At 46.0% G+C, this 72,089-nt stretch overlaps 1 pseudogene; it reads left to right on the forward strand.

Moving 5' to 3' along the window:
• LOC123067506 (bZIP transcription factor 29-like) overlaps positions 1 to 1,881 on the forward strand; it is a 102,404-nt pseudogene extending 100,523 nt beyond the window's left edge.
• The last annotated feature ends 70,208 nt before the right edge of the window (positions 1,882 to 72,089 follow it).

The following is a 72,089-nucleotide window of genomic DNA, read 5'->3' on the forward strand; positions in this document are numbered from 1 at the left end:
GGGGGAATGGTGCGTTGGGGGTTAGGGTTTGGTCGCCCAGGGGTTATGGGGGAGTGGGGGGCGGCCTGGGCCTGTGGCCGAATGGGCCGGCCTGCTGGGCCGAAACCCAGTGGGGGCCTTTCTCTCTTTCCCTTTTTTTGTTTGTTTCTGTTTTTTTTGTAGTTTCTTTTGTTTTATTTACTTTTAGTTTTATAAAATATACCATTAGCCCCTAAATTAGTATTTATAAACACTCTATTGCCACATTAATTTCTCATACCTAATAAAATAGTTTAATGTTTTAATATTTATAAAATGCATCTAATTATTTGTATAAGCCACTGTTTTATTTAGTTTAGTGCTTTTAATTATTTTATAAAAATGTGATCCTCCACCATAATTACCTAAGCATTATTTGCCACCTCTAGAACATTTTAATTTTAATGTTTGAAAACTTTACCGTTTGACTTGATTTTGAATTTTTGAATTCGAACGGGATTGAACCATCGTGAGATTTACAACAGTAAGAGTGGTGACGTGACATCATTAGCAGAGGTTACTGTAGCTTGATTATCCGGGCGTCACACCTGGGCACCGAGTTGGATTTCCGCATTACAATGACCTTTTAAGTGGTCCCAAGATTACCAGCCATGTCTTAATTTATTCAGGCGAAGGAGAAACACTGCTTCTAAATAATTCAAAGCTTCCCTTTTTACTTGTATTCTCAATTTTTTATGAGCTATTTGCAGTTCCATCTGCTTCTCTTAGTTTCTGCAATTCTCAAATTCAACTTGTGTTAGAGGCTTTAGTTCTTATAACATATGGTACTCGATTGATCATCTTGTATATTTTATAAACATAAAATGATGCACTAAATGCTATTGTGTAGACCATTTATGTATTACGTCTTAAATAAGAATTTTAGAAAAAAATGTTATGCTCACAACAATCCAGAATTCTAGGTTTGGAATTATCTTAGGTTGCCAATGACTATACTGTGTTTAATGTGCAGTTAGAGATGGTATAAGAACTGTGTCAGCACTTCTGTTTTACAAATTAGGATAATAAGATTGACACTGAAGAAGTGAAGATGCAAGTCTCTATTTCCATGAAGTCACTCTTTTGTGTACTTGTATTGTTTCCTTTTACTCAATTGCCTTGATACAAGATACTAAGTATTTCTCAGTTTTACCTCATTCCATATTACTAAACGACAAGAGTACTTCCGATTAATGTGGTCTAGATTATCGTTCAGGTGCTTGTTGGAGCTTCTCAGCTACAGGTGCCATGAAAGGGATAAGCAATATCACGTCGGGCTCTCGGCCTTCCTGAACATGAACTAATCAATTGTGACAGATCCTACAATGCTGGTTGTGGCTGGTAGGCTCATGATATAAATTTGTGATTAAAAAGGGTGGGATTGACACAAAGGATGATTACCCGTTTCGTGAATCAGATGGAACATGCAACAAAAATAAACTAAGATGGAGGTGTAGTCGTGTAGAACAAAAATATAAACTACCTTGAACATGTTTAGGCACATGATCTGTCACATTCATGCAATTTGTCTGCTTGTTTTGCAGCTGAAAAAACATCTGGTAACAATCTGAAGCGACGTCCTGCAGGTGTACATGGGGACATCTGCACCTATGAGGACGCCTTCAAGGTGCTGCAGAAGCAAGGCCAGGGCGTGGGGATCCTGGTGACGAAGTGCGCCAAGGAGACCAGCGCGTCTTACTCGCTCGAGGAAACAAGCAGTTGTTTTCCATTGCCTCTAGATGTATCGTCGAAACCTTGCTATCTGTTGTTTTTGAACCACTATCATCTGTATCATCACTAATCTAACCTCTAAGAATCTGTACTCCGACTGTGTTGCTTTTGCACTTATTGTTCTAGTTATGAACTTGTACGTACCAGTTTGAAGAAATAACATCACGTCGTACAGATACGAAAGTGGAACGTGCGCTTACCTACCTGGCCCAGATGCCCCTCAGGCGGCGCACCCGGGGTGCGCCCCAACCACTAGTGTCTTTATTAAAGTACATGCTTTTCCGAGCAAACATCATAGGGTTGCAGTCAAGTCAAACACATATTTATCCTTTCTGAACCAGCAAAAAAACTAAATTAGGAAGAGTGCTGATAGTATGTTAAATATGATATATATGCATCTCTTGTGAGCCTTAACATCACAAATTGAAATGTTTGGCATTATGTTTGCTCAGTAGAAAAACATCTCATAATTTAGGAAGGGTTTGTTTATTAAAACCTACTTGGTAGAACCAAAGTCACATCCTGGTGCTTGTTGAGAATGGGGAGGTGCGTGGAGGTCGGTCACACATATGACTAATTGAAGAAAGCACATAAAGGCATATTTGATACTACCTCAACAAAAAATGTCTTATATTATGAGACAGATGGAGTACTATATATGAAGCAATTCTAATCTCTAGCACTGATTTTCTGTACAAAAAATTTACTCATTAACACAAAATGTAGCAAAAGATCAGTGTTAGCTTTTTCAAGCAGAACAAATAAGAAAATTGCAGAAAAAGGTTCAGTACAGGAGACCATATAATTAACATGCAATGAAACTTGCTTGGCTATTTCAATTCGTTTTTATCTAGTTTATTTATCTTCAAAAGAGCCTCTATTCCTCCTGTACCATACTTGAGATAGCATATTGCCATACATCAAAAAGAGTATCTCAAATATTTTCAATCAGTTAAACCAGTCTACCCAAATATGAATCTTTCAGACTTGAATCGAACAAGGAGCAAACATGAACATCTTCATGAACAAAATATAGCAGACTAGTCAGAATAACATCTGCTAAAAAAGATTAGAAAACTCAGGTGGCTGAGAACAAACCATGCTAGAAAAGATTGTATTAGTATTCATTGTTCTTCTTGTGGAAAGAACACATATCTATACCGTCCCACTCCAATCTGAAGCCAATACCCCAAAAATGCAATTGATTCTGCTAGACTACTTGGTCCACCTTTCCTCACCCAGCAAAGCTTAAAAGATAGTACACAGATAACTCGAAGAAAAGAAATGAAGGACCAATTTTTTTTCAAAAAAGCAATTTGTATTATTATACCAACAGGAGGGCTAGTTGCCAAAGGACAAATCAACTGCACCTTCTGAATACTCATCCAATGTGTGAACTACTCAAATGTGGCTAATTCCTCAAAAAAATTGATAGATTGCAGGGAGTGTTTTTGTTTGTACATGGATTGATTTTATTTGCTCCTGATATTTGCCTTCTCCCGGACAGCATTCGTGTAAACCTGCCACAAAACCAATTATCAATCCCTCAATTCGATGGATGTAAGATGCAATGTGGAGATGCCTTGCTTATCTGAATACTATAAGAGAGTATCTGCGTACTATATCAAGAGGAGCTTGGCGCAGCAGCATGGTTGGCTTGTCCTAGATCCAGCCATCCTTGCCACTGAAGCTCATGGAGTTTAACCTGCAGGTACAGTCCTATCCTTGGCGGGGGGGATCCTCAACTCATCCCGAACGAGAGGCTGATTCTAAAGCCATGAATGCCATGAAATCGCCCAGATCCAGGTGTGTCTCAATATGGCAGAGGAGCAGAGGAGTAGAGGAGCTGCGGGACGACCCTCTTGTCGTGGAATTGTCACGTCAGATGTCCTAGTGAAAGGACTTAGTCGTGGAGCCATGGCAACTAGGAAGCTTAAAGGGGTTAATCGGGACAAAGGACATGGGGTTTATACTGGTTCGGCCCCTTACGGTGAAGGTAAAAGCCTACGATCCAGTTTTGAGTGGGATTGCTTATGTCTCGATTACCAGGGAGCGAAATCGCTTGACCTAGCTCTCGATCTGATGTTACTTGCCATGAACCGCCGCCGGGTCGTCCCTTTATATACAGAGGCGAAAGCCACTGGGGGCTACATGATCGTATTCGAATCCTAGCTTAACCCCTTTGGAACGGTTTACTGATCGTATTCGAATCAAAAGCCTCAAATTTTTCTTTCTATTTGGCTTAAGTTTTTGAACAATCTTTGGTCTTGCTTTGAGACTTGGTTTTGGACGATAAGTCGCCAGCATATGATAATCATCATACATTTTAAACTGTTAATTTCTAAGGATTGGGTTATCACCCTTACTGTTCAGGTTACATAAACCGGTAGTGCAAATTCAACACCACAAGTATGATATTATAGTTGTGTTTCAAAGCTATAATTCACAACAGGCTTATCTGTGACTCTTTTTTCCATATTAATGGTTATATATATAAATACTATGACCCGCCCTGCGGTAAGCCGCCAAGGGTTCTTGTGATCTATTTCTGCGCGTCGACCTCTGTATATAAAGAGACGACTCGGCGGCGGTTCAGGGCAAGTAACATCAGATCGAGAGCTAGGTCAAGCGATTTCGCTCCTTGGTAATCGAGACATAAGCAATCCCACTCAAAACTCGATCGTAGGCTTTTACCTTCACCGTAAGGGGCCGAACTAGTATAAACCCCGTGTCCTTTGTCCCGATTAACCCCTTTAAGCTTCCTAGTTGCGATGGCTCCATGACTAAGTCCTTTCACTAGGACATCTGACCTGACAATTCCACGACACCTCTTGTAGGGTGGTCGGCGGCTTGGAAGGGTGACGCGACGTCCGTGGTGGAGGAGAAAATGAGCTGCAGGTCCATGGCGTCATTCACATCTCCATAAAGTGGATGGGGAACTCCCATGGAGTGCTGCAGAAGCTGAAGAGAAGGTGAGGTGTAGGGGTGGTGGATCCCGACCAGGAAGGAAGAGGCACAGACTTGGGGCCGCCGGAGACGCGTCGGCGAAGCCCTTCCCAAAACCCTAGCCATAGGGGTGGGTTTGCGACCAGACGGTAGAGGCCGGGAGCGGAGAATCTGTCCGAAGGGGACGGAGGCGCGGGCCATGGGGACCTCGAGGGTGTGTTGTGCGGCGCCAGAGCTCGCCAGAAGTTGGCAGCATGGGTGGTGGTGGCGGCGGTGAGGACTTGGGCGAGAGGGAGAGCAGGAGAGCCCGTGCTCCTCCTGTGGTGGTTTTTTTCTTCACACAAATCTGCTCGGACCGTGGGTTGAATAACCTAAATGATAGGGTGTTTTCCGCAAAAATGAAGCATTTTCTCGGATCCACTTAACAAGGGACTGTGGGTTGAATTCTAAGAAATAGAGGGGCTTTTCTGCAAGATTGGTAACGACGTATGACCTGAAACCATAGTCGCTTTATTATTAGGGAAAGATATAGAATTAGGAAACATGCCTGTTGATACGTCTTCGTCGTATCTACTTTCCCAAATACTTTTGCCCCTGTTTTGGACTCTAGCTTGTATGATTTGAGTGCAACTAACCCGGACTGACGTTGTTTTCAGCAGAATCGCCATGGTGTTGTTTTATGTGCAGAAATAAAAGTTCTCGGAATGACCTGAAACTCCACGGAACCTCTTAGAAAAAACAATAAAAAATCCTCGCCAAAGATGAAGGCCAGGGGGCCCACACCCTGTTCACGAGGGTGGGGGGCGCCCCCCGCCCCTAGGGCGCGCCCCCTACCTTGTGGGACCCTGGTGGCCCTCCGATGCCAACTCCAACTCCATATATTGGCTTTCGGGGAGAAAAAAACCAAAGAGAAGAAATCATCACGTTTTACGATACGGAGCCGCCGCCAATCCCTAATCTCTCTCGGGAGGGCTGATCTGGACTCTGTTCGGGGCTCCGAAGAGGGGGATTCGTCGCCGTCGTCATCATCAACCATCCTCCATCACCAATTTCATGATGCTCACCGCCGTGCGTGAGTAATTCCATCGTAGGCTTGCTGGACGGTGATGGGTTGGATGAGATTTATCATGTAATCGAGTTAGTTTTGTTAGGGTTTGATCCCTAGTATCCACTATGTTCTGAGATTGATGTTGCTATGACTTTGCTATGCTTAATGCTTGTCACTAGGGCCCGAGTGCCATGATTTCAGATCTGAACCTATTATGTTTTCATGAATATATGTGAGTTCTTGATCCTATCTTGCAAGTCTATAGTCACCTACTATGTGTTATGATCCGGCAACCCCGAAGTGACAATAATCGGGACCACTCCCGGTGATGACCATAGTTTGAGGAGTTCATGTATTCACTATGTGCTAATGCTTTGTTCCGGTTCTCTATTAAAAGGAGGCCTTAATATCCCTTAGTCCAATAGGACCCCGCTGCCACGGGAGGGTAGGACAAAAGATGTCATGCAAGTTCTTTTCCATAAGCACGTATGACTATATACGGAATACATGCCTACATTACATTGATGAATTGAAGCTAGTTCCGTGTCACCCTATGTTATGACTGTTAAAGGATGAACCGCATCCGGCATAATTATCCATCACTAATCCGGTGCCTACGAGTTTTCCATATATTGGTTCTAGCTTATTTACTATTCCGTTGCTACTGTTACAATCACTACAAAATACCAAAAACATTACTTTTGTTGTCTTTACTTTTGTTACCATTACCACCACTATCATATTACTTTGCTACTAAACACTTTGCTGCAGATACTAAGTTTCCAGGTGTGGTTGAATTGACAACTCAGCTGCTAATACTTGAGAATATTCTTTGGCTCCCCTTGTGTCAAATCAATAAATTTGGGTTGAATACTCTACCCTCGAAAACTGTTGCGATCCCCTATACTTGTGGGTTATCAAGACCTTTTTCTGGCGCCGTTGCCGGGGAGCATAGCTCTATTCTTTGAGTCACTTGGGATTTATATCCGCTGGACACTATGAAGAACTTGAAACACGATCGAACTACTATTTTGCCCTCAACTACGAGGGGAGGTAAGGAACTGCCATCTAGCTCTGCACTAGATTCTCCTTCTGTTATAAGTAAGCTTGCGACACCTAAACCTGCTACTGCTATGAATCTGATATGTCGCATGTTATTGATGATGCCACTTCTGCTATGCATGATACTTATGATGAAACTACTTCTATGCTCGATACTACTGTGCCCCTTGGTGAATTTCTTGATGAACAAATTGCTAGGTCTAGAGAAAGAGAAATTATTGAACCTGAATATGATGATGATAGTGATGATGAGAATATGCCTGCTATTCCTGAGGGTTATCTTTTAGATGCTGAATTTTCTGCAGCTTTTTTTGCTTGCCATGATAGATATGAACTTAAGAGGCTGCTAGTTAAATGGAGTAAAGAATTTCTTAGAGATAGGATGAGACCTGACCCTGCTTTTGCTACTTCACCTATCTGTGTTCCCGATAAGGATTATTATGAATTTTCTGTTGATCCAGATATAATTACTTTGGTTGAATCTAATCCTTTCTATGGCTATGAATCTGAAACTGTTGTGGCACATCTTACTAAGTTAAATTATATAGCCGCCCTGTTTACTAATGATGAGAGATCGCGCTACCTTTATTTACTCAAAATATTTCCGTTCTCATTAAAGGGTGATGCTAAGATATGGTTTAATTCTCTTGATCCTGGTTGTGTGCATAGTCCCCAGGATATGATTTATTACTTCTCTACTAAATATTTCCCTGCTCATAAGAAACAAGCTGCTTTGAGGGAAATATACAACTTCGTGCAAATTGAAGAAGAGAGTCTCCCACAAGCTTGGGGAGGCTTCTCAAGTTACTTAATGCTTTGCCTGATCATCCTCTTAAGAAACCTGAAATACTTGATATCTTTTATAATGGACTAACTGATGCTTCCAGAGATTACCTGGATAGTTGTGCTGGTTCTCTTTTCAGGGAAAGAACACCGGATGAAGCTGAAATTCTATTGAATAATATGTTGACAAATGAAAATAATTGGGCACCTCCCGAGCCACCTCCTGAGCCAGCTCCAGAGCCAATTACTGAGCCTATTTCTAAACCAACTCCGAAAAAGAGAGGTGTTCTATTTCTCAATCCCGAAGATATGCAAGAGGCAAAGAAATCTATGAAAGAAAAAGGTATTAGAGCCGAAGATGTTAAGAATTTACCTCCTATTGAAGAAATACACGGTCTTAATTTACCGCCTGCTGAAGAAGTATATGATCTCAATTCCTTATTCACTGAAGAACCTCCTGATCTTGATATCCCGACACAGGTAGTAAAGGTAAATTCTCTCTATAGATATGATAAAGCTGAAGTCCCTCCTACTAAAATTGCTAGTCAGTGCTTGGATGAGTTTGATGACTTTATGTTTAAGCAAGATGACTTTAATGCTTATTTTGGTAGACAATTAAAACAGAATACCTTTATGATTAAACGCTTGGGTGATTATATGGCTGATATTAGAGGTGAACTTAAACTTGTTAGCAAACATGCTTCTATGGTTACCACTCAAGTAGAACAAGTACTTAAAGCTCAGAAAGAAGTGCTTGATGAAATGAATAGTAAGAAAAATTATTATGTTGTTAGAGTGGCTACTAGAATTGGTAGAATGACTCAGGAACCTTTGTATCCTGAAGGCCACCCTAAGAGAATCGAGCAAGATTCTCAGAGAAATAATATTGATGTACCTAGTTCTTCTAAAAGGAAGAAAAAGAAAAATGATAGGACTTTGCAAACTTCTAGCGAACCTATTGCTGAACCACCTGAGAATCCAAATGATATTTCTATTTCTGATGCTGAAACACAATCAGGTGATGAACATGAACCTAGTGATAATGTTAATGATATTGTTCATGATGATGCTCAACCTAGTAATGATAATGATGTAGAAGTTGAACCTGCTGTTGATCTTGATAACCCACAATCAAGGAATCAACATTGTGATAAAAGAGACTTCGTTGCTAGGAAACATGGTAAAGAAAGGGAACCATGGGTTCAGAAGCCCTTGCCTTTTCCTCCGAAACCATCCAAGAAAAAGGATGATGAGGATTTTGAGTGTTTTGCTGAAATGATTAGACCCATGTTTTTGCGTATGCGATTAACTAATGTGCTCAAAACAAATCCTTATGCTAAGTATATGAAGGATATCATTACTAATAAAAGAAAGATAACGGAAGCTGAAATTTCCACCATGCTTGCTAATTATACTTTTAAGGGTGGAATACCAAAGAAACTTGGAGATCCAGGAGTACCTACTATACCATGCTCCATTAAGAGAAATTATGTTAAAACTGCTTTATGTGATATTAGAGCCGGTGTTAGTGTTATGCCTCTCTATTTATATCGTAGACTTGACTTGAATAAGTTAACACCTACTGAAATATCTTTGCAAATGCCTGATAAATCAACCGCTATACCTGTCGGTATTTGTGAGGATGTGCCTGTTGTAGTTGCGAACGTTACTATTTTAACGGACTTTGTTATTCTTGATATTCCCGAGGATGGTAGTATGTCTATTATTCTTGGAAGACCTTTCCTTAATACTGCAGGGGCTGTTATTGATTGCAACAAAGGCAATGTCACTTTTCATGTTAATGGCAATGAGCACACGATACACTTTCCGAGGAAACAACCTCAAGTTTATAGTATCAACTCTATTGGAAAAATTCCATCGATTATATTTGGAGGTTTTGAATTTCCTCTCCCTACTGTCAAGAAAAAGTACGATATTCTTATTGTTGGGGATTTTCATATCCCCGTTGAGGTAACTTAGTGTTATTCGAAATTTCTCCAGTTTCGTGATTATTCGGAATGAGTTTGTTAACAAGACTTGATCAACCTTGTTAGTGGGTTCATTTTGATGACCACGAGATGGATGAAACTAGAAGCACAACCTTCTGTACCCTTTTTATATTTTCTATTATTTAGTAGAAATAAAGTAAAATAGTATTTTTCTGTCTGTTTCCTAACTTATCCGTGCAATATAAAAATATCCCGAAAATAAAAGTCCTCAGAATGCCATGCCAATTTAGTATGATTTTTTCGGTAATATTTGAGGATTTACTGTGCAAAAATTACTGCGGGGGAGCTGCCACCTGGCCACGAGGGTGGAGGGCGCGCCCTACCCCCCTGGGCGCGCCCCCTGCCTCGTGGGCCCATGGTGGCCCTCCTCCACTTATTCCTACACCCATCTTCTTCCTCTGCCTCACATAAACACGAAAAACCAACTCAAGCACGAGTTCCATCCCCCGTGCTGTGATTTTTGATCTCCTTGCTCAAAGCACCTCTCGCAAAACTGCTTGGGGAGATTGTTCCTTGGTATGTGACTCCTCCATTCGTCCAATTAGTTTTTGTTCTAGTTCTTTATTCATTGCAAATTTGTGTTGCATAGGTGACCATGTTCTTGAGCTTGCATGTCAAATTTATTTGGTTCCAAGTAGTTCTAATGCTTGATATAGGCTCTAGGCACTCGTGGGAGTTGTTGCTATCAATTTTATTGAAGTTGGTTCACTTTTATTTGAAGTTACTAAAAATTTCAGATTATTTCAGAAAATAATGAAGAGACTTTTGAGGGGCTCGTCGAGCCGAAGCTCGAAGGAAAAACAAAAGGAAGAAGAACAGAAGCCCAAATTTAATTTGCCTCGCACCGCGGAGGTCCGGCCGTGTGAATGGCCTCCCGATCACTTCTTGAGGAGAGCTGGGATTTATGAGGATTTCTATTTATTGATTGAGAATGCTGGCCTCACCGACTTCCTCCGCGACCAACATCATCAGTATCTCTTACTCACAAATACTTTTGTGCAAAACTTCTACTTTTTCCCTAAGAAATCACCTCCAACAGTAGAGTTTCATTTATATGACGTTGTTAAAGAGATGACATTAGCTGAATTTTGCGAGGTTTGCAAAATACCCTTTGAGGGCACCTTAGATGAACCACACTGTAACGAAGTAGAAGCTTTTATTAACACTATCAATGTGGGAGAAACCAAGAAGGTTTCTGATGCAAGGATTACTAGCATACATTTTCCTGTTTTACGCTACTTTGCCTTATTTGCTAGTCGTTGCTTGATTGGACGCGGGAACTGTGGAAACCTTAGTATTCCTAATATTATTATTTTGTTCCATGGTTTATACCGCAATAACTCTGTTAGTATGGGTGGAATTGTTGCTAGACGGTTAAGTCTGAACCGTACTAAGGGCCCTATCTTTGGAGGCATTTATGCTTCGCGCTTAGCTGAATATTTTGAAATACCTATTAGGCATGAGGAGAAAGAAGAAACATCGTTGCCCCATGCTTATTTAGATTATAAGAGCATGATAGCACATGACTTTCTTGTTAAGAGTCGTGAAGGGGAGCTCAAATATAAATTATACTTTGATAAACATCACCCTGAGACTATTACTTTGCCTGCTCCTTCTTTGTTTAACTTATCTGCAGGTCCTCACATCATTCCGTGGTCGGCCGCTCAAGTCTATCGGAATCCTACACCAGCCCCGGAACCGGAGCCACAAGATGAGCCTCCACGACTATCTGTTTATTCTTGGGATCCAGAGGAGGTTGCCAGCCTGTGGCAGTCGGAGCCTTCTTTGTCACAGTACGACCCCAGCTAGACCTACGGGTATCCGCCAGGCTATCCCTGGCAATAGACCAACTTAGGCCAAAAGCCTAAGCTTGGGGGAGTACATATTTCCCACCGACATTACATTCATATTCACACACACTCATTGCTAGACGTCGGTGCTCATACTCTTTCACTGTAATATCGATGCTAGTTTATTTTCTTTTTCCTGCTTTCTTCTTGTGTGTTTAATGAAGGGCCATTTGCATTTCTGCCCCTAACTCGAACCACCTACTCAGATTTGCCCCTAATTTCAAAGCATGCTCAAATTTGCCCCTCTGCCGTTAAGTCACTACTCAGAAATGCCCTTCCGTCCAGTCAAAGGCCTTTGACTGTCAAAGGCCCATGTGTACTATAGCAGACGGAAAGTGCTACAGTATTGGACGGAAAGTGCTACAGTACTGTACGGAAGGGCATTTCTGAGTAGTGACTTAACGGCGGAGGGGCAAATTTGAGCATGCTTTAAAATTAGGGGCAAATCTGAGTAGTGGGTTCGAGTTAGGGGCACAGATGTAAATGTCCCTTTAATAAACCTTAAGAAAAAAACCAAAAAATTAGTAGTGGTTTATTTCTTTCTTGTAGTAATTAAAAAGAAAACCCAAAAATATTTCTCGTTCTTCTTTTTCTTGTTGGGAGCTTTCCCGTGTAAATAGTTTTTATTTCTTTTCTTTTCTTTGGGGGTCGGTAGGAGAAGACCATGATTAAATTGCTTAGTGGCTCTTATATGCATGATTGTTTATTTAACTCAGAGCCCATATTACTTGTCTTCTCTCTTGAGTTGAATGCTTGCAGATTCCATCTTAGTCCAATGCATGTGCACTCTTATTATTATACACATCGTTCGGTCGTGCACGTGAAACACAATAATGATCATATATGATGGACTTATTGGGATGAGAAAAGCTGGTATGAACTCGACCTCTCTTGTTTTTGTAAATATGATGACTCATCGTTCCTGAGTCAGCTATTATGAAGTAAACATATTTGCAATGACATTTAGAGATTGTAGTTTCTTGTGCCATGCTTGATTAGATATGAGTTATAATGGTTTACCTTGCGTGCCAACATGCTATTAGAATGATTATGATGTGGTATGATGGGATGGTATCCTCCTTTAAATGAATTGAGTGACTAGACTTGGCACATGTTCACGCATGTAGTACCCTTCATGATATTGATGTTCATGGTAGATTATATCCTACTCATGCTTGTATTCGGTGTAAATTAATTTTAATGCATGTTTACGACGGTTGTCGCTCTCTCAATTGGTCGCTTCCCAGTCTTTTGCTAGCCTTCACCTGTACTAAGCGGGAATACTGCTTGTGCATCCAACTCCTTAAACCCCAAAGTTGTTCCATATGAGTCCACTATACCTACCTATATGCGGTATTTACCTGCCGTTCCAAGTAAATTTGTATGTGCACAACTCTGAACCTTCAAATAAACATTCTGTTTGCATGCTCGAATAGCTCATATGTCAACTAGGGCTGCCCTTATCTTCTGTGTTAGGCGGGTTATTCTCAAGAGGAGTGGACTCCGCTCCTCATTCACGAGAAAATGGCTGGTCTCCGGGATGCCCAGTCCCATGCTTTATGCAAACTAAATCAAAGTAATTGCAAACAAAACTCCCCCTGGGACCCGTTGAATGTTGGAGGCACTCGTTGTTTCGAGCAAGCCATGGATTGATGCTTGTGGAGGAGGGGGAGTATAAACTTTACCATTCTGTTTGGGAACCGCCTATAATTTGTTTAGCATGGAAGATATCGTCGTCTCTTAGTTGTTATGTTGACAATGAAAGTATGCCGCTCAAAATATAATTTATCTCTATTTCAAAACCGAGCTCTAGCACCTCTACAAATCCCCGCTTCCCTCTGTGAAGGGCCTATCCATTTACTTTTATGTTGAGTCATCATCCTTCTTATTCAAAGCACCCGCTGGAGAGCACACTGTCGTTTGCATTCATTATTATTGGTTTATATTGGGTATGACTTGACTGGATCTCTTTTACCATGAATTACAATGTTTAGTCAGTTCTTGATCTTTAAAGGTGCTCTGCATTTATGTTTTGCGGTCTCGGAAAGGACTAGCGAGATACCATTTTGTTATATCATGTTATGATTATTTTGAGAAAGTGTTGTCATCCGAGTTTTATTATTATAGCTCGCAAGCTGATTATGCTATTGATATGAGTAATTGTGAGACCTATGTGTTATTGTTAGTATAGTTAGTTCATAATATTTGTTGAAACTTGAATGCTGGCTTTTCATGTTTACAACAACAAGAGCAAACAAAATTTGTAAAAGTTTTTCTTTTTCTCTTTTAGTTTGTCAACTGAATTGCTTGAGGACAAACAAGGGTTTAAGCTTGGGGGAGTTGATACGTCTCCGTCGTATCTACTTTTCCAAACACTTTTGCCCTTGTTTTGGACTCTAACTTGTATGATTTGAATGGAACTAACCCGGACTGACGCTGTTTTCAGCAGAATTGCCACGGTGTTGTTTTATGTGCAGAAAATAAAAGTTCTCGGAATGACCTGAAACTCCACGAAACGTCTTAGAAAAAATAATAAAAAATCCTTGCCAAAGATGAAGGCCAGGGGGGCCACACCCTGTTCACGAGGGTGGGGGGCGCCCCCCTAGGGCGCGCCCCCCTACCTCGTGGCCCCCCTGGTGGCCCTCTGACGCCAACTCCAACTCCATATATTGGCTTTCGGGGAGAAAAAGAATCAGAGAGAAGAAATCATCGCGTTTTACGATACGGAGCCGCCGCCAAGCCGTAATCTCTCTTGGGAGGGCTGATCTGGAGTCCGTTCAGGGCTCCGGAGAGGGGGATTCGTCGTCGTCGTCATCATCAACCATCCTCCATCACCAATTTCATGATGCTCACTGCTGTGCGTGAGTAATTCCATCATAGGCTTGCTGGACGGTGATGGGTTGGATGAGATTTATCATGTAATCGAGTTAGTTTTGTTAGGGTTTGATCCCTAGTATCCACTATGTTCTGAGATTGATGTTGCTATGACTTTGCTATGCTTAATGCTTGTCACTAGGGCCCGAGTGCCATGATTTCAGATCTAAACCTATTATGTTTTCATGAATATATGTGAGTCCTTGATCCTATCTTGCAAGTCTATAGTCACCTACTATGTGTTATGATCCGGCAACCCCGAAGTGACAATAATCGGGACCACTCCCGGTGATGACCATAGTTTGAGGAGTTCATGTATTCACTATGTGCTAATGCTTTGTTCCGATTCTCTATTAAAAGGAGGCCTTAATATCCCTTAGTTTCCAATAGGACCCCTCTACCACGGGAGGGTAGGACAAAAGATGTCATGCAAGTTCTTTTCCATAAGCACGTATGACTATATACGGAATACATGCCTACATTACATTGATGAATTGGAGCAAGTTCTGTGTCACCCCATGTTATGACTGTTACATGACGAACCGCATCCAGCATAATTATCCATCACTAATCCGGTGCCTACGAGTTTTCCATATACTGGTTCTAGCTTATTTACTTTTCCGTTGCTACTGTTACAATCACTACAAAATACCAAAAACATTACTTTTGCTGTCTTTACTTTTGTTACCGTTACCACCACTATCATATTACTTTGCTACTAAACACTTTGCTGTAGATACTAAGTTTCCAGTTGTGGTTGAATTGACAACTCAACTGCTAATACTTGAGAATATTCTTTGGCTCCCCTTGTGTCGAAGCAATAAATTTGGGTTGAATACTCTACCCTCGAAAACTGTTGTGATCCCCTATACTTGTGGGTTATCACCTATGTGTTGCTACAAGGTGGAGGGGCAGTGGTTGAAGAGAGGGGTGCATGGAGGACTTTCGTCGAGTGCATTTTCTCGACTTTGAAGCACATTCTCTAAGAGTTTAGTTACTAATCCAAAGGATTTTTGAAGTAAGAGTGCACATGATGCTTTTGTCTGACTTCAATATGATGTTGTACATTAGACCGTCAATATATAGTGACAATGCATATCTCACCTGTAAATTAATCATTGTGTTGATAATGAAAAATCACACACACAACGCTTATGTTGAGTTACTGATATCACACAATGATAATGTCGTATACTTCGCCTAGCGTCTAAGGATTTGTGTGTGTGTGCTAACCATGCAGTCCTTGTCGTATAGATGTATCAACTTCCTGTTCTGTCATGATACATGCATGATTCTCCATCGCAATTGAATCTTTGCTAAGTGTGTTGCGCCTCAATTCAGTGTTAGCTATAATTTACTCTATTCTAGGTTTTTTTGTTCTGGTTGCATATTTGTGTATTTCTGCCTTTCCCATGCGCACTTTTTTTATCATCTATGTTGGTTGATGTTTGCATATTTCTTCTTCCCCTGTGTGCATTTTTCAGTGTTGGGGATATCGCTTATCGTGAACTTATTGGTCAACCCATGATAAGTGGTAAATCGGCCAGTTTATAGGCATATTGACCGATTTATTTAACATCCCAATTTTCAATTTGGATGTTATTCATAGATCATTCATATGCATCCATGATTTATGCATTTTGTTGCTTTATTTTAGTTGCATTTTGATCCAAGAGGCCTTAAGCAACTCAAGGACCAATTTGAGAGAGTTGGAGGATTCACAAAAATCTAAAGTTGATTTATCAAAATTTGGTAAATTGGATCAAATTGTTTTTTCAAAATTCTTTTCCAATTATTTTAAAATAAAGAGAGAAGATAAAATGACTTCTTCAAAATCAGCAAAGAAATATTGGAAATTGAATTTTGAATTTTTGGAGACTTTATTTGATTTTATTTGCTAGTTTATTTATTAGTTAGCAAAGTAATTACTACTGTAATATTTGTTTTTAGTTTAGGCATTTAGGCCCAGAAAAATGTTCAGTAGGTCAATAATAAGGCCATATTACTACGTGATTTTTTCTGGAATTTTTAGGATATTATTTATATTTTTTAGTGTGTTTTTGTCTCTGGAAAAATTGTTTAAAAAAACATGTTCGGGCTGACCGAACTGGGCCGCGCCCAGCCCAGCCAGCCCAGGCCGCCGACGCATCGTCTCCGAGCCAGACTCCCGCCGGAGTCCGCCGCCGCCACGGGATCCGCCGCCGCCTCGCCCTTGTTGGGGAACGTTGCAGAAAATTAAAATTTTTCCTATGGTTTCACCAAGATCCATCTATGAGTTCTTCTAAGCAACGAGTCAAGGGAGAGAGTTTGCATCTACATACCACTTGTAGATCGCGTGCGGAAGCTTGCAAGGTGATGATGTAGTCGTACTCGACGTGATTCGAATCACCGATGACCAAGTGCTGAACGGACAGCACCTCCGCGTTCAACACACGTACGGGACGGGAGACGTCTCCTCCTTCTTGATCCAGCAAGGGGGAAGGAGAGGTTGAGGAAGACAGCTCCACCGGCAGCATGACGGCGTGGTGATGGTGGAGAGGCAGTACTCCGACAGGGCTTCGCCAAGCACACAACGGAGGAGGAGAGGTGTTGGGGAGGGGAGGGCTGCGCCTTGGAGGGTGGTACGGCTGCCCTCCCCTCACCCCTCTATTTATAGGGGGAAGGGAGAAGGGGGCCGGCCCCTAGAACCCATCTAGGGGGGGTGCGGCGGCCTAGGGGAGAGGGGAGAGGGTGGCTTGCCCCCCAAGCCAAGGGGGACGCCCCCTCTAGGGTTCCCCCTCAACCCTAGGCGCATGGGCCCAAGGGAGGGGGGTGCGGCCAGCCCACCAGGGGCTGGCTCCCTGCCCCACGCAGCCCATGTGGCCCCCCGGGAGGGGTGGCCCCTCCCGGTGGACCCCCGGAACCCTTCCGGTGGCCCCGGTACAATACCGGTATGACCCCGAAACTTCCCGGTGTCCGTTTGACAACTTCCCATATATAAATCTTTACCTCCGGACCCTTCCGGATCTCCTCGTGACGTCCAGGATCCCATCCGGGACTCCGAACAACATTCGGTAGTCACATACTAGTCTTCCTAATAACCCTAGCGTCACCGAACCTTAAGTGTGTAGACCCTACGGGTTCGGGAGACATGCCGACATGACCGAGACGCTCTCAGTCAATAACCAACAGCGGGATCTGGATACCCATGATGGCTCCCACATGCTCCTCGATGTTGTCATCGGATGAACCACTATGTCGAGGATTCGATCAAACCCTGTATGCAATTCCCTTTGTCAATTGGTACGTTACTTGCCCGAGACTCGATCGTCGGTATCCCAATACCTTGTTCAGTCTCGTTACCGGCAAGTCACTTTACTCGTACCGTAATGCATGATCCCGTGTCCAACACGTTGGTCACATTGAGCTCATTATGATGATGCATTACCGAGTGGGCCCAGAGATACCTCTCCGTCATACGGAGTGACAAATCCCAGTCTCGATCCGTGTCAACCCAACAGATACTTTCGGAGATACCTGTAATGCACCTTTATAGTCACCCAGTTACGTTGTGACGTTTGATACACCCAAGGCACTCTTACGGTATCCGGGAGTTACACGATCTCATGGTCGAAGGAAGAGATACTTGACACTGGCAAAGCTCTAGCAAAACGAACTACACGATCTTTTATGCTATGCTTAGGATTGGGTCTTGTCCATCACATCATTCTCCTAATGATGTGATCCCGTTATCAACGACATCCAATGTCCATAGTCAGGAAACCATGACTATCTGTTGATCACAACGAGCTGGTCAACTAGAGGCTCACCAGGGACATATTGTGGTCTAAGTATTCACACGTGTATTACGATTTCCGGATAATACAGTTATAGCATGAATAAAAGACATTTATCATGAACATTGAAATATAATAATACTTTTATTATTGCCTCCAGGGCATATTTCCAACAGTCTCCCACTTGCACTAGAGTCACCAATATAGTTACATTGTGATGAATCGAACACCCATAGAGTTCTGGTGTTGATCATGTTTTGCACGCGAGAGAGGTTTAGTCAGCGGATCTGCGACATTGAGATCCGTGTGCACTTTGCAAATCTCTATGTCTCCATCTTGAACATTTTCACGGATGGAGTTGAAACGACGCTTGATGTGCCTGGTCTTCTTGTGAAACCTGGGCTCCTTGGCGAGGGCAATAGCTCCAGTGTTGTCACAGAAGAGTTTGATCGGCCCCAACGCATTGGGTATGACTCCTAGGTCGGTGATGAACTCCTTCACCCAAATCGCTTCATGCGCTGCCTCCGAGGCTGCCATGTACTCCGCTTCACACGTAGATCCCGCCACGACGCTCTGCTTGCAGCTGCACCAGCTTACTGCTCCACCATTCAACATATACACGTATCCGGTTTGTGACTTAGAGTCATCCAGATCTGAGTCGAAGCTAGCGTCGACGCAACCCTTTACGACGAGCTCTTCGTCTCTTCCATAAACGAGAAACATGTCCTTCGTCCTTTTCAGGTACTTCAGGATATTCTTGACCGCTGTCCAGTGTTCCTTGCCGGGATTACTTTGGTATCTTGCTACCAAACTTACGGCAAGGTTTACATCGGGTCTGGTACACAGCATGGCATACATAATAGATCCTATGGCTGAAGCATAGGGGATGACACTCATCTCTTCTTTATCTTTTGTCGTGGTCGGTGACTGAGCCGAGCTCAATCTCACACCTTGTAACATAGGCAAGAACCCCTTCTTGGACTGATCCATTTTGAACCTCTTCAAAATCTTATCAAGGTATGTGCTTTGTGAAAGACCTATGAGGCGTCTTGATCTATCTCTATAGATCTTGATGCCTAATATATAAGCAGCTTCTCCAAGGTCCTTCATTGAAAAACACTTATTCAAGTAGGCCTTAATGCTGTCCAGAAATTCTATATTATTTCCCATCAAGAGTATGTCATCTACATATAATATGAGAAATGCTACAGAGCTCCCACTCACTTTCTTGTAAACGCAGGCTTCTCCATAAGTCTGCATAAACCCAAACGCTTTGATCATCTCATCAAAGCGAATGTTCCAACTCCGAGATGCTTGCACCAGTCCATAAATGGATCGCTGGAGCTTGCATACTTTGTTAGCGTTCCGAGGATCGACAAAACCTTCTGGCTGCATCATATACAGTTCTTCCTTAAGATGCCCGTTAAGGAATGCTGTTTTGACGTCCATCTGCCATATCTCATAATCATAGTATGCGGCAATTGCTAACATGATTCGGACAGACTTCAGCTTCGCTACGGGAGAGAAAGTCTCGTCGTAGTCAATCCCTTGAACTTGTCGATAACCCTTAGCGACAAGTCGAGCCTTATAGATGGTAACATTTCCATCCGCGTCCGTCTTCTTCTTAAAAATCCATTTGTTTTCTATCGCTCGCCGATCATCGGGCAAGTCTGTCAAAGTCCGTACTTTGTTTTCATACATGGATTCTATCTCGGATTTCATGGCTTCAAGCCATTTGTTGGAATCCGGGCCCGCCATCGCTTCTTCATAGTTCGAAGGTTCATTGTTGTCTAACAACATGATTTCCAGGACAGGGTTGCCGTACCACTCTGGTGCGGAACGTGTCCTTGTGGACCTACGAAGTTCAGCAGTAACTTGATCCGAAGTACCTTGATCATCATCATTGTTTTCCTCTTCAGTTGGTGTGGGCATCACAGGAACGGTTTCCTGCGCTGCGCCACTTTCCCGCTCAAGAGGTAGTACTTCATCGAGTTCTACTTTCCTCCCACTTACTTCTTTCGAGAGAAACTCTTTTTCCAGAAAGCATCCGTTCTTGGCAACAAAGATCTTGCCTTCGGATCTTAAGTAGAAGGTATACCCTACAGTTTCCTTAGGGTATCCTATGAATACGCATTTTTCCGACTTGGGTTCGAGCTTTTCAGGTTGAAGTTTCTTGACATAAGCATCGCATCCCCAAACTTTTAGAAACGACAGCTTAGGTTTCTTTCCAAACCATAATTCATACGGTGTCGTCTCAACGGATTTAGACGGTGCCCTATTTAAAGTGAATGTAGCTGTCTCTAGAGCGTATCCCCAAAATGATAGCGGTAAATCGGTAAGAGACATCATAGACCGCACCATATCCAATAGGGTGCGATTACGACGTTCGGACACACCGTTTCGCTGAGGTGTTCCGGGCGGCGTGAGCTGTGAAACGATTCCACATTTCCTTAAGTGTGTACCAAATTCGTGACTTAAGTACTCTCCTCCACGATCTGATCGTAAGAATTTTATCTTTCGGTCACGTTGATTCTCTACCTCATTCTGAAATTCCTTGAACTTTTCAAAGGTCTCAGACTTGTGTTTCATTAAGTGGACATACCCATATCTACTCAAGTCATCAGTGAGAGTGAGAACATAACGATATCCTCTGCGAGCCTCAACGCTCATTGGACCGCACACATCGGTATGTATGATTTCCAACAAGTTGGTTGCTCGCTCCATTGTTCTGGAGAACGGAGTCTTGGTCATTTTGCCCAAAAGGCATGGTTCGCACGTGTCAAACGATTCATAATCTAGAGACTCTAAAAGTCCATCGGCATGGATCTTCTTCATGCGCTTGACACCAATGTGACCAAGGCGGCAGTGCCACAAGTATGTGGGACTATCGTTATCAACTTTAAATCTTTTGGCATCTACACTATGAACATGTGTAATATTACGCTCGAGATTCATTAAGAATAAACCATTGACCATCGGAGCATGACCATAAAACATATCTCTCATATAAATCAAACAACCATTATTCTCAGACTTAAATGAGTAGCCATCTCGTATTAAACGAGATCCAGATACAATATTCATGCTCAAACTTGGCACTAAATAACAATTATTAAGGTTCAAAACCAATCCCGTAGGTAAATGTAGAGGCAGCGTGCCGACGGCGATCACATCGACTCTGGAACCATTCCCGACGCGCATCGTCACCTCGTCCTTCGCCAGTCTCCGTTTATTCCGCAGCTCCTGCTGTGAGTTACAAATATGAGCAACGACACCGGTATCAAATACCCAGGAGTTACTACGAGTACTGGTAAGGTACACATCAATCACATGTATATCAAATATACCTTTGGTGTTGCCGGCCTTCTTATCCGCTAAGTATTTGGGGCAGTTCCGCTTCCAGTGACCCTTCCCCTTGCAATAAAAGCACTCAGTCTCAGGCTTAGGTCCATTCTTTGACTTCTTCCCGGTAACTGGCTTACCAGGCGCGGCAACCTCCTTGCCGTCCTTCTTGAAGTTCTTCTTACCCTTGCCCTTCTTGAACTTAGTGGTCTTATTGACCATCAACACTTGATGTTCTTTCTTGATTTCATCCTCTGCTGACTTCAGCATCGAGAACACTTCAGGAATGGTCTTTTCCATCCCCTGCATGTTGTAGTTCATCACAAAGCTCTTGTAGCTTGGTGGGAGCGACTAGAGGATTCTGTCAATGACCGCCTCATCTGGGAGGTTAATGTTCAGCTGGGTCATACGGTTGTGCAACCCAGACATCTTCAGGATGTGCTCACTGACAGAACTGTTTTCCTCCATCTTACAACTGTAGAACTTGTCGGAGACATCATATCTCTCGACCCGGGCATGAGCTTGAAAAACTAGTTTCAACTCTTCGAACATCTCATATGCTCCGTGGTGCTCAAAACACTTTTGGAGCCCCGGTTCTAAGCTGTAAAGCATGCCGCACTGAACGAGGGAGTAATCATCAGCACGAGACTGCCAAGCATTCATAATGTCTTGGTTCTCTGGGACGGGAGCGTCACCTAGCGGTCCTTCTAGGACATATTGTTTCCTGGCAGCTATGAGGATGATCCTCAGGTTCCGGACCCAGTCCGTATAGTTGCTGCCATCATCTTTCAGCTTGGTTTTCTCTAGGAACGCGTTGAAGTTCATGTTGACATTAGCGTTGGGCATTGATCTACAAGACATATTTGCAAAGGTTTTAGACTAAGTTCATGATAATAAAGTTCTAATCAAATTATGAACTCCCACTTAGATTAGACATCCCTCTAGTCATCTAAGTGTTACACGATCCGAGTCGACTAACCCGTGTCCGATCATCACGTGAGACGGACTAGTCATCGTCGGTGAACATTCTCATGTTGATCGTATCTTCCATACCATTCGTGTTCGACCTTTCGGTCTCCGTGTTCCGAGTCCATGTCTGCACATGCTAGGCTCGTCAAGTTAACCCTAAGTGTTTTCGCTGTGTAAAACTGTCTTACACCCGTTGTATGTGAACGTAAGAATCCATCACACCCGATCATCACGTGGTGCTTAGAAGCGACGAACTGTAGCAACGGTGCACAGTTAGGGGAGAACACTTCTTGAAAAATTTTGTAAGGGATCATCTTATTTACTACCGTCGTCCTAAGTAAACAAGATGCAAAACATAATAAACATCACATGCAATTATATAGTTGTGACATGATATGGCCAATATCATATAGCTCCATTGATCTTCATCTTCGGGGCTCCATGATCATCTTGTCACCGGCTTGACACCATGATCTCCATCATCATGATCTCCATCATCGTGTCTTCATGAAGTTGTCACGCCAACGACTACTTCTACTTCTATGACTAACGTTTAGCAATAAAGTAAAGTAGTTTACATGACGTTATTCAATGACACGCAGGTCATACAAAAAATAAAGACAACTCCTATGGCTCCTGCCGGTTGTCATACTCATCGACATGCAAGTCGTGAATCCTATTACAAAGAACATGATCTCATACATCACAATTCATCATTCATCACAACTTCTGGCCATATCACATCACATGATCAATCGCTGCAAAAACAAGTTAGACGTCTTCTAATTGTTGTTGCATCTTTTACGTGGCTGCAATTGGGTTCTAGCAAGAACGTTTTCTTACCTACGAATCACCACAACGTGATTTTGTCAACTTCTATTTACCCTTCATAAGGGCCCTGTTCATCGATTCCGCTCCAACTAAAGTGGGAGAGACAGACACCCGCCAGCCACCTTATGCAACTAGTGCATGTCAGTCGGTGGAACCGGTCTCACGTAAGCGTACGTGTAAGGTTGGTCCGGGCCGCTTCATCCCACAATACCGTTGAGCAAGAAAAGACTAGTAGAGGCAAGTAAGATGACAAAATCCACGCCCACAACAAAATTGTGTTCTACTCGTGCAAAGAGAACTACGCATAGACCTAGCTCATGATGCCACTGTTGGGGAACGTTGCAAAAAATTAAAATTTTTCCTACGGTTTCACCAAGATCCATCTATGAGTTCTTCTAAGCAACGAGTCAAGGGAGAGAGTTTGCATCTACATACCACTTGTAGATCGTGTGCGGAAGCTTGCAAGGTGATGATGTAGTCGTACTCGACGTGATTCGAATCACCGATGACCAAGTGCTGAACGGACAGCACCTCCGCGTTCAACACACGTACGGGACGGGAGACGTCTCCTCCTTCTTGATCCAGCAAGGGGAAGGAGAGGTTGAGGAAGACAGCTCCACCGGCAGCACGACGGCGTGGTGATGGTGGAGAGGCAGTACTCCGACAGGGCTTCGCCAAGCACACAACGGAGGAGGAGAGGTGTTGGGGAGGGGAGGGCTGCGCCTTGGAGGGTGGTACGGCTGCCCTCCCCTCACCCCTCTATTTATAGGGGGAAGGGAGAAGGGGGCCGGCCCCCTAGAACCCATCTAGGGGGGGTGCGGCGGCCTAGGGGAGAGGGGAGAGGGTGGCTTGCCCCCCAAGCCAAGGGGGGCGCCCCCTCTAGGGTTCCCCCTCAACCCTAGGCGCATGGGCCCAAGGGAGGGGGGTGCGGCCAGCCCACCAGGGGCTGGCTCCCTGCCCCACGCAGCCCATGTGCCCCCCCGGGAGGGGTGGCCCCTCCCGGTGGACCCCCGGAACCCTTCCGGTGGCCCCGGTACAATACCGGTATGACCCCGAAACTTCCCGGTGTCCGTTTGACAACTTCCCATATATAAATCTTTACCTCCGGACCCTTCCGGATCTCCTCGTGACGTCCAGGATCCCATCCGGGACTCCGAACGACATTCGGTAGTCACATACTAGTCTTCCTAATAACCCTAGCGTCACCGAACCTTAAGTGTGTAGACCCTACGGGTTCGGGAGACATGCCGACATGACCGAGACGCTCTCAGTCAATAACCAACAGCGGGATCTGGATACCCATGATGGCTCCCACATGCTCCTCGATGTTGTCATCGGATGAACCACTATGTCGAGGATTCGATCAAACCCTGTATGCAATTCCCTTTGTCAATTGGTACGTTACTTGCCCGAGACTCGATCGTCGGTATCCCAATACCTTGTTCAGTCTCGTTACCGGCAAGTCACTTTACTCGTACCGTAATGCATGATCCCGTGTCCAACACCTTGGTCACATTGAGCTCATTATGATGATGCATTACCGAGTGGGCCCAGAGATACCTCTCCGTCATACGGAGTGACAAATCCCAGTCTCGATCCGTGTCAACCCAACAGATACTTTCGGAGATACCTGTAATGCACCTTTATAGTCACCCAGTTACGTTGTGACGTTTGATACACCCAAGGCACTCTTACGGTATCCGGGAGTTACACGATCTCATGGTCGAAGGAAGAGATACTTGACACTAGCAAAGCTCTAGCAAAACGAACTACACGATCTTTTATGCTATGCTTAGGATTGGGTCTTGTCCATCACATCATTCTCCTAATGATGTGATCCCGTTATCAACGACATCCAATGTCCATAGTCAGGAAACCATGACTATCTGTTGATCACAACGAGCTGGTCAACTAGAGGCTCACCAGGGACATATTGTGGTCTAAGTATTCACACGTGTATTACGATTTCCGGATAATACAGTTATAGCATGAATAAAAGACATTTATCATGAACATTGAAATATAATAATACTTTTATTATTGCCTCTAGGGCATATTTCCAACAGCCCTCGCCCCCTCCCGCAAGCAGCACCCACCGGCCTCCTTTAAATAGCGAGGACCCCGGCCCCCTCCTCCTCATTGTGGGAGTCCTGGATTAGGGGGTCCTCAGGCGTCCGGTCTATTGATGTGGGCCGGACTGATGAGCCGTCAAGATACAAGATGGAAGATTATCCCTCGTGTCCCGTAGGGACTCTCACATGCGTGGATGGCAAGTATAGGTGTCCGGATATCTTATTCCTTTATGTAAAACCGACTTTGTACAACCCTAAGCCCTTTCGATGTCTATATAAATCGGAGGGTAGGTCGGAGGCAGGAGCATAACATTGCTAGGCTAGCTATCTAAGGTTAGCCGAATCGATCTCGTGGTAGATCAACTCTTCTAACCCCTATACCCTCGAATATAATCAAGAAGGAGTAGGGTTTTACCTCCATTAAGAGGTCCCGAACCTAGGTAACACTGTATCCATTCTCCATTGTTACTATTGATCCTCAGACACACAACTTGGGCCCCCCTACCCGAGATCTGCCGGTTTTGACACCAATATTGGTGCTTTCATTGAGAGCTCCACTGTATCGTCGACAGAAGGATCAATGGCTCGCCTCTTCGTCAATGGTGACACTGCGTCCAAGGAGATTTTTCTTCCTGGACAGATTTTTCTGTTCGGTGGCTTTGTGCTTTGAGATGGTCGATAGTTACACCCCGGACACTAGATGAGGTTTGGAAACCTGAATTATGTTGCTGATATTCGAGGAGACTTGGTCTTGGATGGGTTCGCGGCCTCGGCCGCCACTCCGCATCCCATCCAAGAAGACTCTTCGGATCCCCTTGTCGGATCTAGTCCAGGGGTCAACACCAGCACTCACCTCAGCCTTAGATCTGGGACAGGTCTCATCATTCGAAGACGAGAGTGTAAAGCCCGCCGGACTTCTTCCCCTTATCGAACTTCCTTCCAAAGACCCAAACGCAGGCTTAAACCTGGCTCTGGGCAACCGCTTCGAGCTGCCGAGGTCTGCACTTAGCAGATCCGATCAGGTGCTCCAAGCCGAACACATCGCGGCAGACCCGCGGTTCCCGCTCCCGCTCTTTTTTCGATAAAGGGCACTTTTATTATCTCGAAATGTAGCATCAAGCGGATACAAAACATTATGAGTAACACCCGGCCTCTGCATAACTAGGATGCACACAGCCCAACACGGAAAGTCTGACAAAATGAATGAAAAAAAAACGACAAATCGGCGATAGTAGAGTCCTATAGATCGACACTATGCCTATGTCGCAAGGGATGGTGGACCGATCCAGAGATTATGCTGCCACCCATGTTGGGTAAAAACCACCGTAGCCACCTGCTCCAACCGCGTACACACCGCCTTGAACAGCGGTTGGTACTCCACTTGTTGTAGCGTAGACCACGTACGAAGCGAGTGCGTACAACGAAAAATAACCTACAAAGGAGAAGCATTTTATCATTGAAAACCAAATCATTTCTACATAGCCAAAGCGACCATAGTAAGGCGTATGCTCCCACCCATATTAGCATTTTTGAATCTATTTGGAATACCGTCCAACCAATGACCAAAAATATTGGTGACACTTGTGGGCGGATACAAATTTGACGCTATTTAGATGATTGACCATGTAGTACGTGCAAACTTGCATTGGAAAAAGAGGTGTTTGATTGTATCTTCATGAGTACAAAAACAACACTTCTTACTCCCTAGCCAGTTGCGTCATGCGAGGTTGTCTTTGGTTAGAACAACTCCCCTACGAAGATACCACATGAAGATTTTAACTTCTAGTGGAATCTTCGACTTCCAGATTTTCTTATTGTTACTCACCGGTACCTCAGAATGCATGAGTGCACGGTACATAGAGTCTACTGTGAATGACCCTGATGTAGTAAGGTTCCAGTGAATCACATCCCGGCCTTGTCTAATATTAATCGAAACCATAGAGGATAAAAGATTGTGCCATGACATAAGTCGGGGGCCAATCAAATCCTGCCTAAACGAAATATTAGGTGGGGATGAACTGAGCACTTGCGCAATAGTATTATTCTTTTCGTGAGCAATGTTGTACAGGGCTGGATATTGTTCTCGAAGACTGGCATTGCCTAGCCAGATGTCTTCCCAGAAACGAACCTCCGACCCGTCCCTTATCGCGAAATACCCAAAGCGAAAGAGATGTTTCTTTGCCGCAATTAGGCCAGCCCAAAAGTGCGAGTCGCCAGGTGTCCAATATGCCTGAGACTTTGCCTTTTGGCCTAGATACTTGTTGCGCAACATGGTTTGCCAAACACCATCCTCAGTAGGAAGTTTAAACAACCATTTACTAAGTAGGGCCTCATTCTTGATTTGCATGTCATGAATTCCAAGGCCACCTTGGTCTTTAGGCCTACAAACCACACTCCATTTGGCCAGTCTATATTTTTTCTTTTCACCATCTCCTTGCCAAAAGAATCTAGATCTAAAATAGTCCAGTCTTTGCAGGACCCCTTTTGGGAGTTGGAAGAAAGAAAGCATATTGAGAACCATATTTGTGAGGACAGAGTTAATCAAAACCAGCCGTCTCTTAGATGAAGCGTTGGGTCTGATGCAGTCTCTCGCCATCACGGAGGCTTTACCTCCGAACTGCACCCAACCTGGACTGGGGGCTGAGAGAGGGGAACTTTACGCCCCACCAACCACCCACTTGATAGCCACTATCGAGGACTTAACCGACATGCTGGATTATGCGTCCGAAGACATCGACGGCATGGACGATGATGCCGACGCCGAACAAAACCAAGTCCCACCCGTTACAGGGTGTTGGATGGCCACCTCAACATACGATGTATACATGGTGGACACTTTGAAGAACGACGAGGAGAACCCAAGCCCAGATGAGGATAGACCTGTCGATAAACCACCAAAGCGCCGATGTCAGCGGCGTCACTCCCGATCGCATCGGGAGAAGGATAGTAATACCGGCACCGGAGACAATGAGACTCCGGATGGCGCTAAAGATAATGAACACCTTATCGAGACCACATCCGAACAGGACGAGCGGGAAGAAGGTGAATATAGCCCTGGACGCGCTGACAGCAAAGATACGAAAGACAACAACTACATGCCAGAATCCGGCGAGGAGGTCAGCCTCGGTGATGAGGACTTCATTGTCCAAGAGGAACCCCTCAACTAAGAACGCTTCAAGCGACAGCTTATTGCTATAGCTTGGAGCCTGAAGAGGAAGCAGCAGCAACTCAAAGAAGAGCAAGACACACTGAATGAAAGGTGTACTAAGGTCCTCGCCGCCGAGGAATACAACCAAGACCGACCTGTCAAAAGTTACCCTAGGCGCAAGCTGCTGCCTTAATTCGATGACGAAGTCCTTGAACCAATACCGTCGAAATACAATCAGACAGACCAACCAGACCGACCACGACATGGATGGGATAAAGTGGCATATCAGGCCGAACACCAACCCTCACCCCCTTGCCGAAGAGGCAGGGAAACTGCAGCCGTGTGATATACATACGACTTGCAACGTGACATAGCCTATAAAGCTGGTCAGACTAGATCAATCTATGGATCAAGGGGGCATGCCCCGGCACGAGATAATGGCTATGAAGCCCGGCGTGACGACCGCTACTATGTTCGGGATTAGTCCCGAACCCAGATGCCAGCCGATCTCCGCCACGACATCTCTAGATACAGAGGAGCTGCACATCCCTTATGCTTTACTGATGAGGTTATGGAACATCAGTTTTTGGAAGGGTTTAAACCCGTAAACATCGAACCATACGATGGAACGACAGATCTGGCCGTCTAGATTGAAGACTTCCTTCTCCATATTCATATGGCTCGAGGAGACGATCTCCATGCCATTAAATATCTCCCCGTAAAAAAAGGACCATCACGACACTGGATAAACAACCTCCCAGAAAACTCCATTGGAACCTGGGAAGACTTGGAAGATGCCTTTAGGGCTAACTTCCAGGGCACTTATGTCCGGCCACCGGATGCTGACGACTTGAGTCACATAATTCAGCAGCCAAGTGAATCAGCCGGCAAGCTTTGGAATTGGTTCTTAACTAAAAAGAACCAGATCATAGACTGTCCAGATGCCGAAGCCTTAGCGGCCTTTAAGCATGGCGTCCGTGACGAATGGCTCGCCCGACACCTTGGGCAGGAAAAACCGAAGACCATGGCGGCATTAACGGCACTCATGACCCACTTCTGTGCGGGCGAAGACAACTGGTAAACCCCACCGCAATAAAAACAAACATCAGAAAAGTAGCAACGACGGCGCAGATGATATGATAGTCAATGCCAGATTAAGCGGTCCGAAGTCCGGTCAGCAGAAGAAACCTTTCAAAGGCAAAGACGGGCCATCCAACTTAGATAAAATCCTTGAGAGGCTCTGTCAGATTCATGGCACACCCGGTAAGTATGAATATCATACCAACAGGAGCTGTTGGGTTTTCAAACAGGCCGATAAGTTAAATACCGAACACAAGGGCAAAGGGCCCCCAAGCGAAGACGATGATGAGCCCCGTCAGCGGAACACCGGTGGTCAGAAACAATATCCCCCTGAAAGCACAAGTGCTCCCTGGGTGATTTTGGTAATTAATGTCAACATATCTCTTGTTGGACTAATACTTTTACCTAGTATGTTTCAGATAAGTTCAACAATGGAGTGGCATGGACTAAAGGATGTGGAACCCCTTCAAGAGGCTAAGGACAAAGTATTGGCTCAAGCTCAAAGCACAAGACTCTACACTTTACTTTTAGTGATCCAAGATCACATTGAGTCCATAGGAAAAGCCAATACTATTAAGAGGGGATGAGGTGTTGCTTAATGGCTTTCTTTCTCAAAGTGCTTAATATGCTCCAAAGCCCTCAACCACTTTCTCACATCCACATATGTCCCAAACCAAAAGTCAAACTCGGCCCTACCGAAACTTTCTATCCGGTGCCACCGAGTTCAGCTGACATAGCCACTGCCAGAAACCCTAGTCTTTCCAGTCTCACCAATAGGGACCTCTGTCTCACCGAGATGGAATTGTAATCTATCTGTTGCCTTTCATAACATTTTGATCAAACCGAGATAAGCGATCGGTCCCACCAAGATTGCAATGCAAACTCACTGTTTCCCTTTCGTAACGTTTTGGTCAAACCGAGATGAGCGAATCAGTCCTACCGAGTTTGCCTGACCAACTCTGTGTGTCTATTACCAAAGTCGGTCTCACCGAGTTTGTGTAATCGGTCTCACCGAGATTACGTTATGCCCTAACCCTAACCATATCGGTCCCACCAAAATTCCTAACGGTCACATTATTTACTAATTGGTTCGACCGAGTTTCATGATTCGGTCCCACCGAGTTTGGGAAGTTGTGTGTAATGGTTAGATTTTGTGTGGAGGCTATATATACCCCTCCACCCACTCTTCATTCGTGGAGAGAGCCATCAGAACATGCCTACACTTCCAACATACATTTTCTGAGAGAGAACCACCTACACTTGTGTTGAGGTCAAGATATTCCATTCCTACCACATAAATCTTGATCTCTAGCCTTCCCCAAGTTGCTTTCCACTCAAATCTTCTTTCCACCAAATCCAAATCCCGTGAGAGAGAGTTGAGTGTTGGGGAGACTATCATTTGAAGCACAAGAGCAAGGAGTTCATCATCAACACACCATTTGTTACTTCTTGGAGAGTGGTGTCTCCTAGATTGGCTAGGTGTCACTTGGGAGCCTCCGTCAAGATTGTGGAGTTGAACCAACGAGTTTGTACGGGCAAGGAGATCGCCTACTTCGTGAAGATCTACCCTAGTGAGGCAAGTCCTTCATGGGCGACGACCATGGTGGGATAGACAAGGTTGCTTCTTCGTGGACCCTTCGTGGGTGAGCCCTCCGTGGACTCACGCAACCGTTACCCTTCGTGGGTTGAAATCTCCATCAACGTGGATGTACGATAGCACCACCTATCGGAACCACAGATAAAAAATCTCTGTGTCTCCAAATTGCGTTTGCACACTCCAATCACATCCCTTTACATTCTGGCAATTTGCATGCTTTACTTTATGCTGCCCATATACTCTTGTCATGCTTGCTTGATATGTATTGTGAATGTTGAAACTTGTGCCAACCTCCACTTCAACTTAAAGAAATTGAAAACTGCAACTTTTCTCACATAGAGTCTGCACCTCTTCTTGATCCTTTCAATTGGTATCAGAGCTTTGGTCTCCATTGCTTTGGTTTAAACACCATTGGAGGAACATGGATGAGTCTACTTTGGGGAGTCTTAGACATAGAGTGCCGATACTTGAAGGAGAGTACTTTCATGAGTGGAAAAATGAGATGCTTCTGATTTTCAATGAATATCATTTGAACAAGTACATTACTAGCCCTTGTGCACCTCATGTTGATCCTATGCATCCTACCCTTGATGAGTCAATTGACATGATCCGAAATCGTAGAACTGTTAATCTTATCACTAGAGACTTGCCTAGAAACTTGATTGGATGTTTGCCTACTCTTGGTTCCGCCTACACTATATGGAAATTTCTTGAGGAACGTTTTCCAAACTATCCCTTGCAAAATCTAGATGAAATTCTCCATAAGTCTATTGCCTTGAGTAAGATGAATTCCAATGATCCTAAGTTTGGTGATTGTCTATTTGAACTTACAAATCTCATGCGTGCCAAAGGAGATGTTGGAATTATTAGCGATATTATTTCCGAAGCTATTAGAATTCATAAAGAAGATCATTGTCATACTCATTCTAATGAACCACCCTCTCTAGGAATTGATCCATCACATGACGATGTTGAACATGGATACTATGCTAAGGATGATGATAGTGACTTTGATCTTGATGATGCAATGAGACACTTTGGTATTATGGCAAATCTTCGGGGATACATGGCAGGAGGAAAGGAATGGGTCCTTGATAGTGGATGTACCGACCACATGACCGGAGATAAAGATATGTTTCGTGAGCTTGCTGAAAACGATGGACCTCGAAAGTATGTCACTTTTGGTGATAACTCAAAGGGTAAGGTGGTTGGCCTCGGTAAGGTGGCCATCTCACATGATAGCTCCATACAAAATGTCATGCTCGTTGAATCTCTTGGGTACAATTTACGTTCAGTATCTAGACTTGTTGATTTCGGTTTCAATGTCCTATTTATTGAAGTAGATTGCCAAGTGTTTCGTAGAGATAATCATAAAATGGTCTTTACCGGTATACATAGAGGTGATCTTTACATTGTTGATTTCACTAAAAAGGCTCAACCTAGAACTTACTGAATTGCTAAATCCTCTAAAGGTTGGTTGTGGCTTAGACGGTTAGGTCATGTGGGCATGTGAAACCATGATAAGCTTATTAAAGGAAATCATATCCTTGGCGTTAACAATGTCATATTTGATAAGGATAGACGTTGCAGCGCTTGTCAAGCGGGTAAAAAGGTTGGAGGAAGGCATCCCGTGAAGAACATCACGACCAAAAGGAGGCCACTCGAGCTACTTCACATGGATCTTTTTGGTCCCAACGCGTACAAAAGTCTCGGTGGAAATTCTTTTGGTCTAGTTATAGTTGATGTTTTTTCAAGATATACGTGGGTGTTCTTTCTTGATGACAAATTGCAGGTCCAAAAGATCTTCAAAAAGTTTGCTAGGAAGGCTCAAAATCAATTTGAAGTGAAGATCAAGAAGGTTCACAGCGACAACAGAATGCAGTTGAGGAACGCAAATGTGGACACCTTTCTTGATGAAGAAGGGATTTCACATGAGTGCTCGGCTATGTACACACCTCAACAAAATGGAGTTGTTGAGAGGAAGAACCGGACACTCATCGAAATGGCGAGAATGATGCTTGATGAGTACAAGACGCCAAAGCACTTTTTGATGGAAGCGGTTGAGACAGCTTGTCATGCAACAAATCGCTTGTATCTTCACAAGCTACTCGGCAAGACAACATACGAGCTCGTCACTGGTAACAAACCCCAAGTTGGATACTTTCGAGTATTCGGCTCAAAGTGCTACATTCTTGATAAGCATTGTCGTTCTAAATGTGCTCCTAAATCTCATGAAGGTTTCCTACTTGGTTACAGCTCAAACTCTCACACTTACCGTGTCTACAATAATTTCACCAGAAAGGTTGAAGAGACGGTAGATGTGAAGTTTGATGAATCTAACAGCTCGCAAGTAGAGCAGTTGCCAATTAATGTAGGAGACAAAGACCCTTCGGAAGCAATCCAAGACTTGTCTATTGCCAAGATTCGTCCAACGGAGGTGAAGGAGAGTACCCCGTCCGTCCAAGTGGAAGCTTCCACCTCATGGCAAGGTGAACCAAGAGTTGATACGGAAGCATCCACAAGTGGGACACACCAAGACGAAGAAAACAAGGAAGTACACCAAGATGAACATCAACAACCTCCTTCTCCACCACGACAAGAGAATGACAATGTCAACATTGAAGAAGGCCAAGAAGAAGAACAAGATGAAGAAGATGTTCCACCAAGATCCAAGCAAAATCTTTCACGATTTCGAGCAAGAGTTGCCAAAGACCATCCCGTCGAGCAAATCTACAATGATATCCAAACCGGGAGAATCACTCGCTCTAAAACTCATTTGGCTAACTTTTGTGAACATTATTCATTCATCTCTAGCATTAAACCCATGAAGGTTGAAGAAGCATTGGAAGATCTGGATTAGATAAATGTTATGCATGAAGAGCTACACAACTTTGAGATAAACCAAGTGTGGACATTGGTCGAGAAGCCCGACAACAACCACAACATCATCGGTACCAAATGGGTGTTTCGCAACAAGTAAGATGAAGATGGACAAGTAGTTCGCAACAAAGCACGTCTCGTCGCCCAAGGCTACACTCAAGTCGAAGGTATGGACTATGGTGAGACATATGCCCCCATTGCTAGACTTGTGTCCATTTGCATATTACTTGCCTATGCTAATCAGCATGATATCACCTTGTACCAAATGGACATTAAAAGTGCTTCTCTAAATGGTGAAATAGAGGAAGAAGTTTATGTTAAGCAACCTCCCGGCTTTGTCAATCCTAAGAAACCCAATCATGTTTACAAACTTCACAAAGCTCTTTATGGTCTTAAACAAGCTCCTAGAGCGTGGTATAAATTCTTGACCAAGTTCCTTATTGAAAAAGGCTTTGAAATTGGAAAAAATGATTATACTCTTTTTACTAAAAGGGTTAAAGGAGAACTATTTGTGTGCCAAATCTATGTGGATGATATTATATTTGGTTCAAATAACCCTCACTTTAGTGAAAAGTTTGGAAAGCTAATGTCGAAGAAGTTTGAGATGTCTATGATGAGTGAACTCAAATTCTTTCTTGGTTTGCAAATCAAGCAAACTAAGGAAGGTACCTTTGTCTCTCAAACAAAGTACACCAAGGACTTATTCAAGAAGTTCAATATGCAAGAATGCAAAGGTATGACTACACCCATGCCTACTAGTGGACATCTTGATTTGACCAAAGATGGTGAACCGGTTGATCAAAAGGTTTACCGCTCCATGATTGGTTTATTGTTATATCTATGTGCCTCTCGTCCCGATATTATCCTAAGTGTGTGCATGTGTGCACGATATCAAGCGGCCCCTAAAGAATGTCATCTTAAGGCCGTGAAAATGATAGTGAGATACTTAATCCATACACCAAACTTTGGCATTTGGTATCCTAAGAGGGCCTCTTTTAATATTGTTGGCTACTCCGACTCGAACTATGCCGGTGACAAGGTTGATAGAAAGTCCACTTCGGGTACTTATCAATTTCTTGGTAGATCTCTTGTGTCTTGGTCCTCCAAGAAACAAAACTCGGTATCCTTATCCACCGCCAAAGCGGAATACATTGCCGCTGGTTCATATTGTGCTCAATTACTTTGGATGACCCAAACTCTTAAAGATTATGGGATATATGTGAAACATGTTCCATTGCTTTGTGACAATGAAAGTGCTATCAAGATTGCTCACAATCTTGTGCAACATTCTCGAACTAAGCATATTGAAGTTCGTCATCATTTCATTCGAGATCTCGTTGCCAAAGGGGACATTAACCTTAAGCATGTTCGCACCGATAAGCAATTAGCAGGTATATTCACTAAACCACTTGATGAGAAAGTGTTTTGTAGGTTGAGAGGTGAATTGAACATCATCGATGCTTCAAACTTGGAGTAGGAACTCCATTTGGATACATGCAAGACATGAGCCTATGACTAATCCTTGATGTTTCTCTTATGATGATAATCATATATCTTGGATATATTTGCACCCTTGCATGGTATCTAACCCTTGTAGGTAATTGGATGAATCTAAATCTATGAGATTGCATCTCACTCACATCTTGAGCAATCTCTACATCACCAAGTCTCTACACAATGGTGGTTGAAGACAAGGAAGCACGAAACCCTTCAATCATATCCTTTGACAAATTCTATATTAAGTTTCATGATTGTCATTTTGGATACACAAGTGCTTTTCCTTGCAAATCTAATCCATGTAGGTAGATGAACTCCAATTCCAAGTGGTGCTCCCAACTCTTGATGAGCTACATCAACCTTGAGCAACCCACACAAGTTCAACTACATGATCACGATCAACACCACCACCCAAGGTATGTTATTCCATCTTAGAGAAGCTTTACTCCAAGTCATGAGTCAAAGCAATTCAACAAGATGTGAATACATCAAAATTCTTAAACGAAAAATGGTAACTGATACGTCTCCAATGTATCTATAATTTTTGATTGCTCCATGCTACTTTATCTACTGTTTTGGACTATATTGGGCTTTATTTTCCACTTTTATATTATTTTCCAGCCCAGAATTGTTGTTTTTTCTTGCCTTTTTCAGTATTTCGAAGAAACAGAATATCAAACGGAGTCCAAACGGAATGAAACCTTCGGGAACGTGATTTTCTCATCAGATAAGACCTAGGAGACTTGGACCCTCCGTCGAGAAAGCCACGAGGCGGTCACGAGGGTGGAGGCCCCCCCTGTGCGCGCCCCCTACCTCGTGGGCCCCTCGAAGCTCTAGCGACATACACTACACCACAACACTACATTCCCAACAGTCAGGCTGGTCGGGAATACAAGTTTCGCCGACAAACAGACTGTTGGGAAAGACTATTGCCGACCAACGTCCTCTGTTGGGGAAAGTCCAGACGGGAAAGCCCTTTCCTGACCGACTGCTTGTTGGCTTTAGGTATCTTTCCCGACCAACAATCTGTTGGGCCTGACATGGGCCTTTCCTGACCAACGGTTCATTGGGGCTACCATGGGCCTTTCCCGACCGATTATCTGACATGGTAAACTTTTCCCAACCAACTATCTGTCAGGGTTGCCATGGGTTTTCCCGACTGACTATCAGATAGGGTATTATTTCGCGACCAACATATTGTTGGGCCTGTCATTAGCTTTTACCGACCAACTATCAGATGGGGTTCAGTTTTGCCGACCAACATCTCCTAGCCCTCCCATAGCTGGATTTCACATTACCAACAGAATATTAATCAAGTTGCCTAACTCATAATAGTGAAGTGCATGTCTTCCAACAATATTGAACCAGAACCAAACAATTCACATATAAACAACACAGATGCATTAATTTTTACATATAAATAGTTCATCTATTATGAACTAATGACCATCCAAGTTTCCTATAAACTAATGTAACTAATTAAATTCCTCGCTTTGTTTTCGGCAATTTGTCTCAAGGCACATCATTTGCCTGCCTTCTAGTGGGAAACTACAGCCCCATCCTCACATCCTTCCACCAAGATGCAGATCCTTGCATCATTCTCATACTTGACATCAAAACCTTCATTCTTCATCTCATTGGATAACATCCTCCAACTTGAACATCTGCAAGTCAAAATCCCCAGTTAATATTATACACGACAATTAGAGAACATGATATTTTCTCTAAGCTGCCTTGAATACGATTTCATGCCAAAGCAGCTGAAGAGAATTCATTATCACTGACGAGAAAAGGGGTACCCTTCCAAAAAAATAGAAGGATGCGTACCTTTAGCTCCCTCTTTTGTGTTTCCCGTAAACCTCACCTCATGTTGCTATATCCTGAGATACAATGTACAATGTATCCTGGTCTATGTGCCCATGCAGGATAACTCTCTTCCAGCCATTCTTATAGAAATGAAAGGAGTAAAAAATTAGATGATTATGGTCAGAAATGAAAGGAGTAAAAAATTAGATGATTATGATCAGGTAGCAGCAAAAGAATTTGCTAAGCATCTGCAACATGATAAAGGATATTTCAATTAGCATCGTGGGGCTTGCAGTGTACAGAAACCAAATACCATTGGAAACCAAAAGCATAAAATTTCAGAGATATGGAAGTGATCATGTTCAGCGGTTTGAATTTTTAATAAAATGTATAGAATAAGTTGTGTCCATGTTCATTTGCATCGATGTACAACCAGAATTCAGCAGACAACGGCATAGCACGATTGACAAGCATCACACCAGCAAGCTCTAACATAATCTCACATCATTTCATTATTTCAGCTAGATGATGCACACCACAAAGCCAGAACAGCTACACATGGATTTGGTCTTTCACTGGACCAAGAGAAACAGAGTAAATGATTTAGTCTTTTCAATGGACATGCAAACTATAAATAAAAACAGTGGTACATGGCAGAATACCATGCCACTAGCTGAAACAAAATAAAATCAAGGAAGCTATACATTGGGTGATACACCATAGAAGCAACGTGCAACATTCTATTCTTCTATAAATCAAGGAAAAATGAAAATATTTGTAATTTATGTGATGCCTCCCCAGTTCACTGCATGGGAGAAAGAGGTTGTCAAGAATGCACTATTTGTGTGCTTACGAAACAACTAAACAAAAAGGAGCTGCCAAAAGAAATTCTAAGTATAATTAGATAAGAATTTTATAAGCAACATGTGCTAAAATACTCCTTAATTGTAGTTATAGAATACGACCATCATAATTTAAATGGTTCCCGTTAGATATCCTGCCCATGGAATATACATATATATTCATTCCACTTTCTTTTATCCAGATTCTTACGACATTTTTATTCAAACTTTCAGCAAAGAATTCTGTAAAATATTATGGGGCACAAAATATGCTATATAAGCTCTAAGGCACAAGATACGTATGCCCACGGAAAGAAAGCTAGGTAACCCCTTTGTATCATCTAGTATAAGCTCTAAGGCACCTAGCATCAAATCTGAAGTAGAAGAACTATGGATAACAAACCAATTATTTGCATATGCAACAACATCAACCTAATGTCCGTATATGGAGTAATGAAAAGCTGACGTGGGTGCAGCAAGGCCACAAAGCTGGCTCTTCCTCGTCATCTACACCTACTGCAGCCACCGGTGCCTCGCACCATGATGCGGAGCTGCCATCATAAACACACAAGGGGGGAGCGAAGACACAAGGAGCTGGTGTAACCAGGAAGATAAATTAGAGATAAAACACAAGAGGATAACATAAGAGACATAAGTATACGGGGAAGTAGAATCTTTTAAAAAGTGAAAACTATCATGGACACATTGCTGCATAAAGACAATAATAGTGTTTCATCCATTCAATCTCCGATAGGTTGTAAAAGAAGAACATTAAATATACTAAGTACTCCCCCGTCCTAAAATAAGTGTCTCAACTTTGTACTAACTTAGTACTAACTTTATACAAGTTGTACTAAAGTGGAGACACTTATTTTGGGACAGGGGTACTAACATTCTGAATCCCCATTGTGAAATATATCGAGTAATTGGATGAGCTAATTCCAAAGTGATACTTCACAACATGACTTCAGTGCACAACATAAAGATCCCAAGAAAAAGATGTGCATGATCCCCATTTCCTGTAAACTCCCCTATAATTCATTTAGATTGAAGGGGAATTTGTCAAATAGGCATATAAACATGTCACTTAGAAGTTGAAATCAGTATGTAGTTCCATTTAATTCTAAAAGAAATCATAATTATAAGATGTAATTGTGTGATGGCATCTAAGATGAGCATACAAAACGTCAGTATAAATACAAGTATATGAATTTTGGAGACTGACAATTTTGTTGTGCCAAACAACAAAGAGAGTACAAATCTGTCGAATGGATGGCAATATGTTCGGATGAGGTCGCTCACACTTGTAAATTTAAAGTCATAATGCTTATCAAAATGGTCTGTGACTAAAAATCTGTCATATGTTTGTATGACATGGTGCATAATTAATTCTAGAAGACAATGCAATTGGCCATAGTATTTACATGCATGTTGGCTGAATCTGAAATAAGATAATGTTCATAATGGAAGATGAAATAGTTGCATACAAATCTCAATACGGAACCAGGAAGAAAGGCAGGGAAACCGAGCACCTCCATGTGATTGTAAATATAAAATATGTAAGAAAGAGAAGAGAGCTTGCTAGTTTACTTGCTGAATATGAATATACTTTACTTCGGATAACTGAATGAGTTTTGGATGCTGCAACCAAGCTTACTGTCTTTATCTTCTAATGGTGTATGGCTGGAGGAGAAAGTTTCAATGGAATTACAATTCAATATGAAAAGACTTTCGTGCATTCTAAAGATTATTCAGTTTAGGAAACTGCAAAAACAAATATCATTGCAAAAGCTTTTATATTGTCTTGAGGATACAATAGCCATGCATCTTTGATAGAAGTTCAGAATCTGGATGTATGCAGAATACCATAGTAGCTGCAAAATTCCTTCATCCTCCCCTTTCAAGCTGCGGATAAAAATATGCTCGAATGCTGCAAGAGCAGGGGCACTGGAGCTAGTGCCACTGCCAGCGTCGTCGACTAAGATTTCTTCCTCACTGGGGACTGGACCATCAAACTTATCAAAATGCATCAACGACCAGAAATATTGGGTTGGCTTACCCAAAAACAATCTTTTTCCATGAGGCTATAGCAACAACAACCTTTACAACTAGAAAAAGGATTTGGGTTAAGAAACAAATAAATAGCATATCAACCAGAACAATTCAATGTGTAAATTAGCAAACAACTTCAGTGCATAGTAGTGCAGTATAAAGAGGTGAGAAAAAAGTGAACAGTAGCATGTTGTAACCACTAAACATATTGGAGATGAGAACATAATTAATCTCTTGTTATCTGGCCTCACCTTTGCAACCGATGGTGGAAACTTTTTTTTCATACCACTGTAAGCCCGTCTCTTTCCCTCCTCTTGTTGATGTGTATAACTCCAAATTCAGTAACGATATGCTAGGTTTGTTCATCCTGTAGAGATGGGGGGTCAATCCATTAAACGAAATCCACACATAATAAACACAAAAGGTTAAATCATTTGTGGTTGAAATCAGCACCGTGCAAATAGAGAGGGGGAGAGAGAACATACAAGGGACAAGAACCTTGAGGAGACGAGGTTGGTGCCTAAGCTGATGACGCCGCTCACGGGAACCCAACCTGGAAAGGCCAGGAAGGGGTTGGACAACAGGAGCAGCAACGCCTACAGGAACTGCTTTGCCATGGCCATCATGATATTCTAGTACAGGGCAGTACTCCTCTGCAGCAAGTTTGAGCCCGGTCTTCCCTGAGATCTGACCAGTGCCCACCATGAGGACGAGGGTTCGAGCAGAGAGGGCACCTAGTCGGAGGAGAGGATTTGAGCACGTGGGGGCGGGAGGCCAGCAGGGTCATGCGGGAGCGGCGGATGGTGCGCAGGCCTGGTCGAGAGACCGGCGGCGGCGGGAGCCCATGGCGGCGCGCGTGGGGAAGGAGAAGGGGAAATTAGGGATTTGCCTCGCGTCCGTGTGGTGACTTATATGTAGTGGGCGGAAACTTTCGTGGGCCTAGGCCAAATGTTGGCGCTAACATTTTCCTTTGCGCGCGCGCAGGCCCGTTCGCCACAGACGGTTGGTCGGCATTATTTACCGACCCATAGATCGATGGGCCTAAAAGCTTTCCCGACCGATCGTTTGACAAGGAATATTCTTTTATTCCCGACCGACTATGTGTCATTGTTCACAGGTTTTCCCGACCGACTGTCTATCACAAGTTTTTACGATCAACAGTCGGTCGGGAATAGCGACTTTTCCCAACACAGGTCAGTAGGGAATGCAGTGGCATGGTGTAGTGGTACTCCTTCCTCCTATATATACCTACGTATCCCCAAACGATCAGAATAGGAGCCAAACACCTAATTCCACCGCCACAACCTTCTGTATCCACGAGATCCCATCTTGGGGCCTGTTCCGGAGCTCCGCCGGACGGGGCATCCACCACGGAGGGCTTCTACATCAACACCATAGCCCCTCGGATGAAGTGTGAGTAGTTTACTTCAGACCTTCGGGTCCATAGCTAGTAGCTAGATGGCTTCTTCTCTCTTTTTGGATCTCAATACAATGTTCTCCCCCTGTGTTGTGGAGATCTATTCGATGTAATCTTCTTTTGGCGATGTGTTTGTTGAGACCGATGAATTGTGGGTTTATGATCCAGTATTATCTATGGAAAATATTTGATTCTTCTCTGAATTCTTTTATGTATGATTGAGTTATCTTTGCAAGTCTCTTCGAATTATCCTTTTTGGTTTGTCCAACTAGATTGGTAGTTCTTGCAATGGGAGAAGTGCTTAGCTTTGGGTTGAATCTTGCGGTGTCCTTACCCAGTGACATAAAGGGTTGCAAGGCACATATTGTATTGTTGCCATCGAGGATAACAAGATGGGGTTTTTATCATATTGCATGAATTTATCCCTCTACATCATGTCATCTTGCTTAAGGCGTTACTCTATTTTTACTTAATACTCTAGATGCATGCTGGATAGTGGTCGATGAGTGGAGTAATAGTAGTAGATGCAGAATCGTTTCAATCTACTTGTTTTGGACGTGATGCCTATATACATGATCATTGCCTAGATATACTCATAACTGTGCTCAATTCTGTCAATTGCTCAACAGTAATTTGTTCACCCGCCGTAGAATATCTATGCTCTTGAGAGAAGCCACTAGTGAAACCTATGGACCCCGGGTCTATTCTCATCATATCAATCTCTATCACTTTATTTACTTGCTTTGTTTTTACTTTTCCTTTTACTTTTCACTTTGCATCTATCTATCAAAAATACCAAAAATATTATTTATCATCTCTATCAGATCTCACTATCGTAAGTGACCGTGAAGGGATTGACAACCCCTAATCACGTTGGTTGCGAGTTGCTACCGTTTTGTGTAGGTACGAGGGACTTGTGCGTGGTCTCCTACTGGATTGATACCTTGGTTCTCAAAAACTGAGGGAAATACTTACGCTACTTTGCTGCATCATCCTCTCCTCTTCGGGGAAATCCAACGCAGTGCTCAAGAGGTAGCAAGAAGAATTTCTGGCGCTGTTGCCGGGGAGGCTCACGCAAGCAAGTCAACCAAACCAAGTACCCATCACAATCCCTATCTCTCGCATTACATTATTTGCCATTTGCCTCTCGTTTTCCTCTCCCCCACTTCACCCTTGCCGTTTTATTCGCCCTCTCTTTTTCGTTCACCTTCTTCCCGTATGTATCTTTGTTTGTGTTTCCTTGTGCCTTCTATATGCTTGCATCTTCGCTTGCTGAAAATCTATTGATATGGATCCACTTAAAGTGTTCTACTTGGATCATCTTTGATCCTTGTGTGCTCGTGCTGAAACCCCAACTAGCCTAGTTGATGGGAAATCTTTAGATGAGCATGCTCATTTTGTGCGTCATCGTTTGTCTGAAAAGGGGAGACTCTTACGGTATCATATAAATAGTTGTCTATGCTATGCTTGGATTCTTTGTGAAATGTGTGATTTTACTTGTTGCTCTAAGAACCCTAAAAAAACCCTTCCTACCTATGTGAGTTCAATGATAATGAAATCTTATCTTCTTATGCAAGGGGTGTTTATAGTTACTACGATATCTAACAAATTGAAGAATTTGTCGTTTTTAAGGGTGCTCATGAAGTTGCTTCTTTGATTGAAAAGTATGATTTTACTCTCAACAAATCCGAAAATTCCGTCATACTTAATTATTGCAATGAAAACCTTGCTCATAATGTCTATGTCCAAGAATTTATTGAAAGAATGACCATTGCTTTGGAAGAAAACAATGATATGCATGAATCTATAGATAATGATGATTTCGATGATTTGATTGAAATATCCCTTGATGAACATGATGCTTGCTATTCTTGTGGCCATGATGCCAATATTTATGAAAATGAATTTGCTATAGTTCCTTATGTTAAACATGAGATCGTTGCTATTGCACCCATACTTGGTAGTTCCTTCTATGAAAAGCATGATTGCAATGATTTTACTATAAATTCTCTTGATGTCAATTATGCTAATAATCTGCAAAACCCTAAGCTTGGGGATGCTAGCTTTACTATGTCTACTACTTGTCGCAATGATCATGATTGGGGTGATTCTTGTTATGATCTTGAAAATTTATTTAATCCCCATGATGAATATGAGATTGATAATATTGTTTGCAATAATATTGAAAGTGGGTTTGGAAGAGTGTCAACTTTAGATCCCACTATTTTGGAAGAGTGTCAACTTCGCATGCATGTGGATCGTGTTTAGAATAGGTTATGTGATAGCTATATTGTTGAATTTTCTTATGATCCTACATGTAATTATTATGAGATAGGAAAATATGGTTATAGAAATTTTCATGTTACTAAATTACCTCTCGTTATGTTGAGATTGCTATCGTTCCTTTCCGCTTCCTTGCATATGCTAGTTTTTGCTTCCTATGATAATTTGTTTTTCTATAAGGTGCCTATGCATAGGAAGTATGTTAGACTTAGATGTGTTTGTCACGTGTTTTATGATGTTCTCTTTGTGCTTCAATTCTTGTCTTTCATGTGAGTATCATTAAAATTAGCAATGCCTAGCTAGGGGCGCTAAACGATAGCGCTTGTTGGGAGGCAACCCAATTTTATTTTGTGTTTTTTGTTTTTGCTTCTGTTTAGGAATAAATAATCCATATAGCTTCTGTTTGGATGTGGTTTTATCTTTTAATTAGTGTTTGTGCCAAGTAGAACCTATAGGATAACCTACGATGATAGTTGATTTGATTCTGCTGAAAAACAGAAACTTTGCACGCACGAATATAGTTATGTTAAATCACAGGAACGTGCTTTTGCATTGATTCTTTTTGCTGCTGTTCAAGAAACAAATTTTACAGGACTTCCAATCTTGGTAGAATTTTTAGAGTTCCAGAAGTTTGTGTTAGTTACAGATTTCTATAGACTGTTCTATTTTTGACAGATTCTGTTTTACGTGTGTTGTTTGCTTATTTTGATGAATCTACGGCTAATAAAATAGTTTATAATCCATAGAGAAGTTGGAATACAGTAGGTTTAACACCAATATAAATAAAGAATGAGTTCATTACAGTACCTTGAAGTAGTCTTTTGTTTTCTTTCTCTAACGGAGCTCACGAGATTTCTGTTGAGTTTTGTGTTGTGAAGTTTTCAAGTTTTGGGTGAATTCTTTTGATGGATTATGGAACAAGGTGTCGGGGAAACTGATCCACGAACACCTATGGGGCCGGCGGACCGAGCCCCTTTCGGTTCGGCGGGGGGCGGAGATCGCACGAAGAGCAGATCGAGGCGAAGCACACGAGCAGTTTACCCAGCTTCGGAGCTCTCCGGAGAGATAATACTCCTACTGCTGCTTGTATGATCGTATTGAGTTCTTGCTCGGGTGCGTTGAGTGCTACAGTACACATGAGACCGAGCGTGAGTGTTCTCTGGTTCCCGACTGAAGCGAACCCCCTCTCTGTTGCGCATGGGCCTCCTTTTATATGTTCAAGGGGTCACCGACAGGTGGCAACGCAGAGAAGGGTAAAAATGGAAAAGGGGTTGCGGTTGGTACAACCACCTGCACAATGCATCCTACCTAACCCTGACGGCAGGGGACAAAGGCATTAAATGCCCGTCTGCGTCGCCCAAACACTGTAAAAAGGGACCGTCAGGGGCGCCACCGCTCACCATGATGGCAGTCTTGTCAGCTTCGCATGCTACCGCGCACCGCTGGCTACACAGCCTCCCGCCACGCGCGCCTGGAAAGGCCCCCAGAGCGACACGTTGGTGGATGTGCTGGAGCGTGGGTACAGAGTGGTAGCCTGCCACGGCAAGCGCCTTGCCCCGGCTGTTGTCTTGTCGCGTTCGGGAGCTTGTCGCTCACCGGGCCTTGCCCGGATGCGTGGCGCGTCGCGGCAAGTTTCTCGAAATGCCTTGGTTGGCCTTCCCGGCAAGCTCCTCTTGCCAGGGCCTTGTCTCCTTGGCTTAAATACTTTGTTCTTGAATGGCTCCAAGGGAACCACGGAGGACCTTGGCGGTCGCCCGGCAAGCCTTGCCGCGGGGTGCTGCAACTGCCCGTGCACAAGTTCGGGATACCAGGGTACCCCTACTCTAGTACACCGACAGGAGCCCCCGGGCCTGGGCCACACACGGTGCCGAGCGCTGTTGGGCCAGGCCCAAAGCAGGGCACGGGCACGCGCGGCCTGGGTCACGCCGTATCTTACTCTGTATCCACCGCGCCCTCCCCGAAGGGCACGCGTTGAATGCGGCATCGTGGGAGAGATCGTGGGTGGTTTCTTTATTCGGAAGGGCGAAACGTCCGCCCCCTCCCTCTTTATAAGCAAGGGAAACAGGGGCAGTTTGCCCACTTCGCCAGTTGTTACTCCATTATCGAAAATCTCCGCCACTCCCCCCTTCTTCCCGAAGCTGAAAGAGAGCAGCGCTCCGCCCCCCATTGCCACCAGCACCACCAACGCCATCGATCTCCCCCACCACTTCCGCCATGGCTCCAAAAGCCGACAAGGGGAAGGGCGTGAAGTCGGCCGAGGCGCAGCGGCTCGCGGTGCTGCGAAAGGAGCGGGCCATCTTCCCCCCTCAGCTTGACGCAAAGGAGCTGAGGGAGTACTACTACCTCTTCTGGTCGACGGAGACGCGAGCGCATCCACGCACGAAGGTACTCCCGGCTACCGCTTCGAGACTGGCTCCGAACGGGTATCCCTTCTTCGCGCTGTTCTTCTACTGCGGGCTATGCCCGCCCTATTCTGAATTTTTCTGTGACATCATGAACACCTACGGGTTCCGCCTCCTTGACTTCACCCCCAATGATGTCCTGACCATGGCAGTTTTCGCACATCTGTGCAAAACTTTGTCGGAGTCCATCCAAACGTAGCCCTCTTCCGCCACTTCTTTATGCCCCGAGTCGAGAGAGGAGAGCCCCTTGCCGGCGGAATCGCTTGGATCTCGAGAGTCGGCAAGAAGGAAGCCTATCTGGAGGGAGAGCTCCGCAGCAAGTGGGATGAATGGAGAGCAGAGTGGTGCTGGATTGTCGAGGAGAACCCGCAGCCATTTACTGCCCTGCGCCAAGCCCCAATAGTACGCGGCAACGATTGGAGCAACGTGGCCCCAGAAGATGATAGGCTGAAGATTTCCATCACCCGTATCCTTCGCCTCAGGCTTGCCGGGCTCACTGTAGGCGCAGTTGGCGTAGATTTCCTTCGCCGCCGCATCGCCCCCCTGCAGGAGAGGGGGAGACCCGCCTAGGAGTTCCAAAACTCGGCGGATATCATGAGGCTGCACCCGGGCCTCACCTTTAACTTCACCGTTCTGGAGCTGGACGCGATGCTCCTGGAGCTGTTCAAGCGCGATCCCCAGCATCCATTCATGTTGCTGCGGGATGTCGTTCCGCTGTGCAACAATTCTTTGCTCGATCGCATCCGCGCAATGATGCCGCGATGCGACTCTCATGGAATCGTTCCAACTTGGCAAGAGCCGGCAGACGCCATCGTGCAGGAGTTCTTCGATGGCCTAGTAGATGTGCCGGTCCGCGCCGACGAGCAGAAGAGCCTCACCCGCGACACCACTGATGCGGAGATGCAGCGCATCGCCACCAGGCTGGAAGAGGCGGCAGCAGCCGCTGCTGCAGGCGTGTTTGGGTTCACCATGGAGGAGGCAGAGGCAGCAGAGGCGGCAAGCCTTGCCGAGCGAGAGGAGTTCGCCGGCGAGGAAGAGCTTGTCGGGCCTGAAGCTGAGCCGAGCGAGCCCGGCGAGGAAGAGCTTGTCGGGCCCGAGCCTTCAGACAGCTTGCCGTAGGCGGAGCCCCCGGCCCCGCCAAGAAGGCGTCTGCGCAAGGCCGCGGACGTAGCGGGGCGGCAGACGGGTCAATAGCCGCCGAGCCGCGCGACACGCTCTACCGCGGCAAGCACCGTTGCCGCGGGAGCGCCTCACGCCGCTGCGGCAACTGGAGCGGGGTCTTCCCGGTCCACCACCACTGCTCCTGCCAAGCGGGCGAGGGAGCCTACTCCTCCGCCTCGTCGCACCAGAGGCGAGCCGGACTTCGATCTCTTCGCGCTCAGCTCCGACGAGGAAGAAGAAGAGTAAGATTCCTTGCTGTCCTCGTAGTTCTTCAATTCTTGCTGTCTTGTCTTGTGTCTGATTTGCTTTACTCTGAACCTGTTCCTTTTCAGGACTCTGGCCCAGCGAGCGGCGAACAGAGCCAAGGCCCCGTTGATAGTCATCGAGGACGACCCCACCACGACGGCAGAGGACATGTCCGAGACCACCTTGTAGGACCCGGCAACCATTCCTCAAAGCAGCCCCCAGCACAGCCCCCCACATAAGTATATGGTTTACTTTATGCTGTCAGGCGTGCATGGGTGCTCTTCTTTTGCTGATATCTGTCTGTTGGTTTGTGTAGGAGCAGAGCAGCCTCACCAGGAGGACCCGGAGGCCGCTCCCGAAGTGCTATCTGCTTCGACTACACCGCCAAGGGAGGCTTCCCCGGCAAGGGAGCGTTCTCCGGCAAGGGGCAGTTCTCCGGCAAGGGGCAGCACCAGTGATCCTCCGGTGGTTGAGACCACGACTGCAGATCCAAGCACAGGTAATCCTCTTGCCTGAAAACTCCCCTTGGGTTCTTCTTCTTCTGATTTTCTTTTTGAATACTCGCTTGACCTTTCTCCCCTCTTCGGTCGTCAGATCCACCCACCACGGAGCCGATGGAAACCGAGGCCGCCGGCGAGGAGAACGCGCGTGGCAACAACGACGACGCCGCGGCCACCGAAGAAGAGGCCGGTGCCGATGATCCTGCCGGCGAGGAGGCTGCCAAGGCTGCCGCCGCAGAAGCGGGCGAGGGATCCGGCAATCGCACTGACGACCCCGAGGCCGCAGGAGCGCCAGGCGCTACGCGACCGCCGATCCCGCCGCCGATGCTGCAGCGCCAGGCTCCGAAGAGCCCCAGCCCGGCGCCTATTTGAAGGCCGGCGATGGCATCTTCGTCAAGCTCCCCTGGGTGTCAAGCTCCAGGGTGCCAGTCGAGGGAGAAACTTTTGACGAGGAGGTGCTCGCCTCCGCTGGGCTGGCGCTGGTCGATGCGCCAAGCAGCAGCAGCGACGAGTCTGAGGAGGAGCGGCTGCTGCGGAAGCTGCTGTCGCTCTACCGTGCCCGACAAGCCAAGCTGGCATCCCAAGAGGCGCTTGTCGCGAAGGCGGGAGTGGATATTGAGAAGCGCGCGGAGGAACTCCGGGATCTGAGGCAGGAAAATCTCCGGTCCCTGGCGGAGGAGCGGAAAGCAACTTTTCGAGGAGCGGAAAGCCTTCCTCCTCGCGAAGGCTGAGGTTGAAGAGAAGCAACGGCTTGTTGCCAAAAACCTATTTGCGCAGGAAGGAGAGTTGGCGCAGCGCAAGGTCAACCTTGACAGCCACGAGGAGGAGCTTGCCGCGCGGGAGCAAGCAATTGGCGGGGCTCTCAAGGAAGCAAAGGATGCTGCCGTAGCTGCCGAGGCCGCCAAGAAGGAGCTGGAGATGAAGGTGGCGCAGCTGGAAGCCGATCTTAGGGCGAGTGGCGAGGAGCTTGCCGCTCTCAAGCATGAGCGCGAGAAGGATGCTGCCGCTCATGGTGAGCTGCAAGGCCTTCTCGCAGAGAGGAGCAAGGAGCTTAGCGCCGCCAAGGACTCCAATGCGGATCTTGAGTTGAAGTTGGCTACTTTGACTCAGACGCTGGACGGCGCCAGGGAGCGGGAGGTGGCCTTGTCGGAGAAGATCAAGGCCGACGAGGCGCTGCTGGCGAGTGCTGCTGCCGCCCACGACGACTTCAGGGACACTGTGGAGCACTGGACTGAGGGTCTGGTGAATATTGCCGCCGCCATCGACGGGGAGTTGGCACAGCTGGGGGTGGAGGATCTCAGGTACTCCTCCGACGAGCACCTCCAACCCAGCGCCAAGCTCAGCTTGTTCTTCAAGGGCATGGCGACGGCCCTCCAGCGACTCCGGGAGAAGATCCCAAAGCAGCTAGCCGATGAGTCGCGCAAGATCTGCGCAGGAGCTTTCCAGAAGGTGCTGATGAAGGTGGCCTTCCGCAATCCAGGCCTCAACCTCACCAACGTCCTCAAATCCTTGCCGCCGGATGCTGATCTGGATGCGCTCAAGGCCCTTGTCGCACCCATTGTGGACAAGGTGAGCGAGATCAAGAGGGTTGAGGGCGATCGCGTAGATTAGGCCGCCCGTTTTTTTCTTTTTCTTGTCGCTGCTGGCCATGTCATGAGAACAATCTGTTAGAGCTGCGACAAGCTATCTTGTAATATAACTCTATTTTGGGTAGAGATTTGCTATGTTATTCCCTTTACTTGATTCCTTCCTTTGTATGTTTTTGCCCTACGCTTTTAGGGAACTTGCCGGCGCAGGCACCTTAGCCGCGAGCGCTGAGTGCGGGACGTCAGCAGCCTGTTGGCGGTGCCGCTACCGACAAGAAACCTTGTCGCAACTAGTCGCAGCTCACTTAAGTTGTTGAGCGGACTCGAAACAAAGTAAGGGCGCAACTAGCTATGAGTTGGTTCCTCCGCGCACAGGTTTTCCATACAAAGTACGGTCGTTCAAGGAATATAACTTAAAAATTTAAAAACTGATTGCTCAAACTTTGGCAACTTAGCTTTTCTGTCGTTTGCTTTCCGGCAAGGCGAACCCTGCTTGAACGATACCTGGTCCACATCATAATCTTCTCCTTTCCCCCCGGCAAACTTGTGTGCGAGGGAACCTTGCTTTCCTTTATTAGAAAAAGAAAGAAGAGAAAATAAAGATATGGTGCCTTCCGGTTCGTTATTGCTTACCGGGGGTTGTGCTGCACAAAGTGTCAGATAATGCATGCAAATATAAGGTAGAAAGCATGAAATTGACAAGATGTGCGGAGCACATGAGCTTTACTTATGCACGGGATCTGCGCCCGGCTTTGTACAAAGGATTACATGCAACATCGACAAGACTTGTACAAAAGGTGGTTGACGGAACGGGTTCCGGCAACCGCGCCCTACGGGTAAAACTTACGAAGATGCTCAATGTTCCAGGAGTTGCTCACCGGAGTGCCATCTTCGGTCTCAAGGCGGACAACGCTAGGCCTAGTGACTCGTTTCACCCGGTAAGGGCCTTCCCACTTCGGCGTCAACTTGTTGGAATTCTTGGCAGACTGAACGCGCCGAAGAACAAGGTCGCCTTCCTCGAAGCTTCTGGCATTAACTTTGCGGCTATGGTAGCGGTGCAAAGCTTGCTGGTATCGAGCAGCTCGTACAGTAGCCTGAAGACGGTCCTCCTCAAGGAGCAGCGCGTCATCTTGTCGCAGCTGCTCTTGTTCTAGCTCATCATAAGCGAGCACTCGAGGCGACCCGTATACGAGTTCCGTGGGGAGAACTGCCTCTGCTCCATAGACTAGAGCGAAAGGTGTCTGGCCAGTGGCTCGATTTGGCGTTGTTCTGATCGACCAAAGAACCACCGGCAGCTCCTCGATCCAGTTTCTTCCGCACTTGCGCAGCCTGTCGAAAGTTCTGGTCTTGAGCCCGCGCAGCACTTCAGCATTTGCCCTCTCCGCTTGACCGTTGCTTCTCGGATGAGCAACAAAAGCGAAGCAGACCTTGGCGCCAAGATCCTGGACGTACTGCATGAAGGTGCGGCTCGTGAGTTGCGTGCCATTGTCGGTGATGATCCTATTAGGGATCCCGAAACGACAAACAATCGACCTGAAGAACTTGACTGCTAACTGTGCTGTCACCTTCCTCACTGGTTCCACTTCTGGCCACTTTGTGAACTTGTAGATTGCAACGTACAAGTACTCAAAGCCCCCGACAGCTCGGGGAAAGGGGCCGAGGATATCGAGCCCCCAGACCGAAAATGGCCAGGATAAAGGGATCGTCTGGAGAGCTTGAGCTGGCTGGTGTATCTGTTTGGAATGGAACTGGCACGCTTCACACTTTGTTACTTGTGCAGTTGCATCTTGGAGGGCCGTCGGCCAAAAGAAGCCTTGCCGGAACACTTTGCCGGCAAGTGCTCTTGCGCCAATGTGGTGACCACATATGCCTCCATGTATCTCTGCCAACAGCTCTTGTCCGTCTTCCCAGTGAATACACTTCAATTTCACACCGTTGAGTCTTCTTCTGTACAGTGTGCTGCCGACAAACTGGTACATACTTGACTGTCGGGCTACTCTTTCCGCTTCTTCTAGCTCTTTGGGAAGTTCTCCTGTCTGAAGAAAACGGACAATCTGCTGTGCCCATGCTGGAGCTTGCGGCTCGACAACAAGGACCAAAGGCACATCTACTGCTGCGGGAACATTCGCTTCTATGGCGAGAACCTGCGGCTCAGCCGGAGCTTGACGTTCCCCGGCAAGCTTGCCGGAGCAAAACTTGTCGGGAGAGTCTGCTTCAATGGAACAAACCCTAAGGCTTGCCGGAGCAGACTGCTCCTCAGCATCCTTGGTGTTGATCTTGGGGACCTTCTTGGCGACGGCTTCGGGGAGCTCCGCCGGAAAGTAGTCACCAGAAATCAACTTCCTCTTCTTGCTCTGTCTAGTTGATGGCATTACGGATGGTTGAGTCAGCTTGAGTACAAAGATCCCTGGTTCCACAGGTAACTTCAGTGCGACGCACTTTGACAGGCCATCGGCAATGTCGTTCTGAGCTCTTGGAACATGTTCCATCTTCAGGCCGTCAAAGTGTTCTTCGAGCTTCCTCACTTCATCAACGTAAGCTTCCATCAACGGACTCTGATAATTCTTGTTCACTTGGCGGACGACAAGCTGTGAGTCACCCCTGACAATGAGCTTCTTGATCCCAAGGTCTGCTGCGATCCTGAGACCGGCAAGCAATCCTTCATACTCTGCAGTATTGTTCGTTGCTTGCTCCTTGGGAAAGTGCATCTGGACTATGTACTTGAGGTGCTCTCCGGTGGGTGCAACAAGTAGCACGCCCGCACCGGCGCCTTGAAGCGAGAAGGCACCATCAAAGTACATCAGCCACTCTTTGCTTGCTTCCTTGACGGGGATGCTTGTTTCTGGAATTTCTTCATCTGGTGTTGGCGTCCACTCTGCTATGAACTCTACCAATGCTCTGCTTTGGATAGTTGAGGTGCTCTCAAACTTGAGGCCAAAGCTTGACAGTTCCAGTGCCCACTCGACAATCCTGCCTGTTGCTTCTGGATTTTGCAGTATCCTCTTCAGCGGAAAACGAGTGACGACTGTGATCTCATGTGCTTGGAAGTAATGGCGCAGTTTTATCGAGGCCATGAGAAGGCCGAAAAGCAACTTCTGCACACCAGAGTACCTCGATCTAGCCCCCTGCAGAAGGGAACTGACAAAGTAAACTGGGCGCTGCACCATTCTCTTCTGCATCTTCTCATGCTCCTGCGCGGATCCATCCTTGTCGGGACCAGAGCTTGCCGGTGAAGTCCTCTGCTTGTCGCTGGATGTGTCTGCCGTGGTTGGTGGCTCATCATCCGCCTCCCTCTCCGCTACTAACGCAGCACTAACCACTTGATTGGTCGCCGCTATATATAGCAGCAACTTCTCTTGTGGCTTAGGTGCGACAAGTGTTGGAGTGGAGGACAGGTATCTCTTCAAGTCCTGCAGCGCAGCCTCCGCTTCCGGAGTCCATTTCATTGGACCTGCCTTTTTCAATATTTTGAAAAATGGCAGGGCGCGCTCAGCAGACCTAGAGATAAACCTGCTGAGAGTAGCCACGCAACCGGCAAGTCTTCGTACATCCTTGACGCGCTTTGGTGCTTCAATCTGCTCAATGGCCTTGATCTTGTTGGGATTGGCCTCAATTCCGCGTTGAGACACAAAGAACCCGAGAAGCTTGCCAGAGGGGACTCCAAACACGCACTTCTCGGGGTTGAGCTTGAGGTTGATCTTGCGCAGATTTGCAAAGGTTTCGTCTAAATCTTGAATCAGAGTCGCTCTGTCCTTGCTCTTGACCACTATGTCATCCATGTAGGCTTCCACATTTCTGTGCATTTGCGGTTCAAAAGCGTCATGGACTACCCTTGCAAATGTTGAACCAGCATTCTTCAAACCGAAAGGCATCCGTACGAAACAATATGTGCCACATGGGGTAATGAATGCGGTCTTCTTATCATCCTCTTCTGCCATGAAGATCTGATGATATCCTAAGTATGCATCAAGAAATGAAAGCAAGTCACATCCGGCCGTGGAGTCAACAATCTGGTCGATGCGCGGCAAGGGAAATGGGTCTTTGGGGCAAGCTTTATTAACATCGGTAAAGTCAATACAAAGCCTCCATTTCCCGTTTACCTTGCGCACGACTACAGGATTGGCCAACCACGTAGGATGGAGCACTCCTCTGACAAGGTCTGCTGCTTCCAATTTCTTGATCTCTTCTGCAATGAATTCTTGGCGCTCCAATGCCTGTTTCCTGACTTTCTGCTTGACGGGCCGTGCATGAGGGCAGACGGCGAGATGGTGCTCGATTACTTTCCTAGGAACACCGGGGATGTCAGACGGTTGCCATGAAAACACGTCGATGTTCGCCCGCGGGAAAGCAACGAGCGCGCTTTCCTATTTAGGGTCGAGAGTGGCACTGATGGTGAAGGTACCACCAGTGCCGTCCTCCTTGGCGGAAACCTTCTTGGTCTCAGGTGGAGCTGCCATTGTCTTCTTACACTTGCCGGTGGAGCTCGATGGTGCGTCCTCGACGGTAGCGCAGCACTCCGAAAAGGTGCGCTTGCCGGAGTGGGCATCAGAGCTCTTGCCGGACTTGGTCTTCTTCTTCGCCCCGGCAGCTTCAGCGGCAAGTGACTTGCGGTCTGTTGCGGCTGCTGCTTCCCGGTAGATCTTGTCGGCGCAGATAAGGGCATTCTTCTTGTCGCCAGGGACAGAGAGACACTTATCGGGCCTGGCATCTTCAGCACGTTGTATGCATAGTGAGAGGCCGCCATGAACTTGGCCAGTGCTGGACGGCCAAGTATCCCATTGTAAGGCAATGGAAAGTCAGCAACGTCAAAAGTGACCCTCTCAGTCCTGAAGTTCAGCTCACTGCCAAATGTCACTGGCAATGTGATTTTTCCCTTCGGCTTGCTCCTCTCCGGATTGATTCCTTGGAATGTGCCGGTCTCTTCGAGCTCGCTATCAGGGATCTGGAGTTTCTGGAGTACCGGGGAGGAGATCAAGTTCAAGCCGGCCCCGCCGTCAGCTAGCATCTTGGTGACCTTGAGGTTGCGGATAGTTGGTGAAACCAACATCGGCAAGCACCCGACCGCAGTTATGCGATCAGGGTGATCCTCAATATCAAAGATGATAGGCGTGCTGGACCATTTCAGAGGTTGCGTGACTCGACGGGTGGTTCTGCCGCATTGACTTCCCGCACCCACTGCTTGAGCTGGCGGTGTGATGTATGCAGAGAAGCACCACCGTCAACGCACAGGACCTCTGTGGCTTTCTGGAACTCCTGCTCATCGGTCTCGTCATCATCCATATCTTCATCATCGTCGTCATCTTCATCCTTGTCGCAGCCGCGGGGAGGTCTATCTCCTTGCCACTGCTTGGCCTTGCCGCGGCGTCCTCCTCGGCCGGGACGTTTCTTGCCAGCTCCTCCAGCACCTTCCTGGGTTTTCTCCTTGTCGCGCTGCTCATATTCAGCCTTTTGCTGCTCAACAAGCTGCTCGACCTTCTTGCAGCTCTGGAGGTCATGGCCCTTGGTGCGGTGGATCTTGCAGTACTGCTTGTTGGTGCTGTCCTGCTTGTCGGCGACCACCACAGCTGTGGCAACCTCCTTGCCGGAGCTACCAGCTTTGGCTTTCTTGCCGGACTGCTCAACAACTAGCACATCTTTGCCTTTCTTCTTCCTGTTGTTCCGCCGCCGGTTCTTCCTTGCCGGGGCAGTCTCCTCACTATCAGATCCTCCTGCTCCTATATTTTCTCCAGGGAGTTTCCTCCCTTCCTCAGCGCGCGCACACTTGTCGGCCAGGGCATATAGCTCACTGACGTCTCTGATCTTGCACATCGCCATCTCCTCCCGCATCCTGCAGTTCCGCATGTTCTGATGGAATGCGCTGATCATCGCGGCAGGGTGGACATCTGGGATGTTGTGCTGTACGCGGCTGAATCTCTGAATGTACTTGCGCAGGGGCTCTCCTTCCTTCTGGGCGAGCAGATGAAGGTCGCTCTCTTGGCCATGAGGCTTGTGGCCGCCTGTAAAGGCGCCGACAAACTGATGGCACAGGTCAGCCCAGGAGGATATAGAGTTGTCCGGCAAGTGCATGAGCCAGGATCTGACATTGGGCTTGAGCACGAGCGGGGAGTAGTTGGCAAGGATCTTGTCGTCCCGCCCCCCAGCAGCTTGCACCGCGATGGTGTAGATGCTGAGGAACTCCGACGGATGCGACTTGCCGTCGTACTTCTCTGGTACATCTGGCTTGAAATTCTTCGTGCTGGGCCACTGGACTTGCCGCAGCTCACGAGTGAACGCAGGGCAACCTACCGCATACGGCAAGTTGCCTGGTTCCCCTGGCGCATGCATGTCAACAGAGGGTCCAGCGCGTTTGTCGGATTGACGTCGCGCTTCTCTTCGGCGCTCAATGCGAGTACGAGCGCCTTCTTGCTGTCATTCGTGAAGAACTTGGCGCTGATCGCGACGAGCTCGTGGATCTGATGATGCGGTGGAGTCGCTGTCGAGGTGGATCCGACGAGTCGGCGATCTTGGCCTTCGGGATGGAGAGTGCATGGTGGTTGCACCCCCACCGGTTTCGTCGCCACCGGCTCGTGCCTGGCAGTCCTGCCGCGGCCGTGATGCACTTGGCTGCCGCGGAGTGTCGCCGTTGGCAAAGCCGATGAGACTCTGAATGGTGGCCCTCCATTGGTCGATCTTGTCTTCCGCTGGAGGGTAATCCAGGAGCAGTTGAGCTCGCGCCAAAGCTTCTGCCGGAGTGGTGGGTGGCAGTGGCGAACGGTGCGAGGAGCGAGATATGCTCGGACTTCTAACTATGTTAGAAGGAGCAGTATCCCGTCCAAGCGATCGTGCCTCGCTCGTGCCAGCATGTTGGCGTGCATGCTGGTCTTGAGCACCCCGAGATCCACCAGCTCGATCTTGGCCCAACAAACGTATGGTACTGCGGGTACCATGACGCTGTCGGTCCTGCGCCTCCTGAGATGGGTGCGGTACATGTACGGACGCCGAGGTTTGTGCAGCCTTGTCCTTGGACCTGGCAGCGTTGTGAGCTTCCTCCTCGACGTCCGTTCTTCCGCCGGCGTCTACTCCACCACCCGTTTGCTCCAGTGGTGGTGGAAGTGACATGGACGGAGCAGCTGCCGCCGAAGTTTTCTTCTTCGGTGGCATGTCGATGAAGAAAATGGAGATCTGGCTCGTGTGAACGCCGGATCAGGTTCACACAACCTCGACGCCCCCCTATCTAGCGCGCCAAAGATGTCGGGGAAACTGATCCACGAACACCTATGGGGCCGGCGGACCGAGCCCCTTTCGGTTCGGCGGGGGGCGGAGATCGCACAAAGAGCAGATCGAGGCGAAGCACACGAGCAGTTTACCCAGCTTCTGAGCTTCCGGAGAGATAATACTCCTACTGCTGCTTGTATGATCGTATTGATTTCTTGCTCGGGTGCGCTAAGTGCTACAGTACACACGAGACCGAGCGTGAGTGTTCTCTGGTTCCCGACTGAAGCGAACCCCCTCTCCGTTGCGCATGGGCCTCCTTTTATATGTTCAAGGGGTCACCGACAGGTGGCAACGCAGAGAAGGGTAAAAATGGAAAAGGGGTTGCGGTTGGTACAACCACCTGCACAGTGCATCCTACCTAACCCTGACGGCAGGGGACAAAGGCATTAAATGCCCATCTGCGTCGCCCAAACAGTGTAAAAAGGGACCGTCAGGGGCGCCACCGCTCACCACGATGGCAGTCTTGTCAACTTCGCATGCTACCGTGCACCGCTGGCTGCACAGCCTCCCGCCACGCGCGCCTGGAAAGGCCCCCAGAGCGACACGTTGGTGGATGTGCTGGAGCGTGGGTACAGAGTGGTAGCCTGCCGCGGCAAGCGCCTTGCCGCGGCTATTGTCTTGTCGCGTTCGGGAGCTTGTCGCTCACCGGGCCTTGCCGGGATGCGTGGCGCGTCGCGGCAAGTTCCTCGAAATGCCTTGGTTGGCCTTCCCGGCAAGCTCCTCTTGCCGGGGCCTTGTCTCCTTGGCTTAAATACTTTGTTCTTGAATGGCTCCAAGGGAACCACGGAGGACCTTGGCGGTCGCCCGACAAGCCTTGCCGCGGGGTGCTGCAACTGCCCGTGCACAAGTTCGGGATACCAGGGTACCCCTACTCTAGTACACCGACACAAGGAGTGGCAAGAGCCTAAGCTTGGGGATGCCCATGGCACCCCCAAGATAATTCAAGGACACCAAAAAGTCAAAGCTTGGGGATGCCCTGGAAGGCATCCCCTCTTTCGTCCACTTCCATCGGTAATTTACTTGGAGCTATATTTTTATTCACCACATGATATGTGTTTTGCTTGGAGCGTCTTGTATTATTTGTGTCTTTGCTTGTTAGTCTACCACAATCATCCTTGCTGTACAAACCTTTTGAGAGAGCCATATATGATTTGGAATTTGTTAGAATACTCTTTGTGCTTCACTTATATCTTTTGAGCTTGATAGTTTTGCTCATAGTACTTCACTTATATCTTTTGAGCGTGATAATTTTTTGCTCTAGTGCTTCACTTATACCTTCTAGAGCATGGTGGTGGATTTGTTTTAAAGAAACTATTGATCTCTCATGCTTCACTTAGATTATTTTGAGAGTTGTTAATAGCATGGTAATTTGCTTAATGTTAATATACTTGGTGTTCAAGATTTTTGAACCTTTCTTTTGAGTGAATTGAATACTAAGATAAGTTTGATGCTTGATAATTGTTTTGAGATATAGAGGTGATAATATCAAAGTCATGCTAGTTGGATGATTATGAATTTGAGAAATACGTGTGTTGAAGTTTGCAAATCCCGTAGCATGCACGTATGGTTAAAGTTGTGTAACAAATTTGAAATATGAAGTGTACCTGGCTTGTGCATCCTTATGAGTGGCGGTCGGGGATGAGCGATGGTCTTTTCCTACCAATCTATCCCCCTACGAGCATGCACGTAGTACTTGATTTTTGATGACTTCTAAATTTTTGCAATAAGTATGAGTTCTTTTGACTAATGTTGAGTCCATGGATTATACGCACTCTCACCTTTCCGCCTTTGCTAGCCTCTTTGGTACCGTGCATTGCCCTTTCTCACCTTGCGAGTTGGTGCAAACTTCGTCGGTGCATCCAAACCCCGTGATACGATATGCTCTATCACACATAAACCTCCTTATATCTTCCTCAAAATGGCCACCATACCTACCTATTATGGCATTTCCATAGCCATTCCGAGATATATTGCCATGCAACTTGCACCATCATCATCATGACATACATACTTTTGTCATATTGCCATTGCATGATCATGTAGTTGACATCGTATTTGTGGCAAGGCCACCATGCATTATTTTTTATACATGTCACTCTTGATTCATTGCACCATCCCGGTACACCGCCGGAGGCATTCATATGGAGTCATATCTTGTTCTAAGTTTCGAGTTGTAATCCTTATGTTGTAATCAATAGAAGTGTAATGATCATCATTATTAGAGCATTGCCCAAAAAAAAGAGAAAGGCCAAAATAAAAAAAAGGCCCAAAAAAAGGGCAATGCTACTATCTCTTTTTCCACACTTGTGCTTCAAAGTAGCACCTTGTTCTTCATGTAGTGAGTCTCATATATTGTGCTTCAAAGTAGCACCTTGTTCTTCATGTAGTGAGTCTCATAAGTTGTCTTTTTATACTAGTGGGAATTTTTCATTATAGAACTTGGCTTGTATATTCCTACGATGGGCTTCCTCAAATGCCCTAGGTCTTCATGAGCAAGAAAGTTGGATGCACACCCACTAGTTTTCTTTTGTTGAGCATTCATAGCTCTAGTGCATCTGTTGCATGGCAATCCCTACTCCTCATGTTGACATCAATTGATTGGCATCTCCATAGCCCGTTGATTAGCCTCGTCAATGTGAGACTTTCTCCTTTTTTGTCTTCTCCACACCCATCATCATATTCTATTCCACCCATAGTGCTATATCCATGGCTCATGCTCATGTATTGCGTGAAGGTTGAAAAAGTTTGAGATTATTTAAGTATGAAACAATTGCTTGGCTTGTCATCGGGGGTATAGAAGTTGGGAACATCTTTGTGTGACGAAAATGAAGCATAGCCTAACTATATGATTTGTAGGGATGAACTTTCTTTTGCCATGTTATTTTGAGAAGACATGATTGCTTGGATTAGTATGCTTGAAGTATTATTATTTTTGTGTCAATATGAAATTTTGTCTTGAATCTTTCGGATCTGAATATTCATATCAATTAAGAAGTTTTACATTGAAATTGTGCCAAAGTATCACTCCACATCAAAAACTCTTTTTTATCATTTACCTACTCGAGGACGAGCAGGAATTAAGCTTGGGGATGCCTGATACGTCTCCAACGTATCTATAATTTTTGATTGCTCCATGCTACTTTATCTACTGTTTTGGACTATATTGGGCTTTATTTTCCACTTTTATATTATTTTTGGGACTAACCTATTAACCGGAGGCCCAACCCAGAATTGTTGTTTTTGCCTTTTTCAGTATTTCGAAGAAACAGAATATCAAACGGAGTCCAAACGGAATGAAACCTTCGGGAACGTGATTTTCTCATCAGATAAGACCCAGGAGACTTGAACCCTCCGTCAAGAAAGCCACGAGGCGGTCACGAGGGTGGAGGGCGCGCCCCCCTGGGCGCGCCCCCTACCTCGTGGGCCCCTAGAAGCTCTACCGACGTACTCCTTCCTCCTATATATACATACATATCCCCAAACGATTAGAACAGGAGCCAAAAACCTAATTCCACCGCCGCAACCTTCTGTATCCACGAGATCCCATCTTGGGGCCTGTTCCGGAGCTCCGCCGGAGGGGGCATCCACCACGGAGGGCTTCTACATCAACACCATAGCCCCTCCGATGAAGTGTGAGTAGTTTACTTCAGACCTTTGGGTCCATAACAAGTAGCTAGATGGCTTCTTCTCTCTTTTTGGATCTCAATACAATGTTCTCCCCCTCTCTTGTGGAGATCTATTCGATGTAATCTTCTTTTTGCGGTGTGTTTGTTGAGATCGATGAATTGTGGGTTTATGATCCAGTATTATCTATGGAAAATATTTGATTCTTCTATTAATTCTTTTATTATGATTGATTTATCTTTGCAAGTCTCTTCGAATTATCCTTTTTGGTTTGGCCAACTAGATTGGTAGTTCTTGCAATGGGAGAAGTGCTTAGCTTTGGGTTCAATCTTGCGGTGTCCTTTCCCAGTGACAGAAAGGGTTGCAAGGCACGTATTGTATTGTTGCCATCGAGGATAACAAGATGGTTTTTTTATCATATTGCATGAATTTATCCCTCTACATCATGTCATCTTGCTTAAGGCGTTACTCTGTTTTTACTTAATACTCTAGATGCATGCTGGATAGCGGTCGATGAGTGGAGTAATAGTAGTAGATGAAGAATCGTTTCGATCTACTTGTTTTGGACGTGATGTCTATATACATGATCATTGCCTAGATATACTCATAACTATGCTTAGTTCTGTCAATTGCTCAACAGTAATTTGTTCACCCACCGTAGAATATCTATGCTCTTGAGAGAAGCCACTAGTGAAACCTATGGCTCCCGTGTCTATTCTCATCATATCAATATCTGTCACTTTATTTACTTGCTTTGTTTTTAGTTTGCCTTTTACTTTTCACTTTGCATCTATCTATCAAAAATACCAAAAATATTATTTATCATCTCTATCAGATCTCACTATCGTAAGTGACCGTGAAGGGATTGACAACCCCTAATCGCGTTGGTTGCGAGTTGCTATCGTTTTGTGTAGGTACGAGGGACTTGTGCGTCGTCTCCTACTGGATTGATACCTTGGTTCTCAAAAACTAAGGGAAATACTTATGCTACTTTGCTGCATCATCCTCTCCTCTGCGGGGAAATCCGACGCAGTGCTCAAGAGGTAGCAGTAACCCCATTTTGAGCTTAAACGATGAGTATAACCTATGATCAATTGATCTCACTTGACTCCTAAGTCAATATACTCTAACATAGGTGACTTTGTCGCCGACCAATTCTAGATGAAGTTCCCTTGTGTTCCTTTCTGTGCTCTTGCATTTGTCTCATGCATATTTGTTTCCCCTTTCAATAAAAACTTCATCTAGATTTCTTTTCTGTTTCTTTCTGTTCTGCATTCCTTGAATCCAATTCATTGCAAATCTTTCAGTTAATTCCTTGCAAATCCTTGTGAGATCTTACTTGTCTAGTGAGCTGAGGTGACAAGTCTTTTTTCTGTGATGAACTCGGTCCCACCAGTCTGTTGCCTTCGGTCCAAACGAAACCTTTCGGTGCAACCGAAGCACACAACTCGGTGCTACCGATTTCACTGCAGGAAAGACAGCTTGCCACTTATTCCTGTGTTATTTTTGATCCAGCTCCACTCAATGATTCTTGTCCTCTACCAGCATCACATTCGACTTGGTGCTTTGCTCTGTGACTCAAGGACCAAACCCATTTGTAACAAAAATCCAGAAGAACCCTTCTTGGAAATTGATGTCAAAGGGAGAGAGAGATATCACATCAAAGCTTAATCATTTCTACAGGGGGAGAAAATACTCAGGGGGAGAGAGACCCCAGATGCTTGGTGTTCAAGAGGAGAGAAGTCACATGTCTTTAAGAGGGGAAACACATGTTCATATTTGCTTGTTTGCATTAGCTCTACTTCTTTTCCTTGCTCTGATCTTCTGTTCCCTATCTTCTCCCAGTATCCCATGCTAGATTCAGGGGGAGCAAGACTTCTAAGGGAAGGAAATCCTTGAATTCATTGCACATCTTTACCTTTGGGGACATGTCTATATCCAATGGGGTACTTAGTACTCACTCTCTACATGTCATCCCAGTGTTGGTATTCTTGTGGTTTCTTTTGTTCGCTCTGGCTAGTAGGTGTATCTGTGTTATCTAACCTTGTTTACGCAGGTTCATTCCTTCCTAAGCCAACTCAAGACCACAAGGTAAGTATATGCATCACAATAATGTATATGAGGATTTCTTGCTGATGTACATACTGTTTGCAAGAAGGACTCATGAGCATGAAAGTACATTTCCTATATTCACACCATTTGCTCTAATGCATATAGCCAAGATACATGTGACACATTGCTTACTCTGTCATGCTTATGCATTCACATGCTCCTATATTTCATATTTACATGATTCCATACATGTAGGGGGAGCCTATGCATGTTAATGTCTTTCTAAAGCTTTACTTGTTATTCTCTGTATCTTTATCTAAAGCTTTGATGTATGTTGTCATCAATTACCAAAAAGGGGGAGATTGAAAGCACAAGTGCTCCCTGGGTGATTTTGGTAATTAATGTCAACATATCTCTTGTTGGACTAATACTTTTAGCTAGTATGTTTCAGATAAGTTCAACAATGGAGTGGCATGGACTAAAGGATGTGGAACCCCTTCAAGAGGCTAAGGACAAAGGATTGGCTCAAGCTCAAAGCACAAGACTCTACATTTTACTTTTAGTGATCCAAGATCACATTGAGTCCACAGGAAAAGCCAATACTATTAAGAGGGGATGAGGTGTTGCTTAATGCTTGCTTGCTCAAAGTGCTTAGTGATATTCTCCAAAGCCCTCAACCACTTTCTCACATCCACATATGTCCCAAACCAAAAGTAAAACTCAGCCCTACCGAAACTCTCTATCCGGCGCCACCGAGTTCAGCTGACATAGCCACTGCCAGAAACCCTAGCCTTTTCAGTCTCACCGATAGGGATCTCGGTCTCACAGAGATGGGATTGTAATCTCTCTGTTGCCTTTCGTAACATTTCGGTCAAACCGAGAAAAGCGATCGGTCAAACCGAGATTGCAATGCAAACTCACTGTTTCCCTTTCGTAACATTTTGGTCAAACCGAGATGAGCGAATCGGTCCTACTGAGTTTGCCTGACCAACTCTGTGTGTGTCTATTACCAAAATCGGTCTCACCGAGTTTGTGTAATCGGTCTCACCGAGATTACGTTATGCCCTAACCCTAAGCATATCGGTCCCACCGAGTTGACAGGTCGGTCCCACTGAAATTCCTAACGATCACATTATTTACTAAATTGGTCCGACCAAGTTTCATGATTCGGTCCCACCGAGTTTGGTAAGTTGTGTGTAACGGTTAGATTTTGTGTGGAGGCTATATATACCCCTCCACCCACTCTTCATTCGTGGAGAGAGCCATCAGAACATGCCTACACTTCCAACATACATTTTCTGAGAGAGAACCACCTACACTTGTGTTGGGGTCAAGATATTCCATTCCTACCACATAAATCTTGATCTCTAGCCTTCCCCAAGTTGCTTTCCACTCAAATCTTCTTTCCACAAAATCCAAATCCTGTGAGAGAGAGTTGAGTGTTGGGGAGACTATCATTTGAAGCACAAGAGCAAGGAGTTCATCATCAACACACCATTTGTTACTTCTTGGAGAGTGGTGTCTCCTAGATTGGCTAGGTGTCACTTGGGAGCCTCCGTCAAGATTGTGGAGTTGAACCAAGGAGTTTGTACGGGCAAGGAGATCACCTACTTCGTGAAGATCTACCCTAGTGAGGCAAGTCCTTCGTGGGCGACGGCCATGGTGGCATAGACAAGGTTGCTTCTTCGTGGACCCTTCGTGGGTGGAGCCCTCCGTGGACTCGCGCAACCGTTACCCTTCGTGGGTTGAAGTCTCCATCAACGTGAATGTACGATAGCACCACCTATCGGAACCACGGATAAAAAATCTCCATGTCTCCAAATTGCGTTTGCACACTCCAATCCCATCCCTTTACATTCTTGCAATTTGCATGCTTTACTTTCCGCTGCCCATATACTCTTGTCATGCTTGCTTGATATGTATTGTGAATGTTGAAACTTGTGCCAAACTCCACTTCAACTTAAAGAAATTAAAAACTACAACTTTTCTCACTTAGAGGCTATTCACCCCCCTCTAGACACCTCTTCTCGATCCTTTCACCCCCCGAGGTGAAAACAGTGAACATGATATATGTCACTCACATCCCCAGAAGGGAGTGCAAACGCGTGCTATGGGACGTCTATGCCATAGAGCCTATCGCCCCCAAGTTTAACCCATGGTCAGCTTGCCCGATCACCTTCGATCGCAGGGACCACCCAACTAGTATCCATCACGGGGGTTCGGCCGCCTTGGTCCCTGACCCAATCATCGACGGATACCACCTCACTAGAGTCCTCATGGACGAAGGAAGCAGTCTCAACTTGATCTATCAAGATACTATCCGAAAGATGGGGATTGACCCATCACGAATTAAGCCTAGTAACACTACCTTTAAAGGTGTGATACCAGGAGTGGATGCCCGTTGTACGGGCTCAATCACACTGGAGGTAGTATTTGGCTCCCTAGATAACTTTCATAGCGAAGAGTTAATCTTCGACATCGTCCCTTTCCGCCGTGGTTACCATGCACTGCTCGGACAAACTGCGTCCGGCCGCTTTAACGCAGTCCCGCATTATGCTTACCTGAAGCTCAAAATGCCCGGACCTCGCAGTGTTATTATAGTGAATGGTAATATGGAGCGCCCACTCCATACTGAAGAACACACCACGGCCCTTGCAGCCGAAGTGTATAGCGGCCTTATCAAGCCGAGCAGTTCACAGGCCAATAAAGCCAATGACGCATCCAAACGAGTCCGGTCCGCGCATAGATCAGCGGATCCAGACATTGATTAGCAGTTCAGCCTCCGTCGATCGCCCCACCAGGTGGCGCTTCAGGTACCGCGTGTACATAATTACGCACTAAAAATACCCTGGGCGACGCCGGAGGCACGCTGCGGAATAGGTTCGTTGCACGGCTTGACCATAAATGGACTACATACCCCCCTTCCTTTTTCTTTTCATGCAGGTTCATCAAGAGCCCTACTTACCGGATGGTTGTCACAGGAGATCCTTTTAAGGCTAGCATGTCCCAGCCATCAAACACTCCTCTCAAAGGGCTCACTACTAAGGAGGAAAGGCGCAGACATGCGACAGGGCGTCATTAAAGTTTCTTTTCCGAACTATGGTTTTTAGGCCATATGCTAGACTTCCCCTTATGTAAAATTCTCTCTTCTTTAGGCTTGTAATATGACCTTGGCATTGAACGTCATTATCTGTCATCGAAATATCAATAAAGATACAAAGGGCACAGATGATTGCCATCTTTTTTGGTTGGGTGTTGAATTTTTTCCTTGTCATCTGTGCTATTCCATATATTCGACAGACACACGTGGTTCGACACGTGTTAGGGGCTGTACTCGGCCCGGCTAAATTGATTAAGTCCGAACTCTTCGGCGTCTTGGATATTGCATTATATGCATCTACTCCGAATCATGTCTTTGGTCTATAGTTGGGTTGCCCGGCTCCTGTGTTTGCCACCTTACGTTCCGCAAGTTCGGCTAAGGTAGTAAAGGGAGAACTACTACGATTGTATCTTCGGTTTGTCCGGTCAAGTACCTGAGTAGAGAAAGCCAAAAACTGACTGTTATGGTAAGCAAGAGCTGGCCAGGGATCCGGCGACTTAGTGTTACACTACGAATAGCTCACGATTTATGCCGTGTCATACGAGGGGCTGGGTTTTCGACCAGCCGCGTTACAAAGGCGCCGTACTCTGGCTCACCGATCATGCAACAAGGGGCTAGTACTTAGAGCCACCAATGGACTCTTATGGCTAAGTGAAAGTACTAAAGCCGCATAGTATGATTGCCTAGTTCACTTCGCAAGACGCCTCCTACATTGGGCCAAGACGTTGGATTAAGTGCGGTCATGTGATAACGAACACCCCTATAATATTTACATGGGGGCTGAAGCCAACGACTGGTAAACTTTCAGACATATAAACAACAAAATAGGAGGATAAACTAAAATCATAGATATCATACACAACAAGTTCGTTACATGACTCTTACAAACTGGACTCAACTACTCAAAGATGACATCCTTCGAACACTGCCCCTCCACAAGGCGGGCTCCCTCAAGGACCTCGTCAAAGTAATTCTCTGACCGTCGGTGCTCTTCCCCTTCAGGCGGCCCTACAGTAGCAATGTCGGCGGCCTTCATCTTTTCCCACTGCACCTTGACACGGGCAAAGGCCATCTGAGCACCCTCAATACAGGACGACTGCTTGAGGGCATCGATCCAAGGAAGCGCCTCCACTAGCCATTGCACGAGTCTGAAGTGACCATTCGGGATGGGATAGGCTCGCCACAAGCGGACTATAACATCCTTCATGGCCAGTCCGACCACGCTGTGCAGCTCGGACAGCTGCTTCAGCTGGTCGCTCAGGGCCTCATGAAGTTCTGGCGCAAGGTACTGGGACCAGAATAACTTCTTCGTCGAGCTCCCCTCTTAGGCTTGAAAGAATGTGGCAGCATCCGAAATGCTCCTGGCAGATCAGCAAAGGCGCCTGGAGAACTCCAAACTCTAGTCAGTAAAATATACCTCTTACTACTACATCTACTCTGCATGATAAAGGCCTTACCAGCCACAATCTATTTCACCTCTTTTATCTCCTGGCGAGCACCCTGGGCATCTACTCCGAACTCTTTTGCTCCAAGGACTCACACCTTGCGATGGCATCCTTGAGCTCCTGCTCTATTTCCTCCACCCGCGCCTCATGTTTTCAACGGGCGGTTCGCTCTTCCTCCGGAGCCTTGGCCGCCTTGTACGCAGCCACCTTGTCCGCCTTTGCCTCCTTCTTGGCTTTGGCAAGGGCGCCCTTGAGGGAGTCGACCTCGGCTGTGCCAACTGCAGATATATTCACAACATTCTCAGTCCATTTCAAACCGACTACACAAAAAACATAATTTCTGGATATACTGACACACCGGACACCTTGGGTTTCTTTGAACCATTTGTTGGTATGGTCGAGTTCCTCATTAGACAACCGGAGCTTCCAATTGAGCTTGGCAACTTCAGCGGCCTGGGCAGTAGCTGCTAGCTTCGAAGCCTGTCAGACATAAAAAATAGTGCATGACATACTTGTTAATGATCCTATGTTCGGATTGTCTTAATCCGGTCAGAGTCTCAGGGGCTATTGTCTACACATGGGCTACACCTCACACATACATACATAGAATATGAATGAAAAATATTACGCTGCCTACCTCGAAGCCTATCAGCAGGCTATGGAAGGCTTCAGTCAGCCCGCTCTTTGCGGACTGAACCTTTTCCATAGCCGCATGTGGTGTTATTCTACAACATAGGCACGTTCCAGTGCCTCACACATATTGTCAGCGGCCTCCGGATTTACAGAGGCCGCCGACGGAGCTCTTGCTCCCCCGCCTTCCTTTGAAGGGGGATGCTGAACTGAACCCGATGCTGTATTGGTCTCCAGGACGGTGTTCGGCGAGGGTCCAGTCTGCTGATATCCTTCACCCTTGATGGTTGTGGGGATCACCGTGCCCCGCTCTGCAACGCCCGAGGTGTTGTCCTCGGGCAACTTTCGGACTGTCTCGCCCACCCCTCCCCGGCCAAGAGATGGCCTTTGGGACAACACCTCGGTGTCCTCCATGGATGGGGGAGAGAGGGCACGAGATGGGCCATCACTCTCTGTCTGCCCGGTGGCTAAAGAGTTCCCCGTTGAAGAAGAGGGGATTGAGATCTTGCGTGGAGGGCTGAAAAGTATAAAGGAGGATGAGCATGACGAAGTCAGATTAAAATCATTGAATGAGTGAGTTTCTAAAACTTACATCTCGGCTAGGGGCTTCTCCCTTTGGGCTTGCCCCGGAGTATGTTCGGACTCTGTGTCCGAACTGTCCGAGAGGACCACTCGCCCTTTCTTTGGCGTCACCCCCTCTAGATTCTTGAGGCTATCCTTTCCCCCTCCTTGTCCTGAGGGGGAGTCGCTCTCCACCTCCTCATCCTCCTCCTCCTCCTCTTCCTCATATTCGTCTTCCTCGCGAGAGGAGATGGGTTCGACCTCTCCGGGCATTGTAGTCGGAGGGCCCTTGCGGCGGGGCCCGTTCTTGGGCCCCTTGCTCTTCTTCTTGGCCTTCTTCTCCGGTGGCTGATAAGGTGCCGGAACCAACATCTTCTCCAGCTGAGGAGTACCTAGGTTTTCGGGCAACAGAGCCAGACACTTTATCCGCTCTGACTTCTTGGTCCAACCCAACAACAAAAGACGGGTTGATGAAACTGGGATAGACCGAATATGTGTGTAAGCATGTGACTAGATATGTCTTCAGAGAAATCGAACACTTACAGGAGAGGTCGGATATGCGACATTCATGCCGGTGTCTTCGGTCTCCATGGGCCAGCTGCTCTTCCGCGCCTTAAAAAGCAGCTTCCACATCCCGTCGTGCGCAGTGCCTAAGAAGTGCTGTAATGTCCGCGGATCCTCCGGCTTGAATTCCCACATAGGGTGACGAGGACATCAATACCATTGTTACACCCACAGCCCCTGCTGCTATACATACTGGACCAATTACTAGAGCTCGCGCACGCCAACTAAATTACCAGGTACTTTCGTTTCTTGGTAATGATTCTAATGTTCATGAGAATATGATGCTGCCTAAATTGGATACATTTGTTTTGCTTACAAATGAAGGGCCTAGCTTGGAGAAGGATGAACATTGGAGCAAGAACAAGCATGGAGATGATGGCATGTGCAAGGGGAACAAGAACAGAGTTACAAGTGATGATTTCAGGTCTTTGAAGCCACCATAATGAGTGCATGAAGCCTTGGACGAAATATACAAGATGTCACTTCATAAATTTCGTCCAGAGGCTATTATAGGTGCTGCGTCACCTTTTTATTGGGCCAGGCCCATGCAATTTCGAAATACATAAGTATAGGCTATTTTTAGAGTCCGTATGTGTGGGGAAACAAGAGATAGGGTTGATTTCGGACCCCTCCACCAAGGGCCACGAAATTCCCCCTCTCTTCCTCCATATATACAGCCCTTAGGGCACCGTTTAGACTTTGGGTTTTGTTTAGATTAAAAGTTCGCCATAGCTACAATTTCGCGTACTTCATTTGTGTTCAACGACCAGACAAAGGCGTCAGAGAACCCCACCTTGATCAATAAAGCTTTCATCTTATATTCGCAATATCCAGATTGCAATCTCAGTTTCTTGCTTGTTCTTTGTTTGCTCGCAGGAAATAGACCCTCGTGGTCAGGTTGATCGTGCTCCGGCGTGGTCAATAACCTCTCAGAGTTGGTTTAGCGATTGCTAAGGTGCGACGTCCTCGCACGTTCGTAGTCGGATCATCAAAGTCGACTGCCACCAAAGCGATATCCATCATCTCATCAAAAGACGGGACACCTTTGCCTCTATCATAGGGGAAGCCCGACGTTGGCAGGGGAGAATGCGGCGGAAAAGCATGATCTATATCACATTGGTCAGACCAACGTTCTTTCCCAACACATTGGTGATGCGTGTTTGCAGCGCCAACACCTCCGCCTGGGACCCCCAGTCGATGCCCTTCTGGTTCCAGGAAGTGAGCCTCATAGGGGGTCCGGATCTGAACTCCGGAATGGCCGCCCAGTTGGGGCGGCGTGGCTTGGTGATGTAAAACCACTCCTATTGCCAGATCTTCACGGCCTCCATGAAGGCCCCCTTGGGCCAAGTGGTGTTTGATACATCTCCAATGTATCTATAATTTTTGATTGTTCCATGCTATTATATTATCTGTTTTGGATGTTTAATGGGCTTTAATATGCTCTTTTATATTATTTTTGGGATTAACCTATTAACCGGAGGCCCAGTGCTAGTTTCTGTTTTTTTGCCTATTTAGTGTTTTACAGAAAAGGAATACCAAACGGAGTCCAAATGGAATGAAACCTTCGCGAGGATCTTTCTTGGACCAAAAGCAATCCAGAAGACTTGGATGTCAGGACCCCGACTCGATGTCACATCGATCTAGCCGGTAACACCTCATATCACTTTGCGGCCTCACGCACGGTATCCCCACGGGTGTCGCCTTACCTTTGCCCAGGACCGTTTGCGCCTTTTGGCTCACGTATATGATAGTGTCGCTAGCATCCATATGATAAGGAGCCCGGGCTGACATGACTAGTCGTAAACCCAAAGTGGCACAGACTTACAGGGACAGGCATCCATGACCCAGCTTCGAACGTGTCGGTCATCAGCAAGTGGGTCCGGGCTGTAGCACTGGGCTAGCAGGACTCCGGTAAACCGGGCTGTAGCGGGCTAACAGGACTCCGGTACTCAAAGCGTGACATTTCCCCGAAGGGACAGACACAGGAATGAAGAAGGACACATGCCGGCCAGCCTAAGAGTTCCAGAGCAGTAGCAAGCTACCATGGCTCAGCGGTAACTCTAGGAGACATTTCCCGGTAAGAGAGGCTACTAAAGATAAACAACTAGATAGTCAGATCCCACACATACCAAGCATTTCAATCATACACACAATATGCTCGATATGTGCAAATACAACGAAGCATCACAACATGACTCTACGACGCAAGTACTTTATTTAAGGCTCAGGGAGCCATACATAACATACACAAAGGTACGGGTCTCACGACCCAACATACAAGTCATACAGTCATACAAACCAGCAACGGAAGTAACTTGTCTGAGTACAGACAACTAGTAAAATAAAAGAGGCTTGGAAAGCCTAGCTATACTACATGGTCCTTCACAAGCTCAGGGTCACCACCTGGGCCTTTAGCCTACTCGTTGATGTCAACGTCTACATAGAACCCATCAGAAGGGGTTGCAACGTTTTCTGTAAAAATGTAAATTATAGCAACATGAGTACAAAGGTACTCAGCAAGACTTACATCAGATCCTACATACATGCATAGTATCAAGAAGGGTTGGTGGAGTTATTGCAGCAAGCCAGCTTTGACTCTTGGCTAGGCTATCCTATGATACTCCAACTTGAAATGGTTTTGCGCACACGAGTCCACTACTCACCACTTCAATACACTACCGAGGATCCACCTCTGTCTTCCTATGGAAGAGCCATCCCCGGCACTCACACTTATCTTGAAGGCTTTTAGTAGTTTCCATTTACTTGTCTATGAACTGTATAGGCAACCAAGTAGTCCTTTACCGCGGACGCGGCTATTCGAATAGATCATGTTAACCCTGCAGGGGTGTACTTCTTCATACACGCTCTCACCACTTACCGTCGTTTACACGACATGTACTCGGCAACCTTCAAGCGGAAGCCCAACGTGGGTGTCGGCCACGACCTACCTAATCACTTAAGCCTCCAGTCCAGGTTTATCGCCTATCCAGGTTCCATCCGCAGGGAGTCCGGCCGAGGTTTCCCATACGGCCCCGAACGATGTGAACAGGG

Source organism: Triticum aestivum, chromosome 3B (genome assembly GCF_018294505.1).
Source record: "Triticum aestivum cultivar Chinese Spring chromosome 3B, IWGSC CS RefSeq v2.1, whole genome shotgun sequence".
Lineage (NCBI taxonomy): Eukaryota > Viridiplantae > Streptophyta > Magnoliopsida > Poales > Poaceae > Triticum > Triticum aestivum.